The sequence below is a fragment of the Delphinus delphis genome, chromosome 9 (genome assembly GCF_949987515.2).
Source record: "Delphinus delphis chromosome 9, mDelDel1.2, whole genome shotgun sequence".
Taxonomy (NCBI): Eukaryota; Metazoa; Chordata; class Mammalia; order Artiodactyla; family Delphinidae; genus Delphinus; species Delphinus delphis.
In genome coordinates this window covers 18,615,768-18,687,856 of record NC_082691.1, presented here as the reverse complement: position 1 = coordinate 18,687,856, position 72,089 = coordinate 18,615,768, and the positions used below count along the sequence as shown (strand labels likewise).

The 72,089-nt window shown below is 38.5% G+C and overlaps 1 protein-coding gene across 2 annotated transcripts; it reads right to left on the bottom strand.

Annotated features, from left to right (window-relative positions):
• Positions 1-15,811: 15,811 nt before the first annotated feature.
• NAMPT (nicotinamide phosphoribosyltransferase) lies at positions 15,812-57,301 on the bottom strand. Of its 2 annotated transcripts, XR_009520592.1 has the most exons (12): positions 57,084-57,301; positions 50,773-50,929; positions 48,709-48,812; positions 46,402-46,530; positions 40,914-41,072; positions 40,204-40,340; positions 35,547-35,772; positions 33,719-33,838; positions 30,053-30,193; positions 28,746-28,880; positions 20,082-23,236; positions 15,812-19,337 (listed from the first exon to the last, which is right to left on the bottom strand). XR_009520592.1 is itself a non-coding variant. In XM_060020264.1 (11 exons), the coding sequence occupies exons 1-11, from the start codon at positions 57,138-57,140 to the stop codon at positions 23,126-23,128; spliced, it is 1,476 nt and encodes a 491-aa protein (XP_059876247.1). In that variant the 5' UTR covers positions 57,141-57,301; the 3' UTR covers positions 19,616-23,125. The 2 variants fall into 2 exon arrangements, 1 of the variants encoding a protein (XP_059876247.1); XM_060020264.1 differs by lacking the exon at positions 15,812-19,337 and having other exon boundaries at positions 19,616-23,236.
• Positions 57,302-72,089: the final 14,788 nt, after the last annotated feature.

Below are 72,089 nucleotides of genomic sequence, written 5' to 3'. Positions count from 1 at the left end.
AAAAGAAAATAATAGGGGTTTGTATCTTCCTGGCTGGCCCTCTTTTTCACACATTTCTCTTCTGGCGTGAAGCAGAACAACAGAACTCTGTGTGGACAGATTACAGTGCACTTACCAACAGAACTGAATGGGCCCTCCCTCGTGGATGTGGCTCAGAGACTCCCACTTGGTGGCACTGATGGCCAGTTGGGTCCTTTCCATGGAACCACTGAGCGTTATTTCATCCTTGGGGTTTGCAGGGTGAGTTTGCAGCCATCCTGGGCTTCTTGTCGCTATAGTGTCTAAGAGAGCATCTGGTGGTCTTTTCAGCCACTCTAATGAAGAGAGAAGAGAGGTTGCTTTCAAGAGCCCAAGGGCTTCGCATCTGTCATGCTTACACACGAATGATTTTAGTATCCGGAGAATCACATCAGGAGCTAGTTAAAGCCATTCCTAAATTATTTATCTGGGTCAGATTTTGGTTCACTCTCTTATTCAAGATAAAGAGACTGTTGCTCTGATAGTATCATAAAACCTCTTAACGAATCTTCCATGTTTGCTCGGTGCCTTTCTGATACCCTAGTGATTGTTAATTTTTGTTTGGGACCTGACCTTGGTATAAAAATCTACAAAATTTACCCAAATCTTTATTACCTCTACGTGTAATCAGCTGAAAACTTGTTATGTAGCATTGGTGAAACCACCTGGTAGTGGTATGAATGTATATTTGGAGATGACAGAACTAAGGAATTTGAACCTTTATCATTAAAATAAAAACCCTAAAGTAAGCAAAATATATACATAATTTTTAAAAGATTAAGGTGCCCATATTAGATCAGTCATTCCCAAACTTTTCTATTTATCAGGGTTACTGCAGTAGCTCCTTGGCATAGCCTTTCAAAATCTGTTCTTTAAAAACTCCACTGATGATTCTGATAGGCTCCATTCCACAAAGTAGTCTTTTATATTTTTAAATTCAAACTGTGTCAGCACTGGCCCTTGTGCTGTTAGTTGTTCTCACTAACCCAATTAATTCCCTTCATTTTAGTTATAAACCATAAGTTGAACTTATTTATTGCATACTTGTTTTTTGCTGTACGTGGGCCTCTCACTGTTGTGGCCTCTCTCGTTGTGGAGCACAGGCTCCGGACGTGCAGGCTCAGCGGCCATGGCTCACGGGCCCAGCCGCTCCGCGGCATGTGGGATCTTCCCGGACCGGGGCATGAACCCGCGTCCCCTGCATCGGCAGGCGGACTCTCAACCACTGCACCACCAGGGAAGCCCTATTGCATACTTTAAAAAAAATATATTATTTATTTTTGGCTGTGTTGGGTCTTTGTTGCTGCGTGTGGGCTTTCTCTAGTTTCAGCGAGCAGGGGCTACTCCTCATTGTGGTGAGCAGACTTCTCATTGTGGTGGCTTCTCTTGTTGCAGAGCATGGGCTCTAGATGCATGGGCTTCAGTAGTTGTGGCATGTGGGCTCAGTAGCTGTGGCTCGTGGGCTCTAGGGCTCAGGCTCAGTAGTTGTGGCACACGGGCTTAGTTGCTCCGTGGCATGTGGGATCTTCCTGGACCAGGGATTGAACCTGTGTCCACTGCATTGGCAGGCAGAGCCTTAACCACTGCACCACCAGGGAAGTCCCTATTGCATACTTTTAAAACATATAGACTAATTTACAAAATCTTAGCTAAGGAATTCTATTGCTCACAAAGTAATTTCTCCTTCATCCCTTGTTAAGCTTTTTTGTCTTTAATCCTCTTCCAGCTAAAAACAAAACAAAAAAACCCCAAGAAAAACAAGAGGAGTGAATAATTTGAGAAAAATCCTTTAAGTGGCCATGTACATGTGTTTTCATGCATGCAACTGTGTTAGCCTGGGGCTTTTGGGGTTGCAATATCAGAGTCTACCTCAAATGAGCTCAAGCAGAAAAGTGAATTTATCGGCTCATGGAACTGGAAAGTCCAGGGATGCAGCTGTGTCAGCTTGATTCAGAGAATTCGAATCACCCCAACTTCCTTCATAATCTGAGCCTTCTTTTCTCTCCTTGGACATAGGCTTCCTCCATGTGGCTAAAAGCAGTGTCCGCAAGCGGCCTGAGATTCACAAACCCATAGCCAAGTACCCTAAAAGAAAGACCTCTCTTCTAATGTCTGCTTATTAATTCTATGGAAGACTCCATTTATTAACCCTGCTTGGGTCCCATCTCATTGCTGTGATGGTGCACTGTGACTGACAGCACCACCTAGACTATATGGAATGTGGAGGAACCCTCCAGAGAAAAAGTTACTCTAGAGTAGAGGTTAGCAAATTGGTTTCTCAAGGGCCATAGAGTAAGTATAGTAGGCTTTACGGGCTACATAAATCACTGCTGCACCTTCTTTTTCTTCTCCTACTAAGCTTTCTTTCACACTGAGGAAAAAGTACTGGGAGTAGGATCAAAATTGAGCAGAAAAAGGAAAATAGGGACAAAGGAAAGCGGGAATGCAGAAAAAATGGGTGAGGGTAAGAAATAGTTTAGAAAGTATTAAGGAGCATAATTTAGAAAGTATTAAGGCCATATTCCTTATTCCAAAAGAACAAAATGAGCTCTAGAGCTGTGAGGCTAGAAAAATGACTATTGGCAGCCACCCTTTGTGAGAGTAAAAGGAAAATTCATTTCACTTAAATAGGAGCAACTGGAAAAGACTGTGGTCAATGTCCATACAAAGTTCTTACAAGAAAAAATATAAGGAGCAGAATAACGTTCCTTCAGATGATGAAAGCACACAAGAAGGACATGGTCACGAAAGAGATGAAAACCATAAGCTAAATTAAAAAAAAGCTAAAATGAAATAAGAAAATGATAGAAGCGTGGAAGAACAATATAAATCAAAGGTACAGAAACTCATACGTGAAGTATTTGGAAAAATAGGAATATATGAAAATAAAGGTGACAGAACTACCTCAGACAAGTATTGGAAACTTAAAATCATTTCAGAAATAAAGATTAAACTATACTGAATACAAGAGCAAATAAACACATATAATTCATTTTATTTATTTTTATATATTTATTTTTGCTTTTTTTGAAATATAGTTGATTTAAAATATTATATTAGTTGCAGGGTACAACACAGTGATTCAGTATTTTTATAGACTATAGTCCATTTAAAGTTATTATAAAGTATTGGCTATATTCCCTGTGCTGTACAGTATATCCTTGTAGCTTATTTATTGTATACATAGTAGTTTGTACCTCTTAATCTCTTACCCCATCTTGCCTCTCCCCCCTTTCCTCTCCCCGCTGGTAACCACTAGTTTGTTCTGTATGAGTCTGTTTCTGTTTTGTTACATTCGTTTGTTTTATTTTTTTAGATTCCGCACATAAGAAATGACATACAGTATTTGTCTTTCTCTGTCTGACTTATTTCACCTAGCATTATACACTCCAGGTCCATCCATGTTGTAAATGGCAAAATTTCATTCGTTTTTATGTCTGAGTAATATTCCATTGTGTGTGGGGGGGGAGGGTGGGGGGGAGGGAGGGAGATATCACATCTTCTTTAGCCATTCATCTGTTGATGTATACTTAGGTTGCTTCCATATCTTGGCAATTATAAATAATGCTGTGAACAGTGGGGTGCATATATCTTTTCAAATTAATGTTTTTGTTTTCTTTGGATATATACCCAGGAGTGGAATTGCTGGATCATATGGTAGTTCTATTTTTAGTTTTTTAAGGAACCTCCATATTGTTTTCCATAGTGGCTGTACCAATTTACATTCCCACCAACAGTGCACCAGGGTTCCCTTTTCTCCACATCCTAACCAACACTTATTATTTCTAATCTTTTTGATAATAGCCATTCTCACAGGTGTGAGGTGATATCTCATTGTGGTTTTGATTTGCATTTCCCTGATTAGTGATGTTGAGCACCTTTTCATGCACCTGTTGAGCCTCTGTATGTCTGGGAAAATGTCTATTCAGATCATCTGCCATTTTAAAAATCAGATTGTTTGGGGTTTGTTTGTTTGTTTACTACTGAGTTATATGAGTTCTTTGTATAGCTGGGGTATTAACCCTTATAGGATATGTGATTTGAAAATATTTTCTCCTATTCTTTAGATTGTCTTTTTATTTTGTTGATGGTTTCCTTTGCTGTGCAGCAACTTTTTAGTTTGATGTAGTCCCACTTGTTTATTTTTGCTTTTGTAGCCTTTTTGCTTTTTGTTGCCTTTGCTTTTGGTGTCAAATCCAAAAAATTATTTCTAAGACCATCATCAGGGAGCTTATGTTTTCTTCCAGGAGCTTTATGGTTTCAGGCTTTATGTTCAAGTCTTTAATCCATTTTAGTTGATTTTGTGTATGGTGGAACATAGTAGCCCGGTTTCATTCTTTTGCACATGGCTGTCCAGTGTTCTCAATACCACTTATTGAAGAGAATGTCCTTTCCTCAGTGAGTGTTCTTGGCTCCTTTGTAATAAATTAATTTACCATATATGCATGGGTTTATATTCGTGCTCTCTATTCTGTTCCACTGATCTATATGTCTCTTTTTGTGCCAATACCGTCCTTTTTTGATTACTATAGCTTTATAATATAGTTTTTAAAAATAAACCTCACTTTATTTTTTTATAAATTTATTTATTTTATTTATTTACTTTTGGCTGTGTTGGGTCTTCGTTGCTGTGCACCGGCTTTCTCTAGTTGTGGCGAGCAGGGGCTACTCTTTGTTGCGGTGCGCGAGCTTCTCATCGCGGTGGCTTCTCTTGTTGCGGAGCATGGGCTCTATGTGCGCAGGCTTCAGCATTTGTGGCTCACAGGCTCTAGAGCACAGGCTCAGTAGTTGTGGTGCACAGGCTTAGTTGCTCCGTAGCATGTGGGATCTTCCCGGACCAGGGCTCGAACCCATGTCCACTGCATTGGCAGGCGGATTCTTAACCACTGTGCCACCAGGGAAGCCCCTATAATATAGTTTTAAGGCAAGCAGTGTGATGCCTCTAGCTTTGTTATTCTTTCTCAACATTGCTTTGGCTACTCAGTCTTTCAAGGTTCCATCTGAATTTTAGGGTTGTTTGTTCTATTTCTATGAAAAAATGCCATTGGAATTTTGATAGGAATTGCATTGAATCTATAGATCACTGGGTAGTATGACTATTTTAATAATACAGATTCTTCCAGTCCATGAGCACAGATGTTCTTTCCATTTATTTGTGTCTTCCTCCATTTCTTTCATCAATGTCTTACAGTTTTCAGAGTATAGATTTTTCACCTCCTTGGCTAAATTTATTGCTAGGTATTTTATTCTTTGTGATGCAATTGTAAATGGATTGTTTTCTTATTTTCCCTTTCTGATAGTTCATTATTAGTGTAAAGAAACATACTGATTTTTGTATATTGAGTTTTGTATCTTGCAACTCTAATGAATTTATTATTTTTAACAGTTTTTTTATGGAGTCTTTAGGGTTTTCTATATAAAATATCATGTCATCTGCAAATAGTGACAGTTTTACTGCTTCCTTTCTGATTTGGTTGCCTTTTATTTCTTGCCTAATTGCTCTGGCTAGGATTTCCAGTACCATGCTGAGTAAAAGTGGTGCGTGGGCATCCTTATTTTGTTCCTGATCACAGCAGAAGAGCTTTTAAGTTTTTTCCCATTGTGTATAATACTAGCTATGGATTTGTCATATATGGCCTTTATTATGTTGAGATATGTTCCTTCTATACCAACTTTGATGAGAGTTTTTATCATGAAAGGATGTTGTTGAATGCTTTTTCTGCATCTATTGAGATGATCATATGATTTTCATCTTTCATTTTGTTAATGCAGTGTATCACACTGATTAATTTGGAGATGTTGAACCATCCTTGCATCCCTGGAATAAATCCCACTTGATCATGGTGTATGATCTTTTTAATGTATTGTTGAGTTTCGTTTGCTAATATTTTGTTGAGGATTTTTACATCTGTGTTCATCAGGGATATTGGCCTATACTTTTCTTTTCTTGTAGTATCCGTGTCTGGTTTTGGTATCAAGGTAATACTGGTCTCATAAAATGAGTTTGGAATTGTTCCCTCCTCCTCTATTTTTTGGTAGAGTTTGAGAAGGTTTGGTATTAATTTGTCTTTAAATGTTTGCAGAATTCACCAGTGAAGCCATCTGGTCCTGGACTTCTTTTGTTGGGAGGTTTTTGATCACCAAATCAATCTTCTTACTAGTAATTAGTTGGTTCAGAATTTCTGTTTCTTCCTGATTCAGTTTTGGTAGGTTGTATGTTTTTAGGAATTTATCCATTTCTTCTAAGTTGTCCAATTTGTTGGCATATAATTGTTTGTAGTAGTCTCTTATGATCCTTTGTATTTCTGTGGTTATCAGTTGTAAAGTCTCCTCTTTCATTTCTGATATTTATATGAGTCCTCTCTCTTTTCTTGGTGAGTTTGGCTACAGGTGTGTCTATTTTGTTTATCTTGTCCAAAAACCAACTCCTAGTTTCATCACTCTTTTCGATTGTCTCTCTTTCTCTTTTTATTTGAAATCTTTCTCATTTCTTAATGTAGGCATTTATTGCTATGAACTTCCTTCTTAGAACTGCTTTTGCTGCATCCTATAAGTTTTGATATGTTGTATTTCAATTTCATTTGTCTCACAATATATTTTGGTTTCTCTTTTGATTTCTTCTTTGACCCACTGGTTGTTCAGTAGCATGTTGTTTAATCTCCACATATTTGTGAATTTTCTACTTTTGTTCTTGTAATTGATTTCTAGTTTCATACCATTGTGGTCAGAAAAGATGCTTGACATTATTTCAGTATTCTTAAATTTATCAAGACTTGTTTTGTGGCCTAGCATGGGATTTATCCTGAAGAATGTTCCATATGTGCTTCCAATAGACTGTTTTGTTTTGTTTTTTCCTCCCCTGTGCTATGTGGCTTGAGAGATCTTAGTTCCCTGACCAGAATTTGAACCCAGGCCCCCTGCAGTGGATGCGCAGAGTCCTAACCACTGGACAACCAAGGAATTCCCTCCAACAGACTTTTAAGAATTACAAGACAATTGAGGAAATTTGCACACTGACTAGATAGGTATTTGATGATATTAAACATTGTTATTTTTAGCTGTAATGAAATATATTACAAACAATGAAATTTGGGTTTCATTTAGAATGGGGTGAAAATGAATTCCTTCTCAATTCTGATATTCTATCATAGGAAGCAGCTCATTGATTATGCTAAAAATTTGTTTGGAATAGATGCTACTATTCCTCATTAAGAAATGTGCTTATAGATATATGGGTTATTTAAGTGTCAAAAACTTTTGAAAAGGAGCTAGCTCTGAACACAAACATATAAATCTTCAGATATGTGATAAGCTGTGGAAACAAAAAAGAAGTCATCGACTATGCTATAGAATGCTATCTTTCTCACATTACTCTGAAAAACAGAGATAGGCTGAGAAACTAGTTCTTTTTAGTCTACTTAAATCAAAACAGAAATACTAGTTCAAATTATTTGGAAAGACCTGATTTGTTCTTTCGGGCTAGAGCTTCTTTAAGCAAATGTGTAAATTCATACACTGAAAGACAGTTTTTCTGCAAAGTACTAATTATCACTCCTAATGTGGGTCTCTCAGAGTGAAAGTGTTAAGTATAATCTCTTTGAATATTCTATATATTCCATATATCTCTGTATATCTGTACTCTCTCTGCATATTCTTAAACCAGTCAATTTAGAAAAGTTTTCAAAAATGAGATTGGATCAGGATATGTGCTGAATTGGCACTGGGCAGTTAGATTGCTTTGAGTATTCCAGTCTGAGGAAGGACATATTCCGATCAAAGGGATCTGTCCTGTGTCTAATAGGCTCAGCCCCCTTTACCGGGGTGTGAGTGCAGGATCTGCAAGTGCACAGTCTACACAGGTTGCTCCCAGTTTCCCACGGTACCACGTACACTGGAAAACCTTTGAGAGCTTAAGGAAGAGGTCAGGGTGGAGAGCCCACCTCTGGCTCTGTTCATGGTTTTGCTCTTAGGGGTTGGTTGGTTGCAGATTTGTTAGGGTGCCCTCACCTCCCTCTTTATGTTCTTTGCCCTCTTTTCACCCACAGCCCGAGCTGGCTGAGGTAGCTGTCTGGATTGTTGGTGGACCTTCTGGATTGCCTGCTCTTTCTTTCCCCACTTGGAAAGCTCTGCACATGATTTCTTATTTTTCACCCCTTGTCCCAAATCTGCAGGCAGTCAGCTGCCTGAGAAGTAGTTTTGATGAGGTTGATACAGCCCTTCCCAGCTCCGACCGGCTCCTCAGTGAACAGCCTAGGTCAGAGTCAGAAGGAACTAAAAACAGATGGAAATGCCCTAGCTAGTCATCCTCAAGTAGCTGGGTCAGATGAGGCACCCGAAGAAAAGTAATAGAGACTGACATACAGCCCTGAGACCTGCAGGCGCTGCTTGATGGAAAGCCGGTGTGTGATTCTGGCAGCAGAAGAGCAGTAGACACGCACGCATTCACACACACCCATACTGCACACACTTGACCAAGCACTGCAGAACCTCGTGGAAAAATAAAGTGGCAGTTGTACGTCTAGAGTTTGGCGGAGAGTGGCTCTTGGAGGGGCCTTCCTGGAGGAATGATAGCAGGCCAGATCTGGAGTGAGATGCTGCACGTGGACAGGCACAGGGGTGAGGGAAAGAAGGAAGGACTCTTCGTCGTGGCTGATGTAGTGCAGTCAGGAAGGTGAGCATGGTGGCTTGTGGAGTCGCACAGCCCTGGCTGGAAGTCTCACTCTGTTCCTTACTAGCTGGTTACTTTCTCTTTGTTCTCGTCAGTTGTTTCACCTCCAAAGTGGGGATGACGACTACCACAGAGAGCTGCTGAGGGGGTTAAGGAAGGCCATTCACGCAAAGTACCTAGCATAACATAGAGTACCTAGCATAACATAGAGTTAGCGAGCGTAAGTTTTCATTTCTTTCTTCACCTAGGAAATGGCACAGTGAGAAAGTTTGTTTACTCACCACATTCCTGAAGCTCATCTGGTTATAGTTGGGGCCCCTAAGTTTGGCTTAGGAGCCCCCATGATGTGGGGCTTCCTGGAGAGCTATGATCTTGTGCATATAAGACCGGGGTGGGTGATGCTGTACTGGGTCCATTTAGGCCAGTGGTTTTCAACTGCAGGTCATGACCATTAGTGGTTCAAGATCCCAATTCTGTGGGCTAGAACCAGCATTAAAGAAACCCAGTAGAGTAGGATATAACCAAACAGCAGATTTGGCTGAATCAGAGGGCACTGCACCAAGTAAGGGTTTCAGTAACATACGTATACGTGCGTGACGGAGTTGCAGTATGAAATGTGTTTTTTTTTTTTTTTGTGGTACGCGGGCCTCTCACCGTTGTGGCCTCTCCCATTGCGGAGCACAGGCTCCGGACGCGCAGGCTCAGCGGCCATGGCTCACGGGCCCAGCCGCTCCGCGGCATGTGGGATCCTCCCGGACCGGGGCACAAACCCGCATCCCCTGCATCGGCAGGCGGACTCTCAACCACAGCGCCACCAGGGAAGCCCTGAAATGTGTTTCTTACTGAAGGTTGTTGTCAAAAAGAAAAAAACAAACAGGCAAAAATTATGGTGTGGAGGATCAGAGATTTTATTTAGGGAGTTCTGACTACCCTGGGAGTTCAGGCCTTCTGACCAGTGAATTCCTGTGGAGATCTTTGTACCATTTGTAGTAATCTGGGGGTCTGTTGGGGAACGATCTCATTTGACCGTTTTTTGCATAAAGCAGCTGGAAATTCTAGTCTGGAATTCCCCACAAGATGCAGATGAATGAGGGCTCCTTGAATGGTTGACCCATTCCCACTGACCTTTTTGCCTTCAAAAGCATGAGTATTTGGCTCCAGGTAACGAGGACCTGGGGGCATGGAGTAGGAGAGGCAGGTGGAGGGGTGAGATGTGGCTGGACCATGAGGGATGGAGGGAGGAAGAAGTGAGTGCTGTAGGATTATGAAGCGCCATTCGCTCAGCAGGTACCTGGTGAATGTCTTCCGGGGGTCAGGCCCCAACTTAGGCCTGAGACAGGCATGCGCGGCCAGAAGGTCAGGCATTGTGCCTGCCAGCACAGGGCATAGCATCTAGTGGGGAAACAGATAAGGGCCTGCCAAAGTAGTTATTTATTCCAATGAGCTATATTTTTTGCCTATTAAGAGTTAATGTGTCCCTGGATATAGCATGGCACTGAAATAGCTTTTTAACTGTTTGTGGCACATATATTACTTTGTTCTCTGTTCCTAGTTTCAAAACTAGCTGACAGGGAATGAGGTATTTCTCCCTCTCTGTGCATATACATACACACACACGTGCACACACACACACGTACACATACGTACACAATGCTAAATGAAGTTGCTTGTGAGCTTTGGGATCCTGTTTTTTTCAATGGGCTAGTGACTCCCAGTGGCAGAAAGCTCTCCTCACCTACCTTCAGCGGCTGGAAAAACTCATTTCCAGAGGAGTCCTGGGCACCTCGCTGTCCTGGCTGACGAGGCCAGCACTTGTAATTCTGTTTATCAGAAATGCTTTTTGTCATTTCTTGGTAACAACAGCAATACTTGCCCCTTGTGGAGAACATAGATAGCATAGACCTAGATCTCTTTTGTACATGGAAATTATTGTTAGAAACCTCTTTAGAGGTTAATTTTTTCCAGGTTATCATATGTGAAGAGGAGAGGAAAGAACATTTTAAAAAAATTGAAGCATAGTTGATTTACAATGTTGTTAGTTTCAGGTGTACAGCAAAGTGATTCTGTTTTATATATGTCATCTACTCTTTTTCAGATTCTTTTCCATTATAGTTTATTACAAGGTACTGAATATAGTTCCCTGTGCTCTACGGCAGGATCTTGTTGTTTACCTGTTTTATATATAGTAGTTGGTGTCTGCTAATCCCAAACTCCTAATTCATCCCTCCCCCACCCCCTTTCCCCTTTGGTAACAAGTTTGTTTTCTATGTCTCTATTTCTCTTTTGTAAATAAGTTCATTTGTATCATGTTTTAGATTCCACATATAAGTGATATCATATATTTGTCTTTCTCTGACTTACTTCATTTAGTATGATCATCTCTAGGTCCATCCATGTTGCTGCCAGTGGCATTTTCAGTGTTTTTTTCTGGCTGAGTAATAGTCCATTGTGTCTGTGTGTGTATATGGGTGTGTGCGCATAACACTTTTGTCCATTCATCTGTTGACAGACATTTAGGTTGCTTCCATGTCTTGGCTATTTTAAATAGTACTGTTATGAACATTGGGGTGCATGTATCATTTCAAATTAGAGTTTTCTGTGAATATATGCCCAGGAGTGGGATTTTTGGATCATATGGTAGCTGTAGTTTTAGTTTTTTAAGGAACCTCCATACTGTTCTCCACAGTGGCTGCACCAATTTACATTCCCACCAACATTGTAGGAGGGTTCCCTTTTCTCTACACCCTCTCCAGCACTTATTTTTTGTAGACTTTCTGATGAGCATTGTATTGACAGATGATTTGTAGACCATTCTGACTGATGTGAGGTGATACCTCATTGTGGATTTGATTTGCATTCCTGTGATAATTAGTAATGTTGAGCATCTTTTCATGTGCCTACTGGCCACCTGTATGTCTTCTTTGGAGAAATGTCAATTACGGTCTTCTGCCCATTTTTTAATTGGTTTGTTTGTTTTCTGCTATTGAGCTGTATGAGCTGTTTGTATATTTTGGAAATTAAGCCCTTTTCAGTTGCATCATTTGCAAATATTTTCTCCCATTCTGTAGGTTGTCTTGTTGTTTCGTTTACGGTCTCCATTGCTGTGCAAAGGCTTCTAAGTTTGATTAGGACCCATTTGTTTATTTTTGCTTTTGTTTCACTTGCGAAAGGACATGTTTTGCTGTTACTAGATGGAGGTGGTTTGAAGTCATTGTCCTCTTTCCTCCCTGTAGGAAAAATGCTGTGACCTTTGTTTCCTCAGGCAGGCTAGGGTGGTGTCAAGTTGTATAAACCTCACAGAACCATTCTTGGCCATCTTTCACAATGCCCTGTTCTCTAAGCAGAAAGGACACTGCTGGTGAAGTTTTAGGATGGAGGTAATAAGGTTTGTAAAGTGCTTATAGTTCTGCATCAATATTTGGGTAGTGGTTTATATAGAGCAGTGAGTCTCAACCAGAGATGATGGGTGTTTATGAATTCTCTGGTGGTTTATCCAAACTACACAGACCTGCTGTACAGCACAGGGAGCTCAGTTTGGTGCTCTGTGGCGACCTAGATGGATGCGATGGGGGTGGGGTGGGAGGGAGGTCCAAAAGGGAGGGGATATAGGTGTACTTATAGCTGATTCACTTCATGTACAGCAGAAACGAACACAACATTGTAAAGCAATTATACTCCAATAAAAAAAAATTAGAAACAAACAAAAACAAAACAAGAAACAAACTACACAGACACTTGTAACTGTCATATCCAGGAACGTATCAGATGTTCAGGAGTAAGTGTATGTTTCAGAAAAGCCCCACAGGTAATTCTTACCCTACCCTCTCCTACTCCACCTACTGATGCAAAGGGGAATGCATGTAAACACTGCTCAAAGATACAGACAGTAGAGTTGAAAAATACAAACATGGGAAGCTAAAGGGTTCAGGACAAAAATAAACAGGAGGCACTATTTCTCAGATGCATCTTTTCCTGCAGTAAAGCATCCACTGACATCCCTAAATGTGGCTTCCTGGGCATCAGCATAATCTGAGGGGAGACAGCTCTTTGCCAGAGGTACATATTATCCCCAAAGCTTGGTAAATACAGCTCTGAGCCAGAGCAGAGAGGCTCTCTTCCTTGTGCCACACTTGGTTGGCACGGCTTGGGAGCCCAGTGATGTAATGTGTAGTTTCAGCCCGCCTTGTTCAGAAATCCCAAGCAAACAAGTCCTCTGATTTAAAGGTAAATAGCAGCAATTATTTTCAGTAAACTGTTTAATTAAAAAAAAATTTTCATCCTTTCGGCATCTTATACTTTAGACATGTCTCTTGTAAGCAGCAAATAGTTGGATTAAAAAAACATTCTTTTAACTGATTGTGTGTTTGTGTAGGATGTGTTTATGTACTATTGACATATGTTATATATATTGAATGTATGTAGCATGCATCCTATTATTATTCTTTTGCTGTTTTTGTCCCCCTTGTTTTTGTTACCTTTTCTCTCACTTTTGGCCACCTTTTGAAAAATTTTGATCTTTTCCTGTTAGTTTGAAAGTAACATACTTTGTTCCTATTCCTACTAATTCAATATACATACTTAACCAAAGTCTAAAATTGATCAATAAGTTTAACCACCTTCTGACGATTCAAGTGCCGTAGAACACTGAATTCCATTTACCTTGCTCCTGAGTTATGCTATGCCTATAGATTTTAAATATTTAATTTAAATCCATAAGACACCATCGTTGTTTCATACAGTCAATTTTGTTTAGTTGCCCCATATATATTTACTACTTCTATTGCTCTTCATCCATCTCTTAGAATTTTCTTTAGTGAAGGTATGCTAGGGACAACCTTTGAGTTTGGTGATCTGAAAATGTATCTTCATTCTTGAAAATTATATTTCATGGGAGTAGGGTTCTACGTTGGTAATTATTTCCTCTTAGGTCATCGCATTGTCTCCTGGCTTCCACTGCAGCCTGTGGCATCTTAGCTCCCTGACCAGGGATCTAACCTGGGCCCTCAGCAACGAGAGCACAGAGTCCTGACCACTGGACTGCCAGGGAATTCCCACAATCTCTTTTTCTCTGGCTGCTCTTAAGACACTTAGTGTACTATTGTTGATTTGCACTTTCACTATAACATGTCTGGGTGTGGCTTTTTAAAGTGTATCTTGCTTGGGATTCACTGAGCTTCTTTAATCTTTCACTTGTTGCTTTCTATCAGTTCAGGTAAATCCTGAACCCTCAGATCTTGAAATATAGCTTCTACCCCATTTTCTTTCTTCTTCTTCTAGAGCTCTGATTAGACATACCTTAGGCCCTTCCCCTCTCCCATGTTGCTTACCTTCTTTTTGATTTCGTCCATTTGTTTTGTGTTGCGTTCGGAATAATTCCTTCCGACCTGTCTTCCCTTTGGTTCCCTCTATGGCTGTCTAATCTGATAATCTGTTTCTGTATTTTTTATTTATACAAATTCCATTAATCCCTTTTTCAAATCTGTTATTAAAAAGATTTCCTATTCCAAGTAGCTTCAAGCTATTTCATTAACAAAAATATTATGCATATTTTATGTCTCATAATTTCCGTATCTGAAACTTTTGGATTTTTTGGGTCACTCTCATTCATGGTGTCCTGTTTCCTTGTGTGATTACTTTTTGAGTTGCTCATTTTCCTTAGAATATTATTTTGGGAGTCCTTTGAGGCTTAGGATGAAACAGTATCCTTTCAGAGGATCTGCATTCTGGCCAGCATTTAGGGAATTCCCCCAGTCCAGTTTAATCTAAATTTACAGCTTGAGGCTTTTGTAACATGTACAGGGTGTGAATTTGGGTTGCAACTAGGTGCAAGGGCTAGCTTGCAGTGACAGTTTGTCAGAGGTTTTTCTTAACTCGGTCTGCCCAGAGCTAAAGCAACTTTTCTTGCAGGGCCCTAGTGGTGTTGGGGTAAAGGTTTACTCCTGGTTCACCATCATCCGGAAGTAGCCCTTTGCAGGACCTGCTTTATAAAGGGTCTTTGATTTCTGTTCGCATGTCCCGTCGGGCCCTGGAAACTGAAGCTCATACTCCTCAGGTTTGGTAGATGCCCCGGGACAAAAGTACCTTCCGTACTTGCTTCTCTATTCCACATCCCATTTTCACTTGGATTTTGACCTAGTCATTTCTTGCTGATGTTTGTTAGTTCAATACAAAAAAAAAAAAGTTACCCATTAGTTTTTGTTGGCTTTTAGTGGAAGGCAGTCAGAATTACCTAGTCTGTTTACATGTCTGGAAACAGAATCGTCTAGTTATAAAAATACAGAGAAAGCTTTTGTCAGAAGTTTGGTGTTGCTTGGTTTACAGAGAAGATTCTGTTTCTCCATCTGTGAAAGAGACATTTAAAATAGCCACCAATTTTGGAATCTGCATCAATGAAGTCTGCAGAACCCCTTGCGAGTTGAATTGAAATCACATTTACTTACTTTGCCTTGTTACAAAAACAATGATTTGTAGGTGATTTTAAGGTGATTAAAACCTTAAAATTTCTAAGAGCACCAGTAGACGTTCAAATAAAGAGGGAAGGGCATTTGGTAGAGAGCACCCTTAATCTCTGCTCTGCAATTACAGGCATACATCATTATTTTCCTGTGCTTGTTTTTTTACAAATTGAAGGTTTGTGGCAACCCTACATGGTCAGATGATGGTTAGAATTTAGCAATAAAATATTTTTTAATTAAGGTATGTACATTGTCTTTTTAGACATGCTACTGCGCACTTAACTGACTGCAGTATAGTCTGAACATAACTTTTATAGGCACTGGGAAAGCCAAAAGCGAGCCAGACTCGCTTTATTGTGACGTTTGCTTTTTTGAGGTGGTCTGTAAGTGAACCCGCAATATCTCCGACGTCTGCCCGTAACTAGGAGTTCTCATGGTGGAGTCTGTGTAGAAACCCCCTTAAGTTATATGCAAAATGTTTTATTTGCAAATAAGAGTTTTTCTCTGAAGAAGGCCCACAGCTGTAAGCACAGTCTCAGAGGTCTAAGGTCCAAGGAAAGTTATGAACTACTTAAGTACATACAAGGAAATCTTAGGCAAATAATTTATCCTCTTTATATGTTAGTTTTCTAACCTATATTTTGATGAAACAAACACTTCATGAATTTACTCTAAGGGTTTTCCAAAAAGACAGTAATATGTGAACATGCTTTGAAAAAGTTATCCGTGTTTAAAAAAACAACTTAGTAAAACGTTCTACTTGTTTTTTTTTGTTTGTTTATTTTTCAACACTTATTAAAGTGTTCAGGGTACTACAAAGGGTACCAAAACACTGTGGAAAAGTGTTCATCTTAATGACATTTATTCAACAAACATTTAAATGTACTGAATGCAGGAGATACAGATAAATAAAACACCATTCTATATTCCTCATGCAGGACCCAGAACCATGGATTGTAAGAGCTGTTTTAGAAATACACTCAGTACCTGTGGAGGCCAGAGGAAGGGCATGTGGGGTGGGGATGGCAGATGAGCGAGCTGTTGCATGATTCTTGGGGGTGTTACCACCTAACACCTAAAATGAGTTAGTCAAATGCAGCATAAGTAAGGAGAGGAGTGGGGAAATGGTGTGATGTGTGTGCACGTGCAGGAGTGTGTGTAGGCAGAGCAAGTAGGTGATGCTGGCACAGAAAACAGAGGGCAAGACATGAGGCTGCGTGTGTGGCAGGGGCCAGATCAGGGAGGGTTTTGTGGGTTAGGTTGGATTCTGAGCATTATCGTGGGCTAAAGACAACACCAAATGCTTTAAGCAGGGGACTGAAATGATTCGATTTTGTTAGAACACTTTTTTGGCAGTACACAGCAGCGGGGGGAGGCGGCTAAGGATGTAAAATCTAGTTAGATATGTTTTGTATTGCTTCAGGAAGAGATTTGTGCGCCTAAAGTGGGAGTGGGAGAGAAGACAGATTATAACATTATTTAGTAGGTAAATCAATAGGAATGTGTAATTGAGGACATGTGCAGGGTAATGGAGAGGGAACTCTCGCTCGGGCGGTTGGCTGAACCCCCAAATGAGGTAGAGAATCAGGAGGAATATAAGTTTGGCCTCGTCGTATGTGAGTAGGTATCTGGGTGGAAATGCATCACAGGTAGAAAAGTCTGGGCTAGAGAGAGAAATGCGTGGAGGCTTGAATAAACAGGTGATTGCTGAGAGCAGGAGTGGCTGAGATCAGCCGAGATAAATAAGGAGATAAGCAGGACACACCAAAATTGAAAAGTGTGTGAAGAAGAGCCCCAGAGAGAGAAGGCACCTGAACTGTTCCAGCACAAGATGAAGCAGTTTCAAGGACTGAATTACTAACAGTGGCAAATGCAGGGGAGATCCTCCGGTAAGATAAGAACTAAACATATTCCTTTGACAATCAAGAGGCGTCTGTTTTGTTTAATGAGGGATGAGAACCAGATGGGAGATGAACAGCAAGTGAGGCAGTAAATGGAGAGGAAGTGTACACAGAGTTTGGATATGAAAGGGAGAAGGGCGACTAAGCTGGTGCTATCAGGGAGTGACTTTTTTTTTAAGGACTGGAGAAACAGGAACATGTTTGTTGGCTGAGGAGGAAGGACTAGAAAGGGAGAGGGTGAAGATTAAGAGTTGTTTTTTCCCAGGCTCAGAGTTCAGGCTACTTAGGAAGAGCTAAAAAGAACTAAATTCGTAGTCAGTCCATCAGCAGGGCTCCTCAGCCCAACAGCTGATCCATCCATCTTAATAAAAACTGCAGAACGTCTTCCCTAGTTTACCTCAAAGAAGTAACAGCTCAGTAGGCAATTATAATAATTATAAAGAAAATAAAGTAAGTCAGGATAACTATATTTTTAATAGTATTTTGCTGCCAACAAAAGAAAGATGCTTCTTTGGGATGAACATAAATCAATGTAAACCAAAATTGTATTTTTCTGCAAAGATTATGCTATAAACTGGTAGAAAAGTCAATTGACAGCTTATTCTACTCGCCAAGAGAACAGTATGAGCCCTGAAAAGTGGTAAAAAGATCCCTTGTGAATATACCAACTAAGTCACCAAGAGTCCTGTATATACCAATAAGGTGAGGGGTCAGTCAGCCCACGTGAGAGCACGCAGGCAAAATTCTCGATTACCAAGGACCCATTTTCATGTTAGTTAAAAAAAATTTTGGTGAAGTTGGTAATTGGAGTGAGTCTAAAATTCCATTCAAGAATATATTTCTCTTTGCTGGAATAACAAATAAATAAGTTTTAATGGAATGAAGAACTGTGAACCAATTAAGATAGAGTTGTCTCTGGGGGGAATAAATAATAATTAGAGAAACTTTTGAATAAAATAAAATAATTTGAGGTGGGAATAACCTGAATAAGAGGTGACCGATTTTAACTGGCGCAGAATGCTTTGGTTTCTTTAAAAAAGAAAATGTGACTCTTAAAACATTAAAAACAAAAATTCAAAAATGTATTTAAAGGCTGGAACACTGGGCCCTATGTCAGTTGAAAGGGGATGCTGCAGCAAGCTAGCAAAACCAAGAAATTTTAAACCGAGATCATTCCTTCCTTCCGTCTATTCATTAACTCAACAAATAGTGCTTAAGCATCTGGTAAAGGACATCAAGCCTTTGGCAATACACAAAGCACTTTTTAATCAGTTTGTTACTCGTCCACGCATGTTTGGACCCTTCCAGGAGGCAGAGCTCCTCCTCTTGCAGGCTTGCCTGCGTCAGCGGTCTCCACTGCCTGATCCCTTTGAGGCTCACACCCCTCCTTGTTGCTGCCCCCTGCTCCCTTCCCTTCATTCACTGAACACACTGCCACCTGACTTAGTTTTCCTCTCCACTATGACTCTGGATGATCTTAATGTCCACCCGTCCAACCCACTTGTCTTTTTAGGCTTTGTGATCTTGTTTCGTCTCCAGTGATCTTCCTTAACTTCATGTAGCCACTGCAAGGTCACGCCTTGGATCGTACTACACCACGAACTTGCTCTTCTCAGATCACTAATCCAGGCATCCTGGTCTCAGGCTAGCATTTTCTGTCCTTCCCAAGCTGCTTGCTCAACAACTCCCAGTAGACCAGAGCTGTCGTCAGACTGTCCATTGGGCTGTCTACTGTCTTCCCAACACTGTGTGTTGCCTTGACGTCCTTACCTATTCAGTGTAAGTACCGTAGGACCCTTTTCAACAACTCAATTTTAATAATTATTCAGTTATTGTCCTTTGTTCTAGTCAGACTTATCTGGCAAAACTCCAAGTTATCTCTATTTTCTGCGCATCTGTACCTAGGCATCAGGGTGTTACTAGGGAGGGCAACAAAAATAAAACCACAAGAGGCAAATTTTCAGTGTAAGTTCTCAATCACCAACTAGTTGGGGAACTACAGAATGGTGTGGAGGACCCAACACCTCTGGGCACTTTACTCTCCACAATAACTGTTTTAAAACTTGCATTTTCAACCATCTGCCCTGGTCTCAAATTTCAGAGAAAACCAAAGCCTGCATACGCACTAGCCTCTCCTTTCTTCTAGATTAAAAGCACTCTGTCCATCGGAAGCCAATCCTTTGGACCCCATCCTCCTCCACTTTCTTTGGAACCCAGTACCATGCTGATTCTTTTGACTCTCTGGTCTTCCACTTCTCCCTTTTTCCTGGGTCCTTCTCAGAGATAAAGCAGTACCTAAAAAGGGAAAGGGAGACACACTGTTGCCTCATTCTCTCCTCCTTCACACTTCCAACATTTGGGAGCTGTGCAAAGGGTAGCTTCTTTCTGACATCTACCTCCTCTACTACCTGGAAGGGCATGTCTCTAAGCTGCCAGTTATTTCCAGGAGGTCAAATCCAATAGATGCTTTCAAATCCCTCACTCTACTTGATTTCTCAGCAGTATTCAACACCTGTGCAAAAAAAAAAAAAAAGCCCTTCCCTGGGCTTCCATGACTTTCCTCCTCCTGGTTTTCCTTTCATTTCTTTAGCTACTGCTTGTCAGTCTCCTTTGCCTGCTGATCTGCCACTTAAAACTTTTGAGAGTGCCTATGGTGTTGCCCTGGGCCCTCTCTTCTTATAGCAGAGATCCGCACATTTTTTTTTCTTTAAAGGGCCATATAATAAATTATTCTAGGCTTTGCAGGCCATAAGGTCTGTCACAACCACTCAACTCTGCCACTGTGACATGAAAGCAGCCATGAACAATAGTTTAATCGACATGGCTCTGTTCCAATAAAACTTTATTTACAAAAACAGATGGTGGGTTGGATTTGGCCTATAGCCTGTGGTTTGCCATGCCATACTCTATACTCTGCCTAGAGAAGCATCCTCTCTTGAGTCTCCAATGACCATCTATACATCACATTCATATCCAAATCAGTATCTCCAGCTACCTAAAATCCACATTTAAATGTCTCAAAGGCATCTCAAATCTTACCTGAGGAATTGTGCTCTTTGCCCCCAAATCTGATCTTCCTCCAGTGTCCTTAGTAAAAGGCACTGCCATAGAGTGCACAAGGCAGAAAGTAAGGCATCCTAGATGTTTCTCCCTCTTTCATTCTCTAATTCTTTGAACTGGAAGAATACCTAAAAAAGGTAACTCTGTAAATGCCATTATTTGAAGCACACAGTCAAATTTAACATTTCACTAATAGAGCTAAACTTTATTTCCATGTTTATTACATGTTTATCTTTGATGTTGAATACATATTAGATTGATTTAACATACAACTTGGGAGAAAAGCTGACATTCTCCATTAGATGGGTTAAAAAGGAATGTAAAACTACAAAATACTTGTTTAAGTTTGAATTCTAAATTATGGCAAACAGAACAATAATTACCTTGCCATTTTTCTCTTTCTAGTTTTCCAAGATGGATTTCATTATAAAATGTTTTTCATGACAATTTATTTCAAGAAAGGAAATAAGGGATAATCATTAAAACCATTTTACTTTAAGTATAGAGTACAAATAAAGAGTCTTAACGCAGAACTCCTATCTCCTATTTAAAATACAAATAATACTTCAGGATATTATGAACTGAGGGGGACTGACTGTTGTAAACTGCAAATCTAATGACTTGAGCAAACCCACACATGCCATTTGCTTTTGTCTGCAAGAGTCAGGCTAATTTAAGGGTGACACAACAGAGTCCTATTTGATATCTATGTCACCCAGTTTCTACTCAGAATGGGGATGGCCAAATACTAAGTGCTTACGTGATGGAGATTCAGGATTCATCAATTCCAAGTGGCTAAGAGCTAACAGAGTTAATCATTCCATCCCCCAATCTATGGCCATGTACAAATGTACAGATTTTAGCATTCACTGAAAGTTTTAAAATAAAACTCCTCTAGATACTCTGAAACGGCTGAAATCCACAGTGTATAAAGACTGTTATCTGCAGTATAATTGCAGTGTTTCAGCAAAATCAAAATTATGGGTGGTTATCAAAGTTGTTATTGGTAATAGTTTCTTTTTCTTCTCTATAAGCCCCTTAGCATATTTTGTGAAGAAAGGTGTGTTCTTAATACTCCTACTCTTTACTTAGATTTAAAAAATAATAAATCAGCTTAAAATTATTTTCTACCAGGGATTACAGGATGAAAACTCTTACTAGAAGTGTGAATGATGCCTACTGTTCTCATTAGACAGGTGTTTAGAATCATCTGCAAAATCCCATATTCTTCTTAATAATGCATATAAAAGATGTTTAATAAAGATAACTCGCTTCTAATTAGATTACTCTAGTGATAAAATATTTTCTCATGTAACTGTTTAGGCCAAATGATTTATGGCTTTTCCATTTTTAAAATTTCACTTTTAATGTCATGTTGTTAAAGCTTTTCTAAATACTCTTCTAATATCAGGTTCTTAAATGAGAAAAGACAAAAGAGCGGAAAAACTCCGTCTCAAGGCACACTCCTTTTCTTACAACAGGGTTGACACACTTTTCTGTAAAGGGCCAGATAATAAACATTTCAGGCTTTGTGGGTCACAGGGTCACTACTGCAATGACTCAAGTTCTGCTGTTCTTGTGAGAAAGTAGCCATAGACAATATGTATTTATAGAAAGAGTAGTCCGAATTTGGCCTGCAGGCCACAGCTGGCCAATCTCTGCCATAGAACAGAAAGGACATCTAAAACATCCTGGTCTCTAGTCCAATGTGATGACTGACTCAGAATCTAGCAGTTTAATCACTCTAGAACACGTTGATGTTGAACACCGAATTTAGCCAACTTTCCGCTTCTGGTTCAGATTATTCAAACTCATGTCATCATGCTTTTCATTTGGGATAATTTATCTTCATTTAAGAACTTGCCTGAGCATTATTTATTGAGGGATTCAGTTTAAAATTAATAAATGATGTCCATAAAATTGAATATCCAATTTAATTTTTGAAAAAAATGAAAAATATAACAGAATCAAAACATTAAAAATAAGTACACTCACTACCCATTCCAGTAATTCATTTAAGTCATATCAACTATAGAATAGGAAAAATAAATTCAGAAGTGTAATTACTTTAAAATACACTGCTTCCATTTCTGTCAATATTTTACATTTATGTATATATTCTAGAGTGTAAGCAGAAATTCTCTCTAAAAATCTCCTTAAAATCTTGAGGTGCATATTAGAGCCACAGGCATTATCTGACATATAAAATTGCAGTACAGGCCTTTCCAATTTGGCATTTCACTGGTACAATACAATGACCAACGTGTATAATCACTGTACAGTGCCTAGACATTCCAGTAAGAACCATTATTTCCTTTAATGTAGAATGATTAATACATATTCTACAAGGGGCAGTGAGGTTTAGTAATTCTATTGGGTATGTCCTGACATAATTTTCAAATTGTACAATAAAACAAACAGCTTTGTTAAGGCCATGTTTTATTTGCTGATTAATGGACAAAAGGCAATGTAATTTATTTTCAAGTATTTTCTTGAAAGTCTGTGCTCATAAAAATCATGAAAAGTTGGAAAGACTGTTAAATCACTGAAACTTTAAATATATCTTACACAATCTTGTTTGTACAAAAATACAAGTTAAATATAAACATAAAGCAATCATGATAATTTTATGCAAATCTGTTTTATGTGATCTTCAGTTATATATAAAAGTTTCTTGGTTCTGTTTGTGAAAAGATCAATACCAGATTGAATTACTATCTATTGGCAAAGGGCCCTAAAAAGCTTACTTTAGCAATTATCTTTTACATGGTTAAGAGCATGTCCTAATTTGAGATCACCTAAACACTGGAAAAAAGAAAAAATGAAAAGGGCAGTATGTCCATAAACCAACAAATAATGTGGCTGAAATGTATCATAAAACACAAAGAAACCCCACACATCTGTACAATAAACATTATGTATTACATACTCACACACACAGGTGTATACGTGTGTGCATGCACGTAAACACACACACACGCACACGCAGGCACGCACACACATACCCAGTCATAAAACAAAGCTTAATGAGGCGTTGCTTCCAGTTTGATATTCAGCTGTGCATTTTTTCTTACTTCATCAAATGAATAGCTTTTCGTCACCTTCCCATTCTTGAAGACAGTATGGAGAAGATCCTGCACAAATATAACAATATTAAAGTTTAATGATATTAGACTATCAAAATTCTTAAGTAATGCTTTGATGAATGAGGTTAGTTAAATACACAGAGATGTTGATATTGTTCAAATTATGAAATGATTTTATTCACAAAGAATGCTGGTAGAGCAGGCATGATCTAAAATGGGATGTAGAGATATTTAACTTTTATGGAAAGGAATGATCTGAGTAGTACATTCTTAAAACAGTGTTCCTTAAAGGAAAAATGAAAAAACCTAGTTGACCCATCTCTTTTTTTTCAGGTGGAAGATGCTTACTGCTTTGGTTGCCCAGAAGAACTATGGCTGTCACTGATAAGCATGACTGACAGATCAGCAAGGAAAGCCTGCCAGACCTTCCCTCATTCCTAGCCAAGACTCAACACCGATTAAACTTCTCAATTTGGAATTTACTAAACTTTCTAATCACGAGTTTTGGCCTTAAAGAAGCAAGCAAGCAAACAAAGCCAACACTGAAAACAAGCAACCAAACCCAGAACAGAAACATAAATTGATTTCTTGACTAATGCACAGCCACTGATTTTAAAAACTCTGTGTATATTCCGGAAGTCAGTGATACGTGTAATCCATTTGATCCACACAAGGATAAAACAAAGACCAATTAAGAGAATTAGGACTAAATTCCCTTTCGAGTCTGGTAAAGCCATCCCTGTCTCAATAAGGAATCATCTGCCTCTAGTTTTTCCTGAAAAATCCACAGAAGTAATCTACTATGCCGAAGTTTTCCATCTCATTGGAAGGTGAGGAGCATACAACGTTATCTAACATTTTTGTCATTATGTTGTTTCCTTTTTATCCTATGTTTTATTTTTTATTTAAAATTTTTTTATTGAGGTATAGTTGATTTACAATATTAGTTTCAGGTGTACAACATAATGATTTATTATTTTTAGATTATAATCCACTTAAAGTTATTGTAAAATATTGGCTATATTCCCTGTGATGTACAGTTATGTGTAGTTTCTTTTTTTCTTTTTTTTTTTTTTTTGCGGTACGTGGGCCTCTCACTGTTGTGGCCTCTCCCGTCGCGGAGCACAGGCTCTGGACGCGCAGGCTCAGCGGCCATGGCTCACGGGCCCAGCCGCTCCGCGGCATGTGGGATCCTCCCGGATCCTCCCGGACCACGGCACGAATCCGTGTCCCCTGCCTCGGCAGGCGGACTCTCAACCACTGTGCCACCAGGGAAGCCCATGTAGCTTATTTATTTTATACACAGTAGTTTGTACCTCTTACTCCCCTACCCTGCCCCTCCTCGCTTCCCTCTCCCCACTGGTAAACACTAATTTGTTGTCTGTATCTGTAAGACTGTTTCTGTTTTGTTATATTCATTTGTTTTATTTTTTAGATTCCACATACAAGTAATAACATACAGTATTTGTCTTTCTCTGTCTGACTTATTTCATATAGCATAATACCCTCCAGGTCCATCCATGTTGTTGCAAATGGCAAAATTTCTTTTTTTTTTTAATGGCTGAGTAATATTCCCTTGTATATATGTGCCACATTTTCTTTATCCATTCATCTGTTGATGGACACTTAGGTTGCTTCTGTATCTTGGCTATTGTAAAGAATGCTGCTGTGAACATTGGGGTGTATATAGGTTTCAAATTAATGTTTTCATTTTCTTTGAATATATACCCATGAGTGGCATTGCTGGGTCGTATGCAACTCTATTTTTAGTTTTTTGAGGAATCTCCATACTGTCCTCCCTAGTGGCTGTATCAGTTTACACTCCCACCAACAGTGTAAGAGGGTTCTCTTTTCTCCACACCCTCTCCAGCATTTGTTATCTGTAGACTTTTTGATGATGGCCATTTATTCTGACAGGTGTGAGGTGAAACCTCATTGTGGTTTTGATGTGCATTTCTCTAATAATTAGCAATGCTGAGCATCTTTTCATGTGCCTGTTAGCCATCTGGATGTCTTCTGTGGAAAAATGTCTGTTCAGTCCTTCTGCCCATTTTTAGATTGGATTTGTTTTTTTGGATATTACGTTACATTAGCTTTTTGGATATTTTGGATATTAACCCCTCACTGGTCATATCATTTGTAAATATTTTTCCCATCAATGTAGGCTGTCTTTTTGTTTCATTGAAGGTTTCCTTTGCTGTGCCAAAACTTTTAATTAGGCCCCATTTGTTTATTTTTGCTTTTATTTCTTTTGCCTTGGGAGACTAAGAAAATACTACTATGATTTATGTCAGAGTGCTTCGCCTATGTTCTTTTCTAGGAGTTTCACGGTATCATGTCTTACATTTAGGCTCATTACTGCTTTTGACACATTCTGTATCTTTTTTGTTTTGTGTATCCCTGAACTACTTATAGGTGATTTTACTGTTTGTCTTTTAAACTTCCTTAGTATATGCTTGATTTGCTACCTTTACTATATAACTGCCTTTACTGATGAGGTATTTCCTTTTGTAATTATCATGTTTACTCCTATTAACATTTCTTATAAAGCTGGCTTGGTGATGCTGAACGTTTAGCTTTTGGTTGTCTGTAAAACTTTTGATATCTTCAAATCTGAATGAAAACCTTGCCAGGTAGAGAGTATTCTTGGTTGTAGGTTTCACCCTGTCATCACTTTAAATATATTGTGCCATCCCTCTGGCCAGCAGACTTTCTGCTGAAAAGTCAGATTATACAGCCTTATTAGAGTTCCCTTGTAAGTTGTTGCTTTTCCCTTGCTGCTTTTAACAATCTAATTACAGTGTTTCTTGGTGTGGTCCTCTTCGGATTTGATCCTTTTGGGGCTCTCTGTGCTTCCCCTTCCCAGGTTAGGGAAGTTTTCAGCTACTGTGTCTTCAGATATGTTCTCTGCCCCTTTCTCTCTCTTCCTTCTGGGACTACTACAATGCAAATGTTAGTTGCTTGATGTTGTACTAGAGGTGTCTTACACTGTTTTCATTTTTTAAAATTCTTTATTCTCTTTAGCGTAAGTGATTTCCACTACTTTGTCTTCCAGTTCACTGATCCATTCCTCTGTATCATTTCATCCGTTGATTCCTTCTAGTGTATTTTTAATTTCAGTTATTGTATTCTTAATCTCTGGTTCTTTATATTTTCTGACTTTTTGTTACAAACTTCTAAACTCTCACTCTGGTTAGCCAGTCTTTTCATGAGTTCTTTGATCATTTTTAAGATCATTATCTTGAACTCTTGTACGTGGTAGGCTGGTTATGTTTTCTGACCTTTGAGAAGTTGCCTTTTGTAGAACTCCTCTGTGTCCCAGCAGTGAATCCCTTCTGGTCACCAGAGCTATATGCTGCTCTAGGGCTCCTCCTATGTGGGTTGCTTGGGTCCTTCTGTTGTGGAAGACTGACTACAGCAGGCAGTCTGGTAGATGCAGCTGGCTCCCAGTCTTGTTGGTTGCCAGGCCTTGTGTGTAGACTGCTCGCGGCTGGTTGGTGGGGCTGAGTTATAAGGCTGCTAGCTGTGGAATCCTGGGGGTGTCCCGGGGCTAGTGTCAGCCCACTGCTGAGCAGAGCCAAGTCCTGAGGGCTGGTGTCAGACTGCTGGTAGGTAGGGCCAGCTGCTAACAGCTGGCTGTGGGGTCCAGGGTGTCCTGAAGCTTGTGTTGGCTTGCTAGTGAGTGGGGCTGGATCCAAGAGCAGCTAGCTGAGGGGCCCAAGGTGTCTCCAAGGTCAGCTACTGGGTCTGACTCAGGCTCCTTTCAGACTACTGCTTCTGCCCTGCGTCTCAAAGCATGTGTAAGTTTGTGTGTGCCCTTTAAGAGTAGAGTCTCTTATTTCCCACACCCTGGGTGTCCCGAAATAAGCCCTGCTGGCTTATCTTCCGGGTGCAGGACCTGCCCCAGGCTGGAGAGGCTGAGGTGGAGCTCAGACCCCTCACTTCTTTGGAAGAACCTCTGAAATTATATTCTTCTCCTGTTGGTGGGTTGCCCACTTGCAGGTGTGGGTCTTGACTATACTGTGACTCTGCCCCTCTCACCTGCCTCGTCATAGTTCCTTCCTTATAGCTTTAGTTGCAGATCTTTTCTGGTAGATTCTGGTCTTCCTCGTCAGTATTTGCTCTGTAAATAGCTGTAATTTTGGTGTGCCCGTGAGAGGAGGTGAGCTCAGGGTCTTCCCACTCCACCATCTTGAAACAATCTTATCTGTCCTTGTGTTGCTTCAAATCACACTGCTCTTGCTGTGACATTTTCTTTATAAATTTAACTTTAATCTATTGAGGAAAGGTGGTTCCTATTAAATCAAAAGGTCTAGATGATCATAAATTGATTAGTGACTCAAATGTTCTCGAGTATCACTCACATACTCTTAAAATCAATGCCTTGTTTTACTCATAGTTATGAGCATGTCTAAAGTGACTTTTGTCACTTTGCCAATTCGGCAAAGTCTTGGTAGTACAAGAGTTAAGTGAAGGCTATGCAAAGAACTGCATAACAGGCTATATAAAGGAATCTAATTCTAAAAGTTTTAGGGACTTATATATATTTTTCATTAAACAGAAAAATCATATTGTATTAATTCTGGCTCAAAATCTTAAAAGAATATAATAAAAGTAACATAAGCAAAATATGTGATGTGGTATAAAGGATCAAAAGTTTAAAAACATCTAAAGTAATAAGTTAGTGTATTTATGTTTAGTGTAAACCCTCCTCTGAGAATATGAATATTCATGAGTAATTTTCCTCTAAAAAAGTATTTTCTTTTTCAATCTGGTGGCTTAAAAACAGAAATTTTATAACTATTGAGTTCAGGAATATAAGTGTACTTTTGTATGTTAACGAGCAGAGAGACTATTTTAGCATACTATAAATGTTTCTAGTTTGGTTGACTAAAATCAGAAAACTTGGTTAACTCTAGGTTTCACCATTTATTAGTTATATAATCTGAATCAAGTCTCACTGTTTTCACATCTTACACTACTAAGATAACGTAACTTGCCTTTTTTAGTCATTAGAGCTGCTGGGAGAATCAAATGAGACTAAAGAAAACCATCTGAACTGGATTCTATTGTTTTGAAAAAGGGAATTGTCTTTAACAACATTTTAGAATTTGGATAGCCCTTCTTTTATCTAATAAAATTACCAAAGTTTTACTATAACATAAATAGCTATGAGCAGTCTAAGAAGAACATCCTTTAAGTATTCTTAACTATTCCCGTTCAGAAACGATTCACTGCTAATTGGCAATAAGAGTAAGATCAAATATATGCAAACTCCCTGAAGCTCACCAATCACTCCCTGCTGATCACTATGTAGAAAACCATAATTTTTTTTGGAATGTTACAAAATATTTCACCCAATGTATGTGAAAGTCTCATATTTACTATCTAGCCATTTCTTGCTTTTCATCGTATTTTGGAAGGCTAGGTCAGCAACTGTAAACACTTTAAATAAAACATAAAAGCTTCCTTTCTTAATCTGAAGAGTCAACCTACTACTGTTTAAAAACCAAACCAAACCAAAAAAAAAAAAACCCAAATCAGCATAGATACATACATGACCATATTCTTCAAGGTCTCCTTTTCCTTCCTCAAGTGTAACAAAATTCCCTGCTGGTGTCCTATGCAAAGATAATCGGCCCTTTTTGGACCTTTTGTTGGGATCAGCAACCGGGTCCTTGAAGACATTAATCTGGAATCCAAATTAAGAAAGTTGGAGAAATACAAGACTAATCATCAGAAATGTTCACTCAACACCCATTAAAAAAAAAAGTGTGTACCTAATTTATATAAATTTTAAGGCACTTTGTACGTATAATTAAACCAATCCACACCTGGCTTTTAGAGACAAGACTCTAGCCTGTTTTGGAGGACAGAGTCCTCTGTGATGAAGAAGGTATGAACAAAATCCAAATGTTGGATATCCTTTCTTACCAGTGTAAATACTAATACTCCATCTGTAGTAAGTCTTTGAGGTTAACAATGTGACCCTTAAGGTATCTCCTTTTGTATTATGCCTTGCCCTTAAACTGATCTAAGTACAGCACATGTGTGTTACTGAAAAATCAATCTATGTCAACTCAATTATATAATCTGCGGCAAGGGAACGAGGAGTTTACTATGATAAAGCCTTTCCTATTTCATAACCCTTTCCCTTTTGTTACTTTTTATTCTATTACCTTGTTACTCTCAGAAGCAAAGAAGACCTAGAGAACCTAGAGCACAATGTTTCAGGATCAGAAAGGAAGAAGCAACTGGAGATGGCTATAAGAAGAGAAGCAGAAGAGGCGATCCCAGAACTCGCCAAAGAAAGATGGTGGTGAACTAAGGTAGGGAACCAACCCCTGTGTTCTTAGGATCCCCTACACACACCCTTTAATACACAGACTCTCAAGAGCTTATGAAGAGCTAGGGAGACTGTTGTTCAGCTGCTTGCAGCTTGGGTTCCCTTGTTTTAAGGCTACCAGAACACGATTCTAGTAACACAACTCACATGTCATAGTTCACCTTCCTAAAACATTCTTTGACAGTGTTTACATACGTGATGGCTAGGTTAGCTGACACTCTCGTTCAAATATGGTCAACTTTTTGATTCAAAGGTATATACTGAAGTAGTGGAAATGAATTGACCTGCATCATCTCTCTTAAATAATCTCTCATTTCCCCAAATCTCCATTTTTTTCTGAAGTCAAGTTATCACCCCCCTTCTCTTTTCCTTCTTTGTTTCTGCCTCAAGGTCAGGGGTACCTGACAATACAGTAACAGTTCAGGACCATATTATACTTGGACTATTGTGTTCAATAAGTACATTCAACATACACACATAAATATTAACAACACAAGAGTAAAAGTTCAATGACATACCCCAAGGCCATTGGTTACAACATAACTACATTTAAAGGAACAATTCAGGAGATCTCTTGTTAACTTCTGTAGCAAAGCTCCACCAGAACCAAAGGAAACATTTTCTATGCTCCATTTTTTTTGCTTCATGCCTTCCACAATCTAGATTAAAAATAAGATATAAATAAATAAATTTAAGCCAAGTAATTTGGAAGAGGAAGGAGCTAATTATCCATGAGCCATATTGATGAATAAACCATCCAAAGCTGTTTTATAACACAGTAAATAATGAGATAAGAATAAGGTCTACACAAAGTTACATTCCACTCTTTTCTTTTAAAAGACCCACCAACCCCAAAAAAGGGCAGCCCAAGGGATAAGTGTAGAAGGAGGGGATTTCATTCAAAGTTCCTGAATTTGTGTTGTAGTCACAGTGATTGTGGTTTAGGTTGGGGGAATGGAGGAAATGAGAGGGAGAAAAATAATAGCTATAAATACCTAAGGTTACTTGAGTAAACTCTCATCTACCTCTTGCAGTTACTGCCCAGATGCCAGTAGCACAAGCAATGGGGCCTGGATGTTTGCCCCAAATTACTAGATTCTAGAAATGACACTCCTCATCACTAATAAATCTCAATACATGTTATCACATGTCATATGTAATGGGGCATTTAAAAGTCAACGGATATTGGTGGTAAAACAGTATAAAACACCCTCTCCTGCGTAACAGTTGAGACACTGGCAGTCATCTTACTCTGGCTGGTACTCCAGTGCCGTAAGCAAAATTATGAACTGACTGGGTGTTAAGATTTATCATTGTATCATTTTTGGGAGAATGATCATCTAAAAGCCAGAAAGAGAGACCTATATGAACAGAGAGTTCCAGCAACTAGAATAGTTAAGGGACACATAATTTAAAAGTTGCATTAATTTATTAATCTACATTATTATCATCATTTGTATTTCTTTTTCCTAAGCAGGACTTATTTACCTAGCATCTGTCTTATTTAACATATTCCATCACTTTTATGGTAGAAGGTGGCAAATAAAATTTAATAACCATTTTTAATTTTATAAGAATAGTCGAAAGGAAGTAACTGGAAAGTCCCGTTTCATTTTATTTAAACAGAACTTTCAGAAGTGATCAGAAAACCGTAAGCAAGTCTAATAGTTTTAAGTGAATCATTAATATAAATTTGCCATATTCCCCCCAATACCAAAAGTCTCAAACTGACCTTTTATCTACCCTTATTTTCAACCTTGCAAGACACAGATAGATAAACTCCAAGGACCTTCATCTTTTAACAAGCGCACACTTAAAAAAATATCTCAGCCATCTAATTCTCCTGGTATATGTCAGGAATCAAGATGGAAACATATACAATTTATTTTAAAGTGATTCCTTAGGTTGTACATAAACCCAGTCTCATGTCTTTTATTACTATACCTGAACCCAAAAGTACTCAAGGGCCCTGAATTCAGATTTATTTTTCACTGAACTAACTGTAAACTAAGTATAACTAAAATAATAATAAAAACCTTATAAGACAACACAAAATTAAGGCATGTTCTAAAAAGTGCATTTCAATACTGAAGAAATACAAGGAGTAGAACAAAAAAATGGGGGAGAAGAAAAAAAAATGGGGGAGAAGAAATGGAAACAGATAAAGATGGAGGGTAAGGAGATTTGGGTAAAATATATAGAGAAAATAGTTTCAGAACTGTCACCTGATTTTAGGTAAGCCTCAGAAGCACAAGAAGGAGTAAATCACAAAGAACAGTATCACCTAATGTCATATCTCTGTATTTTAGGACCAATAAGATACTCTTCCCATATAGCTTTGCCAAAAGTTGTGAAATTTAGACAATTTAAAGTTTAAGTGAATTTTTCTATTGTTACAGGAAATTATGGAATTAGAGTAAAAATTACTGTTTAAAAATATTTGCACATACAAATCAGAAGGAAATCTGACTAGACATAGCAAAAATGCTATATGAATTTCCTTTTCTTGCTTCTAAAGACTTACTTTGACCCACCTACAGTATGAAGAAAGCAGGTAGCAGGTATTACCCCCTTTAGGTAAAGAGTGCATCTGCATTAATACCAACTATTCATTCTCTGACCATTCTGTTTAAGGTTTCACCAATGCCAGAGAATATCTGTCTCAATATTTAACTTCTTGATCATGGAGTTTAAAAAAAAAAGTTCGAGTTCTGAACTGATTCTCAACTTTAAAAAAGAAAACAAAAAGAAAAAAAGGAAAGCCAAAGAGCTTCAGTTTTTAAAGGGAAATTCAAATACCTGATGGAACAACCGAACTTAAAGAGCTGCCCCTAAGAACAAGTAAGGGTAGGTATAAGCAACGGGAAGCGTACTGGGCTAATGCGTATTCTGATATACAGTACCCTGCCCACATTTCTTCATCTGAAAGGGGGATAAGTATGTGTGAGGGTACCCGCTACAGTGGAGGTATGCGTACTAGTTCTTAACTGATACCAAGGTCAGAAACCTTCAATTCAGCTGAGCGACAGGACAACTGCAATTAAACATGCCAGCTGAGATTTCTATGCTCAGGTCCTCTTCCTTGCTGATTTTTCTTCCTTCCTTTTCACATCAAAGCCTTAGAAGAGCTGGGGAAGTTTCTACTTTTCTTAGGCAAGGCAGTTTGGGAGAGTTGGTAGAAGAAACCTCATTTCTGTTATTGCAAGACATCTATTCCAGACATCATTTTCAAACTCTAAATGCATATCGCCACGGAAGTACTGATAGTGATATGCAATAGTTCTTACTTTTATTTATTTAGTTTAATTTTTTTTTGTTTTTGGCCACCCTGTGCGGCATGTGCAATGTCCCCGACCAGGGGTGGAACCCTTGGCCCCTGCAGTGGAAGCATGGAGTCGTAAGCACTGGACTGCTGGGGAGGTCCCAATAGTTCTTACTTCTAAATGAATCTTTGGAAAACAAACTATTTATAATTTGGGTACTGACCTTAATCTAACCACACTGAACTCTTTCAAACAGAAGATTCCATCTGAAACTATATACATTAAAATTTCAGTGCTTTATAGTAGCTGACAGTCTACAGCGTGGTATCGCTGATAGTCTTTAATACCCAAAATACTCCATGAAAATTGAGTTCCTTAGAAGCTTATCCGAGAAACAAAAGAGGAAAAAGTTTTAAATTGCATAAAACATACGCTATTTGGCTAATAGTGGTAACAGTCAATGTTAAAATTTAGAAGAGGTGACAAACCATTCAATAATTTTTGAAAAAGCACAGATGAATATCATTCAAGTTTCACACTGTTAGAATGAAGCTCCATTCTATTAAAACTGAGACCTATTTGTACAGTGTCAAGACTTTTTGTTGTATATACAAAAAATATTCCTTGACTGGCATTTTCTTGTTTCCTAGTGACACTTCTTTGGGCTCATCATCCAGGGCGGCCAATGAGGACTGGCAGTATGGTTTGGCCGGTACTTCTGTATTTTAAGTTAATATATTTTAAATATACTTCTATATTTTAAATTTTAAGCAATTAACAGAAAAGACATAAACCATCTTAAACACTTATTAAAAGAATCACAGCTGTACTTAAATTATTAATGTGTTCTTTATCAAACTAATAAAAAGGAGTTTAATTATAAGGATTGCTTTATTGAAACTTTTAATATAAAATCCGTACCTCTTGTAAAGTATTAATATCCACTCCATCCCCTTGAATAACTCTAAGATAAGGTGGCAGCAACTTGTAGCCCTTTGAGTTCTCAGTAACAGGGAACTTCTTACCTAAAATATCCAAAACCTGTATGGAAAAATACACAGCCAAACACAAAATAACTAATACTGAAAAAAAAGTGTTAAAGCTTTCCAAAGTTTAAAAAAACCCAAGATTGTTAGCAAAGCAAGGTCGAGAATATAAAAATTAATCAAATTAAATTTTACAATACTATTTGTCTCAATTCCTTTTGATTATGTTAGAAACAGGCATGCAATTTTCTACCAAGTCAACTTATACTGTAAAGTGGCTCAGAACACAAGTAGTTTTCCCTCACATTTTTCAAATTAGATTCAGGAAAAAAAAACCCTTTAACATTAGGAGCTTACAGTGGTAAATATAATATTTTTCAAAGGTATATAAAACATCATTTAAAAAAGATGATTATACTTTTGATTTGGATTTTTTTCTGCTTGTGCCCAATAATTTAATTTGTCTGACACGAATCCACCTGAATTACAAAGTTCAAAGAAATCATGATACACAGATAAAGCTGGAAATGAAGCATATATAACCCGTAGTTTCTCTGAGGTGCTTCTCACTTAACAATGACACCCATTTTTAAAACCAAATTGCTTAATATGCCAAGTTGTCCCACTTATTCATTAACTACTGCAAGTTTGGGAGCAGCTGAAATACCTCAACACTGACTGAAAATTTCTCAGAAAGCTTGGTCAGAGATTCCAAAGATCTACCAAACAATCACTCCCTTTTCCTAAATAAATTGTTCTAACAATGAAAACATTCCATACTGATAACTTTGTTGATTCTTGAAACTAGGTTTGGATATTTTTATTAGGTAACAGGAAAAACATGCAACCTGTTCAGTTTGCTAAAACCAAATCTGTTCACATTTCAGGCTAAGATCAGACCTTCAGACGGCCTATTAACAGGATAGGAAAAGACCTCCTTGATTCTACACCCCACTTTCTTAAGGGGTAATTCATCACCTAATCATCAGCTGGGAAACAGTGTGGTAAAGAGGGAAGGTGACAGCCACAAAGACCTACGTTGGATACTTGGCTTATTTTACATGTCATGTGACCTGAAGCAAGTTTATTTTAACCTCTCTAAGCTGGTCTCTTTGTCTATAAAAAAGAGATTGTAATATTGATCATAGGATTTTCATAGAGATTAAATAATGACACAGCTAAAGCAAAGCACGCACAGCACTATACTTTCCTAGTAGTAAGCATCAATAACCTGCTCTTATTAGTGCTTTTCCGAGAAGGTAAACCAAGTCCTAAACACTAAAAACAATGCAACAAGGCAAATTGAGAATCAACCGTATCTGTAATGAATCTCTACTTGAAAACTATTTCCAAATTATTTTTATTCCACATTACATTGCACATATTTCTTTTGCACTAAAACCTTCAAAGGTACTGCAATGATAAAGGAAAAAGAAAGAACCCACAAACTTGGTATCCAAATCACAGGACTGGTTAAAATGTTAACACTATTAATTAATTTTGAAGGTAAAAAGAAAATATCTATTCAACAGTACTTAACTGTTTCTTTGACAGTATATAAATAATCCATAACTCTGGATATCCTTTCTCTGTTATTAATGCGTGACCTTGGGCAAATCTATTACTCTCTGGGTTGCAACTCTAAAATAAGGGGACTAGTCCAGAGAGTTCTGAAATGGTGTGTGTATAAATGAAATTAAAAGTAGTGTCGATGCAGCTGGTCTATAGGCACTTTAATAGTCAACTTACGTATTAAAATTTACCTTTAATACAGTGTCAAGAGGATTTCCAGAATCAGGTCTGATTATTAGTGGTGCCTCTGTACTTCTTGATACTATTAAATGTCTTAGATCTTCACCCCAGATTTTCTCACACGCATTATAAATGTCATAGCTATCGCTGACCACAGATACAGGCACTGATGAAAATTGTGTTACTATATGTTCAAAAGCATCTTTTTCATGGTCCTTCCCCCAAGCTGTTATGGTACTAGAAAACAAAATGAAAATACAGATTTACTTAGGCAGACACATTATATGTTCCTGAATCATACCTCATGTTTACTATACTACACCTTCAACACTGCAGAGAAGGTGAGTGATTTAGTTTAATAAATGCACATCAAAAGGTTAACTGAGTATCTGAGCCAAACCACTCCTTGGCCAATTTTTAAGACTGTAAGTAATCTCATTCCTCTCCAATAGTTATTTAAACTCTTAAGTCATGTTCAACCAACTATAAAACTACATTATCTTCTTTTTTAGTATTCCTGAACCTACCCATTTAAAATGAGTGAGCTAAAAAGTACCTGCTGCAGACACTTTCTACGTTACACTGAGATGTTAGAAGGAATGAACACCTACTCCCATTATTCTGCTAGGCCATGCAAGCATTTGGCTCCCTTCTGTGCATTTTCAAAACCATATACCAATAATAGAAGGGACACATTTTATCTTTCTTACATTTCAAAATCTTACACTTAAAAGCAATTACTTAGGCAATTATTTATACTACACCATGCATAGATACAGTAAACTAACTCTTTACCTGTTATATCTTCAGTTGGCCAGTAACAGGTAGTCATTTATTTCACTTACAGATTATCCACTAGTACTTAATATATGCTCCGGGAATAAGAATTATAATATTTAGTTTCAGCAAAACATAATTAAGATGGGAAATAAAGCATGTGAGTTTCTATTAGGCAAGTATTATTATAGTGATTTTTACACTGTCCTCAATAATGGTGGTTCTTTTTGAACAGATTAATGACATGTAACCTAAGTACTTGCTGGTTAACCAATATATAACATAAAAATTTTTTTAAATTCTTAAAGAAAACTTCATAATGAATTTTAGAATTGTTACCATTTTCTCATGCCAAGTAGTTTTTCTTTCTCCCTAATTTGCTAGTCTTTGCCTCTACCCCATTTTCCGAAGTAAAATGATGGAAAGTAAAACAACCCATTCATTTAACCCCATGCAGATATAAGATTATCTCAAAACTGTTTGAAAAGTCATACTAATTTATTTTTGAAATTGTTGTTTTATTCTTATTTTTTTTCTAAAGGACTGAAGTAAACAACTTTTCTTATGCGGGGGATGGCAGAGCATGGACATTTCAGGGGTGTAAAGACTTAGCTACCCAGAACTACTCTCATCTGAAATGGAGAGATAGCATATTTATATAAAACTCATTTTACAGTGAACAAAGTAGCTATGATGCCAACTCTCCACTTAATGCAAGTATCTGCAGGCTAAAGGGAAAATTAACACATGGATAAAGAGAAGCCCCTTCTTCATATCAAGAATTGCTATGGTCCCCTTTATAAGGGAGAGAATTAAGCTCAAAAAGTACCAACACTGGAGAGCTTTGCAATGTAAGAACAAACTCTTAGAGTTAAGAGGTCACTGTTTATGCCCTTATTTTTTACTAGCATTGTATCAATACAGTCAACTAACTCTGCTATTTGTGTGTATCACATCTAGCAAACTTAATGGTTCATTTTTAGTCTTTATCTTACTTGCTCTTTGGCATGTGAACTTCCCTGAAGCTTTCTTTCCCAATGACTTCAATGACATATCCCATGTTTTGATTTTTTTCCCCATACTTCTATGGGTCCTCTTCAGTTTCCCCTAGATGCTCTCCTTTCTCAATGTGACCTGGGGCACTGGTCTCTCTCTATACCTCCCTATGTGAAAAACACTCAAAAGCTTTTAAAAAATACCTTTGTAGTGAGAGTTTCCAAAATCTGTACCTTAGCCCAGGTTTTTTTTTTCTGGAATACAGATCCATTTTGTTAGGGAGGAAAATGAGTTTCTTCATCTCATCGTCCCACAGACATTCCCCATAGCACCCTCCACATAATCTAATCATAATAACATCTAGTATAATATTTGGTATATGGAGATCATAAATATTTGTTCAATGAATTCTACTTAATTTAATTTGATACCTTTCCAAAGTCTGAGGAAGAGTTATGTAATTGAATATTTTCAAGTCCAGATTCATATATTCTTTAAGAAAATATTTATAACAATAATGGCAATGTTCTAAATTTTAGTGTTTTCTTATTTTAAAGTTATCTTGGATGTTAGTTCATTTTCCCTCAATGACCTTCTGATGTAGGAGATGTAAAATTTTAGCTCCTCCTGCATGGAGGAACTGAAGAACAGAGAGATAAATGACTTGCCCAAGGCCACCCAGTATGTCAGCTGTAAGGTCACTCAGATTTCCCAACTTTCAGTCTACAGCTCTTTTCACTATACTTTGCTATTGTTTAAACGACCTGTCTATTTAAGAACATCTGACACATTAAAGAGTCAAATTTGCAGGTGTAGTAAATATTACAAGACTATAAAAATACAATAGATTTTCAACCTGTTTTAACATAAAGCCCTAAAGAAGATATCACCTTTATTCTCAGATGTATAGTATCATACTCATGATATTATTACTCTGAAACAAAAGCATCAATGAAGAGTCTAATATATGGGTACTACAAGAAGTTTTTTAAAAGGTGTACATATATCTAAGACCAAAAATAAAAATACTGCAACCCTAAAATCCTGGTCTGTTAATGTCACTCTTATTTTCCCAGTTTCACCAGTCTCGAAACTTACATGTGAAAGTATTCATGTCCCTACTAATAAAGCAATGCTAATATATGTTAGCTGAATGTACCCTCTACTGAGCCCCAATTCAAATCATCATGTTCCAGCAATTTCATCTCCCTAGCCAATGCTCATGTTTATCCCCTTCTTTCCATTTATTTAGCCACTTGGATCTGAACCTCATCATCTGTCAAACTTATTGCAACAGCTTCCTATAAATTCTCCTAACTTTTCATTTCTATTTTTCAATTCATAAGATAGCCCACTATTACTCTTTCGACAGTATTTCTCTGATGACATCACTTCTTTGCTCAAAAACTTCAATGCCCACTCCCATTTGAAAATGGAATTAGAATAATCTAGCATGATGAGCAAATAGTTAACATTTCAATATCAAAATAAATTTGAGGGTGTTTACTAACCTGTCTTTCCACTCTACCCTACATTCCCTACAAAATGTCCCTACAAAATACATTTCAGCCCTTATTCCCTAAACACATCCATATTTGCCTCTTTCATCCTTGCTCCTTCAGGACAATGCTTAACACATGGTAGGCATGTAATAAATACTTAGAGAATGAATAATCTAATGTCTGCCATTAAATTTTACCAATCATTCAAGAAGTCAAGATTTGCATACCATCTCTATAAAACCTTTCTTGATCCAACCCTATCAGTGGCACATGACCCTACTTCTCCTTCCTTTGCACTGCTAGAGCACTTTAATTGTACCTCTTTAAAAGCACTTAACAGAGCAGAACGCTGCTAGTGTACTATTTTTAATCCAAAAGATAGGATTAATTCTTTACATCTTTCTATCCCTTGTAGCACCCAGTAGACTGCCTGAGATCAAAGCTCAGCTTTATTCACTGCTGGTTTTAACACCCTGCAATATTCAAGTATGAGTAGAATTTAATAAACTGCCCCGAATTAATTACATTAAATAATTTTTGTTATAAGAACCAGAAATAAGGTTTGGCATACATTTTAAAAACTCCACTAACTTTCAATAAAATTAACTCTAGGATCAGAGCAGCTATAGCCTAGATCATAATTGTCTTCTAGTTTAACTTGAGATGCTTTAGTAAAATCAGATAAGGAAGCGTAAGAAGACTCTAACACTCTTCCTTTCAACAAAAGGGCTAACTTGCGGGCTTCCATGGTGGTTGAGAGTCCGCCTGCTGATGCAGGGGACACGGGTTCGTGCCCCGGTCCAGGAAGATCCCACATGCCGCGGAGCGGCTGGGCCTGTAAGCCATGGCCGCTGAGCCTGTGCGTCCGGAGCCTGTGCTCCGCAACGGGAGAGGCCACAGCAGTGAGAGGCCCGTGTACCACAAAAAAAAAAAAAAAAAAAAGGGGCTAACTTGCTCATCTATAATTGAGGGTACTGGGTTCAGAAGATAACTTCCAGAACAAAGATAAGTGAAGTCATGTAGAAAGCAGGGAAAGGGAAAACAGTGACCAGGTTTCACAGTGAGGGCTTCTAGACTTAATGAATACAACCTATCTGCACACGGCAATAGAGAAGCTAAAAAAATCCTTACAATAAAACCTACAGAGCAATATATATGAGTTGGAAAAAAGCTCCTAAATTGTTTCTATTAGGACAGTTACAAGTTCTCTACCTCCCCGAGACCAGTCTTTACACAGAGTATGAATACTGAATTAGTATTGCTTAAATTCATGAAGATTTACTGTACTACCTGGCTCTGTAGTTAAACAAAACATCACTGAGTTACCAGAATGAAAAAATTTAGTTATAGAAAACCAAGGTTAGATAATAGGAGGATGAAAACAGAATTTTACCTGTGTTCTGCCGCTGGAACAGAATAGCCTGGAACAGGATCTTTCGTTCCATAGTATTTTTTAATTAAAGCAATTCCTGCTACTGTATCTGTTCCTTTGAAGTTAACCAAATGAGCAGATGCTCCTATGCCAGCAGTCTGGAAAATAAACCATAAACCAAAATCCAAAAAAAGAAAAAGAAAAGACCCATACTTGAGGTATAGAGCATAGCCCCCAAAGCAATTATCGTCTTCAGTTATTCCAAAAGAGATATTTAACTATTATCAGAGATAATAGTTTCTTATGACAAAGATCCAGTTTTTCCTAAATATTTAAGGATTCAACTGTTGCCTCCTCAAAGAGACCTATTTAATAGCGATCCACCCCCACTTCCCATCACCTCCTTTTCCCTTACTCTGCCTTCGCTTCCCTGTAGCATTATCTGACATCTGCTAATATTTATTTTATCTGTTTATCCATCTGTCCATCCATCCATCCAATACGTAAAGGACAAGGATGTTTACTGAAGGCTGTATTTCAGGTATTTCTAAAATAGGCTAACACATCTTAGGTATTTAATGTATATCTCTGATTGAATCTCTGGAATTTCAAAATGTGGCCTGCTTAGAAGCAAGATCAATCCCAGTAACTTCCCAAAAACTTTACAGTGGTAACCGTAACCTAACCGACAATCCACATTTTATTAATTGAAGTTCACTTCAGTTTCTTACCTCTTGGGAAGAGACTCCTCTGTAGCCAAAATCATGTAACTTGTACTCCAGACCATCTAAGTTACCAGACGTTTCTAACAAATATTTGGCCAATATTTTCTTCTGCTCTCTAGAATTTGTGGCCACTGTGATTGGATACCAGGACTGAACAAGAATAGTCTGTAGTAATAAAATCAACCACAAACATTAATACATAAAAAATTGGGTTCTTTCTGAGGAAAATCCTAGCTTTCTCTGGAGGTATGTCCTGGACTTCCATACTACTAGAAATACCAATTGGACATTTCAACTGTATGGCAGGACGCCTACCACATGCATTTCAGATACAGTGCCGAGCTCAGCTCTCAAATCCGCAACAGAGGATAAGCAAACTCGGTCCTTAACAGTAAAGAATGTCAAATTACCTATTTTCCATCCAAAGCTCCAAAGTAGCAAATAATATTTGGAAAGACTATCTGTGATGAAGGACCAATGTATTTTTTCATTTTCAATCTATTGTGGACCAATAGTTTTATAAAATATACTCACACTTGGATGTTGAGGCAATTGCCATCAAAGTTTCTAAACGCTTATCCTTGATTTCCGTATTTAATGTGGACCTGCATCAAACAGTTCATGGACCAGCACTGGTCTTAACAGTCTACATCTTAAATAGTCTACATCTAAATAAGTTATTTATTTACTCCTCTAGGTAGTACTGGATCTAATTTTTCCTCGGATCTAACATGACTACTGGTAGGTTATGTACTTGAGGTATTTTTGTGTAGCACTAGACAATTCTATTCATTGAGCTATGCTTTATGTCCTTGGCTTTTATCAAAAGTCATTATAAGAGAGCCACATGAAACATTTCTGCATATGCTATAAACTTGTGAGGTCGCTGTCTATTTTGTAACTCAGTTCCTATTACACAGGTTCCCAAGTGAGGAAATGAAAGAATTGCTGGGTTCCTACTTTCTGCTAAGAACTGTCCCTTGCTTTCCCTTTTTTCCTTGGCTGCCAGGAAACTCCAAAGAAAGTCTGATGCTTAATCACAGCAACTATACTAATTATTATAGCTTAGGAATTCACTCCTCCATTCTAGGATCGTAATTTTCTATCTTTTATTTTGTAAACCAGATAGTCTGCTATTACAAGCAGCTTCAAATTTGTTTTAGAAAGAGCTGCTAAGCTGACAACAACATCTGTGCTCACTCAAAAAGCTACTTACTTCCTTAATTAAATTTTACAAAACAATCTTTTGCTGAATACCAGCTAAGTGACCAATAAATAAAATAAGTAAAAACAAACAAAAAGATTATTTAACCTTGGACTTCCCAACTCAGTCACCTAAGAAAAACTGCAGCATTGGATTCCTATGATTGATTAACTATGGCTCCAAATTCTTTGCAGCTCCTCCCATCAAGAGATGGAATCTATCTCTTCATCCCTTGATTCCAAGCTGTCCTTTTGATTTGCCTTTGACCAACAGAATGTAGCAGAAGCCATATTTATGACTTCCAAGCTTCTGTTTCAAGAGGTTTTATAGCTTCTACTCTCATTTTCTTAGAACCTCGAGACTGCTGTGTTATAAAGAAGCCTAAGTCATGAAAAGAGGTCCAGCAGTCCCAGTTACCTGAGCTGAGGCCCAGACATGGGAGTGAGGCCATTTCAGACTGTTTTATCCGAGCTGAACCCTCAGCTGAACGCAGACTCATATAAGTCCAAGCAAGACCAGCAGAGAACCATCCAGTCAACCACAGAATCATGAGAAATAGCAGTTGTTTTATTTTGGGGTAGTTTGTTACATAACAGTAGAAAACTGACGCAACTCCTAACTTGAACTCTATGACAAATCACCTCTGTCTAAGCATTCCGCTCCTGAAATTATTCTTTCGTAATTGCAGTGATTCCACTGCCAGTGCCCATGATTATCCTGCTTCTAATCTTTAGCTTCTCTGACTTACTCTTTATACTGCACTGGTTATCCTTCTAAAGTTAAGAGTTTTATTCAGGTTTTGCCATTCCTTAAAATCCTTTAATGGCTATCTATTGTCCACAGAGGAAGACAGCCAATTCGTGTTGAAATTTGAGGGCTTTTACAAACTTGCCTTGTTTACCATCTAAAGATTTATCCCTTATGGTATTTTCCACTTTTATGCTATAGTCTCCCTTGGGCTACTTGCCATTCTAAGAATACCTCACCTTTTCCTGTCCCTTATTAAAAGCTTATTTTCCACTTCATGATATCTTAGACAGAATTCCCTATTTTTGCTACCAATTCAGCATTCTTACTTATATTAGTGGTTAGTTAAGAATAAATTGCTCCTCCTCCAAAGGCCCTTAAGTAAGACATAACTTACTCTAATTTCTGTGCCCAGCAATTTTTGGGTATATAACTGTAATCAATACTCATTTGCTGAAGTTAATTCAATCAACTCTCACATTTTTAATTTAACTTAGACTGATATTATCTAGGAGTATGAGAAAGATAGAAAACATAATGTGAAAAACTCTAGTTGAGTTATAAAGGTAGAAGATTGACCTTACCCCTCGAAAAATGCCAGGGAAGGAGAGAAATAACTATGAGACACAGTGATCCTTCACATCACCATTTCCTTTTCATAGTCCAACAAAATCAGCTTAAATTATACTCTTAATAAAATCACTCCCCTTTAAAAAAGATCACTGTAGGTGTAAGCAAGGGAAAAAAAGGCAAGTTAGTTTGGGTTAATTCAAGGTCTAACAAAGTGGCCTTGTTGGAAACTTCTGCAAAACAGCAATTTGCCCACACAAATCAAGATAAAATTTTTAGCTGAAAACTAAGACTAAAGTAAATGAACCTGCAAGTTTTATTTAAGAAGTGTTCATTATAACGTTACCGTCCAGGATAAGGAATTTTAAAGAATAAGAAATGGTGTGGTATAGTCGAAAGGGGACTGGACCTACACTGTTAACTAGCCTGTTCACCTCTCAGGGCTCAATTTCCTCATCTGTGAAATGAGGGCATTTGATCAATGTAATACTTTTAAAGTCTTCTTTTTAACAGCAAAAGGTATTGTTTTGTTTTTTTGGTTGGAAGAAATGGTTAAGTTTAGCCCAATATGTTCATTCTTCAGCCCCTCACAAGTCTGAGACACCTCTGAAGAACACTTAGACTCTCTTAAACATGCTTTAAAATCTGATTTGAGGGCTAAGGTTTCTTCTAGCACCGATACTGAAATTGATAAAGCAATTCAATAATTTTAGTGGATTTTAAAATTCAGTGTACAGTGAATCAAAGAATGTTATTAATAACTTTGCACCGGGAATTCATTGGCGGTCCAGTGATTAGGACTCAGCGCTTTCACTGCCCGGGTTCAATCCCTGGTCAAGGAACTAAGATGCAACAAGCTGCGCAGTGTGGCCAAAAAAACCCACAAAAAAACACCACACACACACTTACACACACACACACACACACACACACACACACACTTTACACATACTGGCAAAGGGAACTGGAAGGAATACTACTTAGTACTGTTATTTAAAATGTTTTAAATCAAGGATTTCCTGAAGAAAATCTCAAGTTTTTAAATAACAAGTTTGTTGGATTTGGTAACAGATTCCATTTATGAGGTGGTAAACTTGGGCTGGAGATGGATAAGAGGAAGATGAACCTCCTCTAACTCCACACAGAAACCCACGAAAGAGGCAAAGTGACTCTGAGAAAGCGGCTTCTGGAGACTCGGTATTTAGATTACACACAGTTTTTTTATAAAACATAGGCTCTATCACAAAGGGATTGTTTCAGAACATACATTTTTGTGCCTTAGATAAAAATACCTACCAAGGAATGAAATTATTTAAATAATATACATTAGAATAGGAGGTAAACTCAATAAGCAAATGAAAACAGGGCATTTTTTTTCTTCAAAATCTAACAGCCTCATATTGGATTTTATGTTTAATAATTTTTAAACTAAAAATATTTTTCTATTTGCTAACAAACTGCTGTTAAGATGGCCGTATATAAACTTTTTTACTTTACGGTTTTTTTATAGTGAAATACACCAAAATAACGATTATTAAAACAGTAGTTAAAAAAAAACTTTTTTTAAGGCTAGTGTTTTTCACTTTCTTAAGAGGATAAAGTAAAACATACATGAAAAGCAAGGCAGACTTGGAACTAGTTCTCTGCTGAACATCTGCTTTATGAAACTCCAATTCAACACAGGGGAAGAGTACTTATTGACTAAATCCTCAATCAGAAAACTAAAAAGAAAAAAAAGTGAAGCAAGGTGATTCACAAATGATGATTTTCAAAATAAGATTTATCTGTGTGGGACCTTTTGGCACTGAGCGTAAAGGATACACTAGATGATGCGGTTCAGAGCTCTTCTACTCTTTATAATGCCTTCCCCTCAAAATAAAACATCTGCCAGTAAAATAGCATGAGAACTGTTAATAATATGTTTCCTTTTACTCTGAGTTCATGAGTTAATTCAAAGTTTTAAGACATAGAAGTAAACTATTTTAAATCTTTACTTTAGTTAATTGTTCACTGTTTCAGAGCCTGTTAGGCTATTATAAATTGATGGCCCACCCAGAGTCTAAAAAGAAAGTTCCTGTCGACTTAGCAAAAATGTATTTCAAAAATATTCCTGACCTCTTACTTTTTCTAAACTTTTTCCAGTCTTTATAAATGAACCTCAAATGTATTATTTTATAATAGAACAAATTAGTTTAACCAATACATTAGTAAGACAAAAAGTACCAAGCACTAAGTAAACACCTCTCAGATAGTGGGGTGACATTATTCTACGGTTACTTCCTAGGATATTTCTTCTTATAGATAAAAATCTAAGCTATTGATAATCTAATTAGATTATTAATATCAAAGCGATGAGGCTGTGAAAACATGATTGCTTAAGTACAGATACCAGGAAAGCAAACAAAGCCCTGTAATATAAACTCACAGCCTATAATGTACTCTCCTTTTGAGATTAGAAATTAAAACCATCAGTGAATCTTGAATATATTTAAATGAGAAATACCAGGTGGTAGAGTCTAGGCCCTAAACTGATTAGGTAAGAATAAAGAAAACAGTTACTAAGAAGCTGAACAAAATTCTTTTAGTCTAACTGGAACAGAACAGCCATAAAATGTCTTAAGTTACTAAAAATACACCTGTGCTGTTTTTGTAATCTTTCTCTATGATGGTATATATTTAGGATTGCAACAAATAAGATGGAGGCCAACTGAGCTTTAACAGTAATAATTCTTTACAATTTGATTTTAAGATCTCAGAAGACTAGATTTTACTGGAAGGAAACTTAAAGATTATTTAGTCCAACTGTCATTTTATAGGTGAGGAAATTGAGGCCTGGAAAGGTTTAGTAAATTTTAGGAGCTTACATAACTTTATTGGTAGCATTTTTTAAACTAGAATCCCAGTTGAATGGTTTTTACATCTACAATTAATGTTAAGTAAAAGTGAAAAGCAAAACAAAACAAAACAATTCACCTCAATCCAATTTGTAAGCCAGTAACACTCTGGATCTGTGTTTTCCACTGTGAAGAGAACATTTCCTCTGGGAATGACAGAGCCCTCAGGAACAGCTTTTACTTCTATTGGAAGATGCCCATCATATTTCTGGTAAGAGACAATAATGAAATTATTAATTCAGCAGGTGGTATGCCATTACCTGTTTAAATAAGGTTCTTTATATTTTACAGAAGCTAAACTTACTGTCATAGAAATTGCAATTGTAGATCTTATTATATTGCTAGTAATCTGGTCAGAATATCCTTATCCTCCTGAAATAAAATTAGCTAAAATGATTAACAGTTTAGTACTAGCATTAATTTTTAAATTTTATGCTGTAAAAGTACTTCTGCTAAGAAAATTTGTCACTTGAAGAGAATTTCAAACTGATTTCAAAACAAAAAAGTTGTTTTCCTATTCCTTCCAAAAAAAGAGTTTATTCCAACATATTCTAAGAGGACTATCTCTCTTCTAAGCAGGTCATTTTCATAAAAGAAAGGCTAAAGACTGAAAGATAAAATAATGGACTGCTATTAGAGAGCACAACAAAATGAACAAACAAATAAGAAAAAGAGAGCACTCCTTGCCAGTAGAAGAATCTTAAATAGGTTTTCTCTATACTGGTAGTAGACCTGATACCATTTTGGTAGTAGACAGACCAATCATAAGTATACTTTCTAGAGCTTTGGCAGTCAATATCCAAGTGCAACAATTCTCTCCCAAATTAGGCTGAGGATATAGTGGCTACATGGTATGTTACTAGATATTTAATTACGCCTCCCCCTTTTTAAAGTTAAAAGCTGTGGCTAACTTTTGGCTAGTAAGGTTTATTTATGTGATTTGGGACAAGGTAACTAGAATAAAAAAAAAATCACGTTACAGCAGAAAGAATAATGCCTTAAAATCCTAGCTTGGATGCAAAAGCAGGTAGGAAACTGTGGGCAAGTAATTTAGAATCGCAAGGGCTCAGACTCCATGCTTGTAAAAGGGGTTACACAAGATTATCTCTAGGGAATCTATGAATTCCTAAGATTCTCTGAATATAAAATAAAAAGGTTTACTACCCTGACCACTGAGAATTCTATTACTAAGCACAGCACTTAACTTACCTATAACTATAATCCTCACAACAAACCAAATGGGTTAAGTGTCAACCAAATGAGTTAGCCAACATAATCAAAATATGTTAGCCAACATATTTTACTGACCTTACTCAAGATATGGGAAAACTAGCAGCGTGCTTACTCAACTTCTTCAAAGACCAGTAATTACCAAACAGTAAAATTCAATATTACGATACAGGCAGGAAAGTTAAAGTATTTCTAATTACTTTGTGTTTGATAGTTTACAATGAAAAAGACATTCATTTTAAAGATAATGAACACTTAACATAGCAAGATGCCAATAGATCCCATTCCCAACCTATCTTTGTAACAGAGAAAACCACCAGGGGACATTCAACACTTATGACTCAATTCCCATGTCTTTGGATGCCCAAAAGTTTAAGCAAGGAATCCAAACATGTTAGGTAGGAATATTACAGTACAATAAAGAATGAAAATTAACTTCATAGATTTGCACCAAACCATTCTTCTAACTATTCAGTAAGGGAAATGTCCTAGAAGTATTGCATAGAGACAGACTCACAGCATCTATTTTCTTAGATAATGTACAGTCCAGAAAATAGGCTTAAATTTTCAAATTGCCAAATAATCATGCTCTTTCTTAATTATAATGTATTTTCAAAGAAAGGATTAAATTACCTTTCTGAAAAATGTTATTTAAATTATAATACATATTACAACAAATTACTTAGATATGCTATAGATTTTAGATACTAATGATGTGTTACCAGGAAAAAAAAATTAAACATTAACTTTTCACAAGAATGTCTAAATAGCCATTATATTTATAGGGTCACAGACAGAAAAGAGTTACAATTACAGTTGACTCTAGTACAATGCTTGTGTTAGAGGCACCCACCCTCCTCTGCACAGTCAAAAATCCATGTATAACTTATGGTCAGCCCTCTGTAACTGTGGTTCCTCTGCATCTGTGATTTTGCATCTGCGGATTCAACCAACTGCAGATTGTGTAGTACTGCAGTATCTACTACTGAAAAAACTCCACATGTACATGGACCCATGCAATTCAAACCTGTGTTGTTCAAGGTTTGAATACCTGTGTTGTGTACAGTCTAATCTTCTATTCAAATTCCATGGCAAGAAATTCTGAACTAAAAGCAAAACCAAAATACATAGGTCAAAACATGAAACCATTTTTTACCTCAAGAATGTAGTTCCATCCCTTTTCATTAAAGACATCGTCTTGGAAATGCTCTTTGTACACCTCTTTGGCTTCCTGGATCTTCTCTTTGGTCACTACTTTACCTAAAAAAATAAACATCTCCTGTTTACATTTCTAAAGGCATGCTGTGAGTTGCTGAGTTGTCATAGGATTAATGTCTCTAGCTATTTCGCCCATTCTGTGGATTAAAAAGACAAGAACTGAGGTTAAATGATTCACCCAGAGTCAACAGCAGAGTCAGAAAAGGAATTTGCACTTCTAACCACTCGCTCTAAGCATAAATGTTAATTTCTTATTTGAAAAGCAAATTTGCAATAGAAGAGATTATTACATGTATAGTATTTTTAAAAAATCACAGTAATAAATTAACTTTTGGGAGATTTTTTAAAAATCTCTATTAATTTATACAGTCTTCAGATTTGAGAGTAAGCCTTTGATAGCTGGCTTTCCAGGTGAATCTGCTCACTTTATTCATAAAGGATGTCTTTGGGGCTGATAATCCAATAATTTTTACAATGCCTAAGTTTTTGCCCCCCAAATATACTTTTAGCTAACTTTATCTGTAAAATGAAGATAATAGTAGAGTACCTACTTTTAGAGTGGTTGTGAGGACGAAATGAGTTAAGACATCTGAATTAAAGCACTTAGAATAATGCTGGCCTATAACACACAATATATTTTAGCTGTAATTAATAACATTTTATAAAGTTTTTAAGCTGTAGAAAATTGAAGTGTGACATTAGTCTTTGGTAACTTTCTCTAAATAAGATCGCTAGTAAATTCATTTAAAATATCTTGGGTAATCTTGTTGCAATGAAGTACTTTGGATATCCAAGTAGGTTTTCAATAGTATAACATATCTGAACTATCTGATCTTAAAATTGCCAAGGTTACAGAAAAATGTCATCATCTGCATAAAATTCAAGTTATTCTGTATTCAATTCTGAGATTACTTTTATGTGAAAAGGTTAGAAATGAAATTTTCCAAAATGTATAAAAAACTTGGGCACTGTTTCCCCCCTCCAAATACCATTACAAAATAAGACTAGAAATGGACTTTCAAATAAGAAAGCACAGAAATTATTTCAGGGATTTTTTTCTTCTTTAAAATGCATTTGAGGGACTTCCCTAGTGGTCCAGTGGTTAAGACTCTGCCTTCCAATGCAGGATGCAAGGGTTCGATCCCTGGTCTGGGAACTAAGATCCCACATGCCGTGGGGTGTGGCCAAAAACTTAAAAAAAAAAAATGCATTTGAGACTAAGTCCACCGTTACAGGTAGTTTTGAAAAATAGGCCTTTAAGGTAAAACTGACTAGCAAAACATATTCTAATTATAATTGCTACCACAATTCAAAATGAGTTCCCAGGTCAGTAACAAATCCTTTATTTTGAATTAATGACTAACGTCTATTAACAAACCAGATTAGCCTCAGAAAATTATTCACTTTTCTAAATTTATTCCCAATCTTACTAGTTTCAGAAAATCTTTGTCATATTTAGAACACCAAGCACATAAGTCAAATTATAAAATTTAATGCTTTCAAATTAACAGATTTCTAAAAATTCCAAAACAATCCCTAAAATAGTTAGGGTAATTAAATAAACATCAAACTAGGACTTCCCTGATGGCGCAGTGCTTAAGAACCCGCCTGCCAAGGCAGGGGACATGGGTTCAAGCCCCGGACCGGGAAGATCCCACATGCCGCGGAGCAACGAAGCCCGTGAGCCACAACTACTGAGCCTGCGCTCTAGAGCCCGTGAGCCACAACTACTGAAGCCCGCGCGCCTAGAGCCCGTGCTCCACAACAAGAGAAGTCACCGCAATGAGAAGCCCGCGCACCGCAACGAAGAGTTGCCCCCACTCGCCGCAACTAGAGAAAGCCCGCGTGCAGCAATGAAGACCTGATGCAGCCAAAAATAAATTAAAAAAAAATCAAAATTAGACTATTCAAAAAGGTACTTAAAATAATACAACAATATAGGAGGAAAACTATGATGAGGTATATAAAAGCAGTGTTTTAAACATATTAGGAAAAACAATACCTTTTAAGTACTTATTAAGAATGTACTGCAACCCATAAAATACTGTTTCCTCATATTTCACCTTCCTTATTTTGGAGTTTTCTGTCTTCTTTTCACGGCATTCAAAGTAGGAATAAACTTTGCTTGTATTGGGTGGGTACTGTTTATAGTGAGTAACCTATATGAAAGAGAAAATACCTGAATTAGAAAATACCAGAAGAATAGAATGTAAATTATGATAAAAAGAGCTTGAAATTATTTAAAACCAGAGAAACTATAGCAGAAATACAAATCAATAAATTGTTATTTTATAAATAGTTCCTGCATTCACAAATATATAGTCTGTACCAACTGTGTATCAGGCCCTGCTTCAGATGCTGAGGATGGGGAAGTAAAACAGACCGACTAGTCCTTCCTCCCATAGGGCTAGGGAGGGCTGAGAGATCATAAACAAAATAATTTGAGCTAGATGGATGCTATGAAAAATTAAAAGAAAATGATGGACTAGAAGGGGCCTGGGAGACTAAAGAGGAGGCCAAGAAGGCTTCTCTGAGATAGTAACATGTGAACAAGATTTACTGACGAGGAAATAGGAAATATCTTGACTTCAGGGACGGAAGAGAATGAAGACCACTGTGGTTGGTGCTTAGAGAATGGGGAGCGGCACATGGTAAGGTCAGAGAGAGAGAGATGCACAGACAAGATCATGTAAGGCTCACAGGCTACCAAGGAGCCTGAATTTTACCTGAAGTGCAGTGGGAAGCCATTAGCATGCTTTAAGCTGGAGTGAATATGATCTGATTCACCTCTGACAAGGATCAGCTTGGCAGAGATGGAGAATGGATTATGGGGTGACCAGAGTGGACACAGAGCATTAAGAGGCTACTGCCAAAGACTAGGTTAGGTGAGAGACTGGCTCAGTATCTTTGGAGAAGTAGGCTGATAGATTAGATTTGGGAATAAAGAGGGGAAGGAATTAAGGATGTCTCCTAGATTTTTGGCTTGACAACTGAGTGAATAATGGTGCCATTTACTGAGATGGGGAAAGCCATTGGAAGGACTGGGTAAGGAAATCAAGAGCTTAGTTTTAAATATGTTAAGTAAACACTAACAAAAAGTTTCATAATATTCAAAATTAAAGTGACCTGCCAAAAGGGAGCCCTTAAATCATGTTGTTTTTCAGCACTGCTTTGACTTACATTACTAGAGAAAAGAGTTGTACAATAAATTTAAAATTACTTATAAGATGAAGAGAAAAAAAACAAATTTCTCATAATATCCTCAGCAAACATTACCCCTAAAAATGTTTCCTCAAGTGGCATAGCCTTCCTGCAACTAACAGAGTACTGCCAGTACTTAAATATATGTGTGGTAAGAACAGAGGCACACAGGAAAATGTAGCTCTTCTAATAAAACTTAGTTTCACAGTTAGTTATGTGGTTGATTTACTTCATGAAAAAATAAGCTTCTAAAAACTGCAATCCCAGATATCCCTGTGTAACAGTTCAAGAGAGGTGTGAGAAATACTTAAGTTGCATAGAATCTTTCTGTGACAGCGAAGTATAATTTTCTCCTGAGCTTCTCTAGATTTCCCATAAGGGTGACGTGATATATTTCCAAGAGCTTTCCTCCCACAATGGGATCACACGACCAAAGGCAACTACTACTAACCACCTTTTACAGTTAATCACTAAGAAATAATCACAAGCCAACATTTTAACAGCACCATGTGTATGGAAGAGCACGTGGAATAACAGACTCAAAGTCACAAACTAAGCTATGTTACCTATGTAATATCTAAGGGCACTCATAAGAGGCACTTCCATTGGCTAAGACTCTCTGCCTCTTCAAAGGTGATGTGCCAGAAACAGCAAAAATCATAACTGATTCTTTCTTCTTTTCAATATTATTCAAGATTTGTCAAGCCCTGGACTTCTGTTGCCCCAGAAAATAATTCATTGCTATTTGGCTTTTGAAGTAGTAACTTCAAAATACAACTTAAAGGATTTTTGGATTACATTATTTTGGTGAAGGTGATAAATTGTAAAACCAGCCATTATCATTATGCTGCCTCTTCCCTTAAATCGGGCAGAGTTCCTGGCAACTTATACCTTTTTTTGCCACAGCTTTAAGAGAGATTTCATACTGACAAAAAGGATACCAGTTTCTGGTATTTTTGTTTTGCAAGATACTCTACAATCATTACTGACCTAATCCAATCTTCCTAGGAGGTATGTTCATGATTTACATGCAGGATTTTATTTCTGTTGCTTGAGTTTTTCCTATCATTTATAATATAAAACTTACTGGAAAAACTCTATCCTAAGAATGAACAGGTACTCTCTGACATACAAACTGCAGCAGGACCACGTGTCTCACAAGGCTTAGGCTGCTGCTGTGACCATACTTAAGTGCCTGTTCAGAAGCGGTGAAAGAGAAGCAACTATGAAAAACAGGAACAGCTCAGAGGAAGACACTGCATAGCTAAAAGTCCAAGGCAGGACTAACTTGCCCATAAGATTGTCATCTATCCCCAAATCTTTTCCTCCAAAAAGCCCCAAATTAAGATTTGTTATTCCGCTACTAACGAGGAAGCAAGCTCTTCTTTAAAAAAAGCTAACTTGGGTGCTTAATCATCATACATGAATTATACAGCCTCTTATAACTTTTCTAAAATCAACTTTCACCCATCTTAGATTGTAAGGGACATCTTTTGTATTTTATAATATGTAGTAGGTCTCCAATATTTATTAAATTAATGCATGAAAATGTGCTGAGTTCTAGATAACCATTTTTAAATGACCTTTTGAGAAGCAACCCACACTGGACGGCACATTTCATAACTAACATGTGATGTGGTTTAAACTGTAAATTGCTTAGGGATTACTTTCTTGTGCTATACATTATCTTTTCCAACTAGGGCTCAATTGACAACATCATCCATTTTAATCTGCTAACAGGTAAAATGTTCAGAAATGTTTAAATGATTCTCTGCTGTAGTCTGTTACAAACATTATCTACATAGAAGGGGAAGGAAGAATGGAACAGAAATGAATCTTTTAATGATCCGGTTATTCAGAAACTGATCAATGGCTATCCCAGAAATAACTGAAAAAAATGACCTGTCTCTTTTACAAAAAAACGTTCCAAATGCTTTTTAAGCACTGCAATGGCTAAGGCCAGCCCAAACGCACCTTTCTCTAGCTGGCTTAGCACAATGTAGATATAACACAGTAGATAATTTTACTTTAAACCATTTTGAAAACATAAATGGTTAACACTTAAGATTAAGTGTCCTTTTCATTTGGAACAAGAACCCAGGATAAAAATAGAAGAAACAACCACATTCACCTATTTCCTTAGTTCATCAATATGTATAATAAAGTATGAGATTACAGAAATGAGTATGTATCTTAAATGCCTCTCCTTTGGCCCAAATTGTCCTGATCCCTCTGGAAAGGATACAAGTGAAAACAAAATTCCCACATGTTGTCATGCACTTGGACACTATCCCATCTACTTGCAAAACACCTTTCTCTAGTGCCTAGACAGCCAATTATCCTTGCTTCAGTTCTAGAAAAAATAAATCAACAATATCCTGCTCTCTTCCACCAATACATCTAAAGCTGTTAGCTCCCTACTTTAACTGGCCAACAGTATGCAAGTACTGATAAGGATATGCATGTAACATTCTCATGTAATTTCCTAATAAAAGTGTAATTTCACTACTTCTAGACTCAAGATTACCATTTCTGTCTCCTCTTCATCTAAGAAGATAAAAAGCCAAAAATACTAAAGAGGCTATAAGGACCACTAAAAGTGTAAGGAAAATGAAACTTAAACGACTAAATTGTGAGTGTGCAATACACTACTTATTTTACTGTACTGCTGTAAACCACTGGTATAAAACATATCATCCTGACTGAATCCTCTTGAGGGTTTTTTTGTGGGGAAGGGAGGGAAATGAAATATCTTACGCAGGTGATAATCTTCTTGAAAGGTTTTATATTCGAAATGGGATAAAATACACCAGTCTGACCTGAAAATGTACAGGAATAAACTTTACTAAATAGATGCAAATTCTGATAGTGTTGTTAAGTATGCCTTGCTAGCAAATTAGAAAACTTTAAGGTAACCACTCTTACCTTTCATCCCAGGAAATTGATGTTAAAGCAATTTACATTCCTTATATATAATGGCTAGAGGAACTACAAATGAAAGAAGCTTGCACACTGTTTTGTAATGTTTAAACCATTTTGAAAATATAAATGGTTAACACTTAAGTGTCCTTTTCATTTATAACAAGAACCCAGGATAAAAACAGAAGAAACAACCACATTTACCTATTTCCTTAGTTCATCATTATGTATAATAAAGTATGAGATTACAGAAATGAATATCTATTTATTTAAATTTATTTATCGTATTTATTTATTTTTAGCTGTGTTGGGCCTTCGTTGCGGTGCGCGGGCTTCTTATTGCGGTGGCTTCTCTTGCTGCAGAGCACGGGCTCCAGGCGCACGGGCTTCAGCCGCCATGGCTCGTGGGCTCTAGAGTGCAGACTCAGTAGTCGTGGCCCATGGGATTAGTTGCTCCGCTGCACGTGGGATCTTCCCGGACCAGGGCTCGAACCCGTGTCCCCTGCATTGGCAGGCGGATTCTTAACCACTGTGCCACCAGGGAAGCCCTGAATATATACTTTAAACGTCTGTTTTGTTTTTTTTTAAAAGTTGGACCAATCAACCTCCGTTTATATTTCCCATTTTCAATAAAATAAGTTACTACATTAAAAAATCTGAAAATTATTTTAAAGATTTAGTTAAGGATAAAGTTCTAGAAAACTATGCATGAGACCATTCTAAAATCACTGTTAAAAATAGTCAAAACACTATAATTGAACTAAGAGACCACAAGAGGAGCACAAGTAAAAATACCCTTGATAGCACTATGATATCCTTGCAATTGTGTAGATTTCCACTTTAAAATTCCATTTAAAAGACCACTTGTTAAAGAAACTTGGTTCTACTTTAAATAATAACCCACCTAAATTATCATAAGTAGAATCTTAAACCAGCTGGGAAGGAAAGTTCAACAGAGAACTTAAGTAAAACGGGATTCTCCAAAATACTTTATTGGAATATTTAAGAAAAAACAAAAAGCAACAAAAACCGCAACAAAAACCAAAATCTGAAAACATTATGCTTTAATCACTATATTCAAACTACCATGCTGCTCAAGTAAAAACGAAAATTTATTCTGCGAAAGTGGAGTTTCCAGTCTGACATATCATCTTTTAGGTGTCCTGGCTAACAAAGCTTGTTAGCAAAGTATAATCCAGTTTATTTCATATAATTTGGAAACTAGGGGAAATGATATTTGCCGGATTTCTCTTTAATCACTCTTCCCTTTACTAATGTGTGTGAGTTTCAAATAAAATTAACGGGTCAGCTATACATGCAAGCGTCCAATAGCCATAGTAAGAGAATGTTGTGTCGCTTCTCTCTCAACAAGTTCTCCAAGGTTAACTACAGTTCCTTTAACACCTCGTGTTTCACTTTCCTTTTCACAGAAACCTCACAGGGATCCTAATGGAATAAGGACAGATCGGCCTTTCCAAGAAGAGGTACGGAGCGTGAGTGATCACCAGGAGCAAGGGAGTCTGAAACGGAGCCCAGTGGAATGGGACGGGGGACCCAGCCGGGCCACAGGCACAGGAACGTGGCTGGCTGCTCTGGCACCCCTACTAGGACTTCGCCCACCCGTTCCTCGGGAAGGGGCGTACCTGCCGGCTAAGGCGTGAGCGCGCTCGACTCAGCTCCGCGGGGGAAACCCCACTTCTCAAACCCGGCTCAGTCTTTCCACCGTGGAACCCCAGGGGCCGTTACCTAACTGACCCGCTCCTCGGGCGAGCCCTCGCTCAGCCCGGCCCGGGGCCAAAAGGCCGTGCTCCTGCGGAAGGCGTGAGCTCGGCCGGTGACGCCCCAGCCACCCCGGCCGCCGGCCCGCTGAGCCAAGCTGAGCCGCCCCGAGCCCCGGGCAGCAGGCGAGCGGCACCAGCTCGGGCCCGCCTCAGCCCCTCGCCGCGCCCCCCCCAACCACGCACCCCCAGGCCCCGCCTCCTGCCGTCTATCCCTCCATCCCTCCTCCATCCGCCTCCTCCCCACTGCGGCGCCAGCCTCACCTGCCCCTAGTCGCCGCCGCCGCCGCCGCGCCTTCCCTCGGGGCCGCCTCGCGCCACGACCCCAGCCCGGCCGCCCCTGCCCCGCAGCCTCGCGCTGGTGCCCGACGCGCCCTCTCTTCCTCCGTCACCTGCCCCCGCCCCGAGCTTCTACCTTGTACGAGTCGGTGGCCAGGAGGATGTTGAACTCGGCTTCTGCCGCAGCATTCATCTCGGGCCGGAGTGTAGGGGCCGCGCGCCGCGGGCTGCCCGGCGCGGCTGCGAGGAAGGAGAAAAATGGGCTTCACCGCGCTCCGTTGCTTAAGTCACCGCTCTGTCGGAGAGGGAGGGTGAGAGGAGGGGGAAACGGAGCCGGGAGGAGGGACCAGAAGAGGGCAGGCCTGGGAGCCGTGACGCGGCGGGGGAGGCGGCGCGCGCGCTCGCAGTCTAGGGACTCCGGCGGCCTCCTCACCCCGACTCCCCGCCCCCGCCCCATCGCCCTGGCGGGGACGCGAGGGGCGGGGCGCGGCCGCGCGTGCGCAGCGCGCAGGGGGCGGGGCGGGTAGGACGTGAGGCACGCTCCCTTCTCGGAGACGCCCATCCCGGGAAGCCTGAGGCTGCGAGGCCGCCCCGGCCCTTGACCCGGGCGCCGGCTTGGCTTTCGTTTCCCTGCCCGGCGCAGTGGGGCGGGGCCGAGAGGGGGCGTTCCCAGCCTCGCCACCTCTGCGATTAGCCGGTTCGCCCGCCCCGCTGGCACCTTCCTATCCTACCCAGTCCTGGCCCGTTTTCTGAGTCCTCTGGAAGTCACGCCACCCGGCTAGGGGCCAAGGAGCCTCCCTCTGCCCGTCTCTCCGTCCCCCTCGCGCACGTACTCACCTTTGTCTCTGGCTCGGATTAAGGATCGAGCCTTTTGCCTCCATCCCTCGTGTCCCTCCTGGTCCTCCTAACCCTCTCTTTAAAATCTGAAGAGCGGCGGTGAGGAATAGGTCTGGGGGTCCCCTTTAATCTGACGCATCGACTCCGCTTTCCTCCGGCTCTATGGCTGAGCTCTTGATCCTTTGAGGATGCTTAGACTGTCCCCGAGAAAATAGACTGCGCCCAAAGTCGGGGGTTGAATTCAATCCTCACAGATAATCAAAGGACAAGACCTAGTTGAATCTAATATTGCCGAGAAGTAAACGGCAACGAGCCAAGTCTTTGACAGGGTGTGAGACTGACGTTTGTCATCGTTGTAATCGCTCAATCTTGGGAAACGGGTTGGCAACCTGGAAATAAAAAAACGAGTGAAACGACGTCGGATGACTTCAGCCAAATGCGGACCATCTATTTGCGCAGTTCTCATACGTGGTTGCATTTTTGCGTAAAACTAAGATTCCCTTTGTCCCCATGATCAATAGCTGTTTTTTTTTTTGTTGTTGTTTTTTTTAAGATTTAGGTTTTACAAGATACAAGTAGCTGGGAAAAAGCGATTTAATGAAAACCAGTACGGGAACTTTACAGATTGTCATTCAAATTAGTGAAAGTCTCATTTTATGGGGGTGGGGGGTCGGGGTGGAGGCTGTGAATTGAGAGTTTCATTGCCCGAAAACTGACACCGCTTCAATTAAAAGCAACTTCAGTCCAGACAATGTCACGGAGTCAGTACAGATTCCTGACAAATGCCTCCATCTATAGGTAGATGCAGCACAAGCAAAGATCACAGAAGTAGTGAGATATCCCTAGGCACTCACCAAGGTAGTGAGATATCCCCTAGACACTCACCAAGGTAGTGAAAAATGCTAATGCATTTAGAATTATTTTCAACAACGAGGTTTAAGACAAACGAAGCTTTTTTGGTTGACCTTACGTGTGTTTACTAGGGGAAATTACTTTTAAAACTATTTAAATAATTAAAATATAAAAAATTTTATTAGGGGAGATTCTGTTATATTAGTTTAAGCAGTGCCATTCAAAGAAGAAAAATAATCCTTTTTGCTCCTCTTAATTTGGAGCTTTTTTTCCTTCATTCATTTAAAATTTCTATAACCTGCTTTACTTAAATGATAAATGCTTTTTGCTTAGCTTCCTGGAATCCATGTATGTATATAACTGACTATTGTTCTATGCACCTTATGCAGGAAAAAAAAAAAAAGAATTCTGATTACAAAGAGGGCTTTGTTTATGGTAGCATTTTTTTAAAAAAGCAAAATAAAATTTGAACTGCATTCTTTGAGCTGAAGTTACAGTTTTAAGGTGAAAAGCCTTAATATCAGTGCAAGTAAAAATGTTAATATTACACTGCTTGTTAAACGCAGAAACTCATAAAGCCTGCACCCATATTAGCAACTTAAACCCTCACAGCAGCCTCCAGAGAGGAAAATGAAGTCATGTTACCAATAGAAAATGACCATTTGTCTAAGGTAGAATTAGACACACTCTATATGTAACTACATGGTTAAGCAGGAACAATTTTGAGTTAGTCAGGATTTACAACTATGAAATTATCACCAAATACAAAGTCAAGGTTTCATTTTGAAATGGCCTCCCCGAAGGACAATTTAACAGCTAGCATTTAGTATGTTTATCTAGTAGCATATAAAAGATCTGAGAAACTGTTTCTCATAGGTCCCCGCAACATGACAAATGATGACGAAAACAAAGACTCAAATGGGCCCCCTCACTTTGTTCAAAGTCCTGGATTAATCTGCCACTCCTACCAAACAGCCCGTCAAGCTTGGTGAATTGGGCATCCAGCTCCTTGTCTATCTTCCTCAGAGAGCTATGAAAGGCCTGTGACTCATACATTTGATCAAAGTGGGTTTTCCTGCACCATCCTGTTTCCACACACCCTTCCAGACAGCCTTTGGTACACTTTTGTATTTCAAAGTTGCCTCGGATATTCTAATCAAACCTGAGTTCACCTCAGTAATAACACTGGAGAAGTAGGTGTGGGACTCACCCACCCGGAACGCCTGACAATGGTCCTATCCATTACCCTACATAACTTTCTCTAGCCTAACCAAGGAGCAAAAGCTGTCACGAAGACAAATGTAAAAGAGGAATTTTTAAATTAAACTTGAACCTTTTTCTTATTCAAACTTCCATGGCCCTTTGGGGACACCCCAGAGTTCTAATTTTGTAAGGAAAAGGTCTCATCTACAGAAAGACATGGGTCTTTGTGAATCTGATTATCAGCGCTGCCCACCCCTGACTCAGTTTGCTGGGTCCTCTACAATCACATAGAGATGCACAGAAAACTGCTGAGTCTTAGTCTAAAAGTATAGAAATGATAGAGTAAATGTAACCCACATACAGGAAGAATTAGCACACATACATGGATTGTTCATAGACCTTCCATTACAAAATGTTCTGGTACACTTTCTATGGTCTTGTGGTCTGACTGTGCTACACTCTTCTAACTAACTATTTTCATGGGCAAAGAAAGGAAAATGGGTACATGTTATGATGCTATGAGTGGGGATTTGGATGTCATAATTACTTATAAATTTTGCTGATGGCCACTTTTAGACTCAATGGCCACAATCAATGACTGAGAGAATGAGACTGTTAGGACTATAAAAGACTGTCAAGATATTTTCATGCAGCATTTCCCTAAGAGAGTTTTTATCACTGATGGTAGTATGTGGTACATATCAGTGGTACACAGATATGCATTTTTATTTCAATTATTATGTATTTACTTTATTTTATTTTTTTGTGGTACGCAGCCCTCTCACTGTTGTGGCCTCTCCCGTTGCGGAGCACAGGCTCCGGACGCGCAGGCTCAGCGGCCATGGCTCATGGGCCTAGCTGCTCCACGGCATGTGGGATCTTCCCAGACCAGGGCACGAACCCGTGTCCCCTGCATCGGCAGGCGGACTCTCAACCACTGCGCCACCAGGGAAGCCCTATGTATTTATTTTTAATGAGTTTTAGAAAAATATAACTAGCACACAAAACTCAATTTTTTTCTTGGGAATCATTACTTAGGATGAAGCCAAAGTTGATGGGCACTTGGACTGGTGAACTTTGTTATTTTCCTTGCCTTTCGTAACCTGTCAGCTGCTTTCATATCTTCAACAGAAGACTGGTTTCCTTGAAGAAGCTAAACAGAAAAGGCTACATACTGTATGATCTCATGTATATAAAATTCTAGAAAGGCAAAACTAGTGTGAAAGAAAGTGATTGTCAGAGGCTGAGGCTAAGGGAAGCTGACTGAATGCAAAAGGGCATGAGGAAACTTTTTGGGGTAAAGGAAATGATATGTGTGATAGTGATTACACAACTGTTCACATATGTCAGAATTAATTGAAGTCTATACTTAAAATTGGTGAATTGTGTATATATTATATCTCAAGAAAACTAAAGACTGGTTTTCTTGAAATCATTTAAAATATTTTCCCCCTCTTTTCCCATTCTGTTTTCTTATGTTTCCATTTCCATGTTCCCATTTTACTTTACACGATTTGGAGATAAACACCATTTTGCTCTCCTTAGAGAAAGGATAGTTGTTAGAACAAAAAAATCTTACAATTTGTATGGAAACACAAAAGACCCCAAATAGCCAAAGCAATCTTCAGAAAGAAAAACAGAGCTGGAGGAATCAGGCTCCCTGACTTCAGACTATACTACTGATACAAAGCTATAGTAATCAAAACAGTATGGTACTGGCACAAAAACAGAAATATAATCAATGGAAGAAGAAAGAAAGTCCAGAGATAAACCCATGCACCTATGGTCAACAACTCTATGATGAAGCAGGCAAGAATATACAATGGAGAAAAGACAGTCTCTTCAATAAGTGGTGCTGGGAAAACTGGACAGCTACATGTAAAAGAATGAAATTAGAAAATTCTCTAACACCATACACAAAAATAAACTCAAAATGGATTAAAGACCTAAATGTAAGACCTGATACTATAAGACTCTTACACGAAAACATAGGCAGAACAGTCTCTGACATAAATCACAGCAAGATCTTTTTTGATCCACCTCCTAGAGTAATGAAAATAAAAAAGTAAACAAATGGCACCTAATTAAACTTGAAAACTTTTGCACAGCAAAGGAAACCATAAACAAAATGAAAAGACAACCCACAGAATGGGAGAAAATATTTGCAAATGAAGTGATACACAAGGGATTAATCTCCAAAATATTCAAATAGCTCATGCAGCTCAATATTAAAAAAAAACCAAACAACCCAATCAAAAAATGGGTGAAGGATCTAAATAGAAAGTTCTCCAAAGAAGACATACAGATGACCAAAAAGCACATGGAAAGATGCTCAATATCACTAATTACTAGAGAAATGGAAATCAAAACTACAATGAGGTATCATGTTACACCTGTCAGAATGGCCATCATCAAAAAAAAAAATCAACAGTAAATGCTGGAGAGGGTGTGGAGAAAAGGGAACCCTCCTACACTGTTGGTGGGAATGTAAATTGGTACAATCGCTATGGAGAACAGTAAGGAGGTTCCTCAAAAAACTAAATGTAGAACTACCATATGATCCAGCAGTCCCACTCCTGGGCATATATCATAATTTGAAAAGATACAGGCACCCCAATGTTCATTGCAGCACTACTTACAATACCCAAGACATGGAAGCAACCTAAATGTCCATGGACAGGGGAGTGGATAAAGAAGATGTGTTTCATGTATACAATGGAACACTACTCAGCTGTAAAAATAATGAAATAATGCCATTTGCAGCAGCATGGATGGACCTAGAGATTGTCATATTGAGTGAAGTCAGACAGAGAAAGATAAACACCATATGATATTGCTTATATGTGGAACCAAAAAAAAAGGTACAAATGAACTTATTTAGAAAACAGAAATAGAGTCACAGATGTAGAAAACAAACTTATGATGACCAGGGGGCAAAGGAGGGATAAATTGGGAGATTGGGACTGACATATGCACACTACTATACATAAAATAGATAACTAATAAGGACCTACTGTATAGCACAGGGAACTCTACTCAATACTCTGTAATGACCTATATGGGAAGAGAATCTAAGAAAGAGTAGATATATGTATATGTATAACTGATTCACTTTGCTGTACATCTGAAATTAACAGAACATTGTAAATCAACTATACTCAAAGAAAAATTTAAAAAAAAACAAGAAAGGATAGTTGTGTTGAAGTTGCTGAACATTTATAGAAGCCCAATGTCAAAAGGAGTTTCTTGCTATTGAGTAGGAAGCAGGAAAAGGAATACAATTAAGTTCAATAGGAATATAAAAACACCTAGTATATACATAGTAATGTACAAAGAAGCATGAAGACTTCAAAAAGAAATGTCACATTTGTCCTCTGTTCTTTTCCAAAGCAGCTATGAAGTGACTGGGATCTGGAGTTGGGGGAAATAAAACAATACAGGTAGCTGATTCATAATTCCCAGTATATTCAGCATTGGACTGTAAAATCAAGGTAAAACTGCATATAGATATGACAATCAAGGAACAATCAAGGCCTGGATAAAGATCAACCACCTTCCACCCAACGTACACACCCTGGACTTTTTCTCTACCAAGAACTGCTCCACCCGTGAAACTTTACATTGCAGCCTTGCTTTCTCTGGTCAGTATATCCTGCTTTTCTCATTCACTCACTCACTCTCCTCCTGGAACTTTGTTGCTCAGCATTTGGCCATAAGACTTCACTTTCCTCCTTATCTAGACCTAGCCCTGTTCCTTCTAGTGTCAGCATCATCTGTGGCCCCCTTATTTCCTAGTTGGCCCTCAGACCCTTACCTTTTTTGCCCTTAGAGTATCCCGGCTGCTGAGCACCAGTAGGAAACATCACACAGCCATGAATCTGTCATCCACAGCAGGACAATGTGGTGCTGCCTGGCAGTCCTTTTATAACCCCCATTCAGCAGTCTTTCCCATTTTGCTCAGCAGTGTTTTGAAATGTTTACCTCCTTCCTCAAACTCTTTACCCTCAAACAACTGTCTCCCTCTTAGCAGACGATAGAGTCCCCTATGTAAGAAAAACCAAGGTCATCAATAGGAACTCCCTAAACTACCATAGCTATGAGAGCAGTGGTCTGTCTTTTTTAGAAGTCTATTCTCGGAGCCACATGTAGTGCAAGGCACACAGCAGGGGCTTAGTAAATATTTACTGGCTGAATGGAGCTATTTCTATCACCAGCAAAAGTAGGATGGACCTTGTGGTAGATTATATCATCTGCCCATGTTCAAACTCCCTCTCTTTTGCATTGTTCACCCGTATTCAAAGTCCCTCTTCCACATCGTCGTGCTATTAAACTCAGGCATGACCACAGGAATTGCTTTAGCCATGAAAATGTGAACTGAGCTGATATGCAACACTTCCCTGCAGAAGCTTTAACTCAGGCGTGGTTGCCATTCTCTCTTTTCTTTCTGCCACCAAGACTGCAGGGTTCCAGTTGGGGGCTGAGCCATGATCCTAAATTCTGAAATGTGGGTGACACCGAACCAAATCAGAGCCAACAGGTGCTGGACGTGTAATGTGAGTGAGAATCAACCTTTCTCGTTGTCAACCGTGATGATTTTGGAGGTTGTCACCACAGCATAACTAGGATTATCCTGACAGATATAAGCCTCTACACACGTTTTCTTCTTTCTCCAGGCTCAGGGAAAGATGCCCTTCTCTCTGGCCCGGGCTAATCTCCCTCACCTATGCTCTGGATCCACCTCCTGCCCCTCCCCCCGCCATCTCCTTAGGTCCAAGGTCTTTTAAGTGTTCTGTTCTGCTGAGCCACAGCTATGATACATTAGACGCTTGTATAAGAAGTCATTGTTCTAGATTTCCTTTTGTTTCTCCAAGTCACACCAACCTTGTGGGATAATCAAGAACTTAGGAAACAAACAAAATGGTTTAGTATTTACAGTCTTCTCTTCCCCTTCCAAATTATTACAGCTCCTCCCTTCCCAAGGTTTCAAAGACACTCATTTCAATGCAGTGACCACTCTTGGATTGGGGGTCATTCTCTCTACTCTTTGCTCTGACGCATGGTAGCCTCTTCTAGCCTGCTTGTCATCCTTCTGCAGCCACATGCCCTGCAGTTGTGCTCATGCAGTGGCTTTGTACTTCTGTAAATGGTAGTGCTGGGTAAGGCTCTTGGCCCACTAGTGATTACGGCTCGTAATACACCTTTAAAAAGAATTCTGGCTTTCATTGTCCTCTCATCTCAAATACTTGGGACAACTTTCCAAGGGCTTACATAGAGGGTGTTGGGATGGTACCACCCTGTTTCAATAAACAGACCTCCCCTCACTTTTCTCAGATAGGATACTTTCGGTGCCAGGAGTGACACTATTGCTATTAAAGGTGGCTTAAGGAATAGGGGCTTAATTTCATCTACAACAGGAAGTCTTGGGGTAGGTTTTTCAAGGGTGGGTTCAGTAACTCAAAAATATCGAGATTCCTGGCTCTTTCTTTTTTCCCCCTCTGTTATCCTCAATATTATTAAAGAAGTGTCTTTGTCACACAAGTCACAAGATGATTGCCACAGCTCCAGGTATCATGACTTCACACAAAAACATGCAGAAGTGAGAAAAGAAAGTGAGGTTTTGTTTCATGTGCACGTCTCTCTTTTTATTAGATGGAAAAATCTTTCCCAGAAGCCCCCAACAGACTTCCCTTGGGCCCTACTGCCCAGAGTTGGATGTATGCCCACGCCCTAGATGCAAGGGAGAATGCAAAGGTGAGAATGTTGGTATATTCAGTTTCTGGAATAGGAGGAAAGCTCCACCGTCAAGGAAGAAGGGGGTTAGAAATGGAACTATCAATACCATATGATCCAGCAATCACACTCCTGGGCATATATCCAGAGAAAACCATAATTCGAAAAGACACATGCACCCCAATGTTCATAGCAGCACTATTTACAATAGCCAAGACATGGAAACAACCTAAATGTCCATCAACAGAGGAGTAGATAAAGGAGATGCGTTACATATAGACAATGGAATATTACTCAGGTATAAAAAAGAACAAAATAATGCCATTTCTAGCAACATGGATGGACTTACAGATTATCATACTAAGTGAAGTAAGACTTACAGATTATCATACTAAGTGAAGTAAGTCAGACAGAGAAAGACAAATATGACATCATTCATATGTGGAATCTAATTTTAAAAATGATACAAATGAACTTATTTACAAAACAGAAACAGACTTATAGATATTGAAAACAAACTTACGGTTACCAAAGGGGAAGCATAGAGTGGGGGAGGGATAAATCAGGATCTTGGGATTAACATACACATACTACTATATATAAGACGGAAAACTAATAAGGACCTACTGTATAGTGCAGGGAACTCTACTCAATACTCTGTATATGGGAGAAGAATCTCAAAAAGAGTGGATATATGTATTATATGTATAACTGAATCACTCTGCTGTACAACTGAAACTAACACAACATTGGAAATCAACTATACTCCTATAAAATTAAAAAAAAGAAATGACTGTTGCGTGGGTAATGACAATAATCTCCTTATCACTACCTGCTAGAAGTCCAGGTGCCTCAGGGATCTCCCATCACAGAGTGAATTCATTCTCTCTCTACATGAAGGAATCTGTACCTAGACTTTGCCTCTTCTGTCTCCTTCCTTATTAGAGGGTAATAATCTCACCATTCCAGGTAGTTCCATCATTCCTAAAGTTTTCGTCATAATTTCTTCCAACAGCTCGAGGCAATCTTAATGTCAGTGGAACCCTAGTGGCCTGCCTGGTACTCAGAAGCAACCCAAGCAGGATATGTAGGTTAAAGTCCTGTTTCTGCCACCCATCCTCCCATCCTTCCCCCACCCTCCCCAGTTTTGCTACTTTAAAGCAAGCAAAGCCACATTTATTCCCTATGCAGGCTCAGAAAAATGTGTGTTGGCTAGAAAAAATGTTTATACTTTTTTCCAGAGTGATCATGAGTATTTCTAAGGAGTAATCACTAAACAATGACCTACTCTCATATATATTTATTCAACTACTCTCATTACTTTATAATCTTACATTATGTGCTCACTGTATCATTATACTGAATCTAATACAGTATTGGCTCTTATATTGTCAATAATAGTTTTCAGTTACCATCTGGATGCTTTAAATGTATTAATGCTTAGACTTTAAAAAATTAAGAGGAGTTTCTGTTCAATAAATTGTTATCACTATCATTTCAAAGCATTTATTAAGCATTTCATTCCATGTGGTACTATTCTAGCTGGTATATAAACAAAAGAAGGCAATACCTTTTGCCTAGAGGTTGAATAGTAAACATAGGAATTGTAATTGATTTAGTTAATGTAAATATTCATAATTTTCACTGATAAAGAAGGAGACCAAGCTCAGCCTGGGCTCAAAGAGATGGCTGCATCTTAGAAAGGCCTTTATTCCATTTCCTGAGTACTTACTATACTCAAGATCTTCGTGGGCTTACAGAGAATGATATGATAGAAACTCTGCCTTCTAGGGGCAAACAATCTTATGGGGAAACCCAAGAACTAGTTTTCCCTCCTTCTGAAGGTCATTTCACATCGCTTCAGAAACCGTACTTTAGCCTTGCTCTGCTGACATCCCACCCTGAACCACTGCTTACCTGCTGTTCTTAGAGCCCAGGATACACAGGCTGCAGCCCCCTGTGGGCTGATGGTACCCTGTCTACAGGGTCCTCCATGGAAGGCAGAGAAACACTGGACAGATGTTACCTCTTTAAATCCATGTCCCTTGTCGAGCACATCATTCCACAGAAAATCTGTATTAGGATGCAGTTACACTTAGTTGGCTGTAACAGAAACAAACAAACAAACACAATGGCCTAAATGATATTTAAGTTTACTTCTTTCTCTGAGAATAAGCAGTGCAGAGATGATAGAATGGTTCAGGAATCCACGCTCTGTCTTGTTTTGTCATCCTCAACGTGAGGCTTTGATCCCATGGTCTGAATTGGCTATTTCAACTCTGCTCACCAACTTTGCATTGGATGGCTGCTGTATGCAGAACAGACTGCAAAGGGTAAGAGAGTAAGTGAGGAACCCAACTAAATGACCACTGTAGTCCACATGAGAAATGGAAGTGGCTTGGACTGAGATCGCAGGAATGGAAAGAGAAAGAAATGGACAGATCTGAGATATCTGCAAGTAGAGTTAACAGGCCTTGTTGAGACATAAGATGTGTGTGCACAGAGGAGGAGATTGTTGAGGGCTGTGTGAAGAGTGGAATTGATGATTCTTAGGCTTTGGCTTTAACTGCTGGGTGGTTCCATTAAATGAGTTGTGGACAACTTCAGAAAAAATTTTAGGGGAATCAAATTAGTAAGAGTTAAATTTAGGCAGTTAAAACTTGAGATTTCTATTAGACAATTATGAGACGACCTGTTTGTCTACTGAGTTTTTTTGTTTGTTTTTTTGCAGTACGCGGACCTCTCACTGCTGTGGCCTCTCCCGTTGCGGAGCACAGGCTCTGGACGCGCAGGCTCAGCGGCCATGGCTCACGGGCCCAGCTGCTCCGTGGCATGTGGGATCTTCCCGGACCGGGGCACGAACCCATGTCCCCTGCCTCGGCAGGCGGACTCCCAACCACTGCGCCACCAGGGAAGCCCCGCCTACTGAGTTTTGACTACTATCGGATTTCTCCTTCCTGTGCCCTGATGCCTACATGGATACCTGGTCCCCAAATGCTTCCATAATTAGAAAGAGTTGTGTTGCTCTCCGTTCTTCAGTTTTATTTCTGGGGTTTCCTGGCCATTTGTTTCAGACCAGTCTTTGTAGATCTCAGTTTCCCCAGCTTCATTCTGCCTGGTGCTGGTTTCCTGTCCCCAGAGTGAGTTCTGATCCTGTGTTTCTATAGTCACAGGGTAACTTGAGACCAAGTCAAATCAAGCTGTTGGGAATAGACAAATCGTTTTTTGAAAAGAAACAATTTCTTTCCAATTCTTGCAAAATTTCATCGTCTATAATTTTCTTCTTTTGGTGTTGTTCATTTATTGGCATATGCAAAGAAATAAAATGCATTTTTAGAAAATGTCCAAACACTAAATAAATATTAGTAAGTTGGATATTTACTACTGATATTTTCTTATTTTGAGAATAAATATCCATTGCAGATGAAGAGAGAGGCAAAAGAGAAGCTATTATGTTCTTTTTTTTTTTCAACTATCTGTGACCTGCTCACTGTACATCAACTATATTATATAGACTTTCTGTTGGTAATTTCATGCTCCATTTTTTTTAACATCTTTATTGGGGTATAATTGCTTTACAATGATCTTTATGTAAAAAAAATAGCTTAAGGGTATCTTCAGGGTACTAGAGCTGGTCCAAAAGTAGTTCCATTAGGTTGCTGAAAGCTGATCAACCTATAGGGGACTGTGAAACACTAACTAAACCGACAAACAATAGACTGGTCTCCTCAAGGGAAAATTTAATACATTGCCATGTGAAATAAACCCGACTTAACAATGGGATCCTGTTATCTGTATAGCAGGTTCCCTCTAAAACCAGTTTACGTGTTAATAATTTGCTTGACAGATACAGGATAGGACACAGAGTGTTAGATGCTCTCAAAAGATATCTCCATTAAGTCATCTAAGTCTGGGAAATTAGCTTTCTTTATTCTGGGGATACTTTTATCCAGATTAGAGCTCTTGGTCTTCTAGAATCAAAGCAGTCTCCTCTTGGAGAGTATTGGAAAACAGTGACAAATTCCACAGGTACCATTTCAACGTGACAGGCAAGCTACAGTGCAGTTGGAGAGAAGGAACAGTTTCATTTTATATTAGTGGCATTTGAGCCATGTCTTCTTGACACAGGGATTGGTCATTTCCAACTCTACCAACAACACATCTGTAAGTTGTCTCTTCAGCTATTGGTATTATGATTACATTCTGTTTTCACTTTCAGGTGATGACTTTTTCCTTATTCTACACCCACATTCTGGATATTCTAGTGTAGTCCTTCATGTGCCAACAACATTCAACTTTTAAGAATGACTTTAGGGACTTCCCTGGTGGCACAGTGGTTAAGAATCCGCCTGCCAATGCAGGGGACACGGGTTCGAGCCCTGGTCGGGGAAGATCCCACATGCACGGATCAACTAAGCCCATGAGCCACAACTACTGAGCCTGCGATCTAGAGCCCATGAGCCACAACTACGGAGCCCACATGCCACAGCTACTGAAGCCCACGTGTCTAGAGCCCGTGCACTGCAACAAAGAGTAACCCCCTCTCGCTGCAACTAGAAGCCCGCGGTCAAGCAACGAAGATGCAACACAGCCAAAAATTAATTAAAAAAAAAAAAAAGAATGACTTTAAAGCTGTGTGCCACAATCATTGCGTTTACTAGGAATTCACAAGGCTCTTCTCAATGAAATTATTCAAACTAATTAATGATGTGTGTGAATCTACTGAAATGTGATGACTTACATAAATTGGGAGGGAATAAATACCCCATGGGTGCCTTGAATTCCAATTAGTAAATGGATATGTGTTCAAAATCAATGAGGAAATAAATTTATACATTTCACACTTATTTATCCTATTTGTTTTTACCCACTTAGAAGACGTTTATATTATTTTTGATCTTGCAACAAAGGCTGTGCTGCTGGAAATATAAAAGTGGAGAGCTGGAAAATTATGCCATACATTTGATCATATGACTTTTGTACATGACTTAAACTTTTTAAAATTAAACAAGTATTGAACACATAAGTTATCTAGAACATTTATAGAATTCAGAAGTAACTAGGGTAAAAAGTATAAGCTGATTTTTATGTTCTAGATTGCTATTGATATAAATCTGTTTTTTAAACATGAATGAGCATTGACTTTTCTAAAATACTATTTTCTCCTTCAATTTTTCAGTGCCATAAATTACACAGAGTGATTACCCAATAGTGGACTGACCTTGTTTACCTAGAATAAACCTTACCTTGCTCATGTTGTATTATTCTTTAATATATTTCCATATTCAATTTGTTACTCTTATATGTGGGACTTTCACAGGTATGTTCAGGAATGATACTAGCCTAGAGTTTTCTTTTCTTTTTTAATACTATATCCTTGTCTGCTTTTTTTTCTTTTTCTTTTTTTTTTTTTTGTGGTATGCGGGCCTCTCACTGTTGTGGCCTCTCCTGTTGTGGGGGACAGGCGCCAGACGCGCAGGCTCCCCAGCCATGGCTCAAGGGCCCAGCTGCTCCGCGGCATGTGGGATCTTCCTGGTCTGGGGCATGAACCTGTGTCCCCTGCATCGGCAGGCGGACTCTCAACCACTGCGCCACCAGGGGAGCCCCCCTTGTCTGCTTTTAATATTAGAGTTATACTAATCTCCAAGAATGAGTTCAGAAGCTTTGCATATTTTCCAATGTTCTAGAAAATTCATACAACATAATTTCTTGTTACAATTCTTCTGTGAAAGGACTTGGCCTGGTGCATTTTCATTCTTTTTTAATAACTTTTCTATTATTGAGAAATTCAAACATATACAAAAATAGAGAGGATGACATAATGCAACTTGATGCTCCCATCACCCAGCTTCAACAATTGTCAACTGACAGTCAATTGTTAAATCTAGTACAGGCATACCTCAGGGATACTGTAGGTTCCATTCCAGACCACTGCAATAAAGCAAAAACTGCAATAAAGCAAGTCACATGAATATTTTGGTTTTCCAATACATATAAAAGTTATGTTTACACTATACAGTAGTTTCTCAAGTACGCATTAGCATTATATCTAAAAAAAATGTATGTACTTTAATTAAAAAAACTTAATTGCTAAAAAATGCTAATTATCACTTGACAACACAGGGTTGTCATGAACCTTTGATTTGTAAAAGGTTTTGTGAAGTGCAATAAAGCACAGGGCAAAAAAATGAGGTATGCTTGAATTTTAAATATTTTTTCAAAGCAAATTCTAGATGCTACATGATTTCATGTGTAAATATTCCAATATGGATCACTAAGAGATTAAAAACTCTTTATGAAAACATACCACAGTACATTTATCAAACAAAATATATCAATTCCTTGAATATATTGCCTGAATATTCCAAGGAATATTATTCTTTGAATAACAATAATTCCTTGGCTATTTGAATATATTCCTTAATATAATCAAATCAGTATTCAAATTTCCAGTTGTCTCCTAAATGACATTTTACAATTTGTCTGTTTGAATCACAAATAAGGTCCACATCTATACTAA

Excerpts from the sequence above, each read along its gene's own strand:
- NAMPT (XM_060020264.1), bottom strand. The coding sequence starts at position 57,140 with ATGAATGCTGCGGCAGAAGCCGAGTTCAACATCCTCCTGGCCACCGAC. Across the intron at positions 41,073-46,401 it reads GGCTTACAAATTGGATTGAG|ACTATTCTTGTTCAGTCCTG; the intron begins GTGAATTGTTTT and ends TTATTACTACAG. Across the intron at positions 23,237-28,745 it reads ACCTTGAAGAATATGGTCAT|GATCTTCTCCATACTGTCTT; the intron begins GTATGTATCTAT and ends ATATTTGTGCAG.